The following is a 72,089-nucleotide window of genomic DNA, read 5'->3' as shown; positions in this document are numbered from 1 at the left end:
ACAGGAGGGCGTACACTTTCCAAACACAACAACAGACAGACTGGTTGTTTACAAGGACCAAACAAGCGGACTCCTGATGTGTGGTGGCAGGATCCAGACCTTCAGAGAAGACCACAGAGCTGTTCCCCTGCTACCGTTCCAGGCCTGGATCTCCACCCTCCTAGCCCGGGAAGCACACAGTGAGGGACATGAAGGAGTGGCAGGAACTACACTGCGGATGCGAAAGAAAGCATGGGTCATCAAAGGAAGAATTATTGCCCAAAAAGTTGTTGACAAGTGTGTCGTGTGCAAGAAAGCAAAAGCAAAGACCTGCCAGCAAATAATGGGAAACTTGCCTGAGGAGAGATCGAATCCGGCTGCACCATTTCAATTCACATCTGTCGACCTGTTCGGACCGTACCAAGTGAAGGATGATGTCAAGAGGAGGGTGAGCATGAAAGTATGGGGCGTGCTCTTCTGCTGCATGTCCAGCCGAGCCATCCATGTCGAACTGGCAAACACGCTAACAACGGAGAGCTTTCTACTTGCTTACCAGAGGTTCACTTCTGTCCGAGGCCATCCTCAGAAGATCTGGTCCGATCCAGGTACGAACTTTATTGGAGCAAAACCTGTCCTTGAAGAGATGTACAGTTACCTGAGACGACAAAACAAAGGATCACTAGAAGAATATGCTGCCAGGAATGGGACCGACTGGATGTGGAGAATCCTTCCAGCCGATTCACCTCACCGAAACGGTGCCGCCGAAGCTGCTGTCAAGATCACCAAAAGAGCTCTACAAAGTCTTGGTAGAGGAGAAGGCCTTGCCTTCAGTGAATTCCTGACTGTACTCAAGCTGGCCGCCAACCTTGCCAACGAAAGGCCTATCGACGCTAGAGTCCAGTGCCGTGAGGACGGCATCCAATACATCACTCCAAACACCCTGTTGCTTGGTCGAGCCACACAAAGTGGAGATTTCAAAACATTCGACTACACAACTTACCCCTTCAAAAGGCTGCAAGAGATTCAAATGCAAGTCAGCTACTTTTGGAAGTCCTGGAGCCAACTCGCAGGTCCAAACCTGTTCATCCGCAGTAAATGGCATACTGCTGAAAGAAATGCTGCCATTGGAGACATAGTGTGGCTCTGCGACCAAAATGCACTGAGGGGTCAGTTCAAGCTAGCAAGAGTTGTCAGTGTGAACGCAGATCCCAAAGGCATTGTCCGAGATGTCCACGTGAAAGTCTCTCCAAGTGGGTGCGTTCAGGTGAAGACTCCAAACCCTGTCGTTAAAGAGTCCAGGTCTAAGGAGAAGGACTTCCAGGGCACCATACTGCATCGAGACGTCCGACGCCTTGTCGTCCTCATCCCGGTGGAGGATCAGGTCAGGGGAGACCAGCTCGCCTGAGAGGTGCGATCTTTCCAGGTTACACTGCAAAGATCGAGTGGGAGGTGTTGCGGCGATCTGCCTGGAGGTGCGGCTGAAGGTGTGTGTGTGACAGCGGCTGTGCTGCTGCATGCGTGTCACAGCAGAAGCGCTGCATGCGCGTCACAGCAGAAGCGCTGCTCCGCGGCGCGCCTCACCAGGTGCGCTCTCCAGCAGGTGAGCGCAATCAGACTGATGAGCAGCGCAGACAGGACAAAGCAAACAAATGCACCCGTTTCATTCAGTGTGCAGGACGGAGCTGAGAGCAGCAGAGACAGAGACGATCACTAAAACCACGAAAGCACTTCACAAACGCATGGGAAAAAGGACTCAAACCAAACGGACTACCGGTGAGCTCACCTCTTTCCACTGGACTGTTTAATCATGATCCGACTGTTGAAGTTTATGCGCTGTGATTGATGGCAGAGCTCAACTTCAGAAGAATGTTTATTTAGATAATTGAACTGTTAAATAAGGTACAATTGGTGCTTATTTTGTTTCTTTTCTTTATCTTATTCACCACAAATATTTGTTTTACTTGTAGAGACAAGAAATGGGCAATTAGGGCGCTTAAAGCCTTGTAAATGTAATTTGAAGTATATTAATATAGAGAGTGGATTTTGCTTTATTAAAAGGCAAAGTAAAACATTTAATTCATGTATAAAAATAGTATTTCTGTTAAAAGTGTTTATGTTAAAAACTACAGTAATATTGGTTTAAAATGCTTGATTTCATATGAATTAATAGAGAAGTGTCAAGTTAAACTTGTTGTAGAAATTCATGTCTAAAGTCTGTATAAAATAATTTAGGCTAAAACTTAAGGTAAAACACGTTGCTTTAAAAGTAGATGGTTCTAACATGTGAACTATATTTCTGTTTATTTAATGCCTAATTTACCTTATTAATCTAAGTTAATTAAGTTAAGTGAAATGCTGGTTAATGTGTATTAATTAATGTTAAAAATGTACTTACCTTTATAAAATACCTGAGTTAATGTACTTACTTTGTTTGTTGCAAAATGCTGTATTTTATTTAAAAGCTTTTATTCTTGTGTGTTTAAAGGTTTTTCACCTTCCAAGATTCCAGTTAATAAACTGAAATACGAGTGAAATCCTGAGCCTCATCGAGTCCTTCCTTTTCAAGTGTGGGAAGCCATGTCGTTATAAATACACCTGACAAACATATTTATGATCAATTATTATTCTCAAGAAGTTAGTTCATATACTCTGTCAAGTTACTGTTTCTGGTAAAGATTTAGTCTTATTAATTTCTACATATTGAGATCTATTACTTAAAATAACTACTTAACCACTGTTGTGAAACACTTTTAATTTATGGGAGTATTGGGATAGGATTGAGGAAGATGTCTGCTGTGGTGGTGGTTAGTTTGGAAATTAATTTAATAAAAGTAACTTTAAAGTGCAGTCTGACATTTTTAGTTTGGAGTAATTTATATTTTTAATTAGACATTGCATTCCACCATACATCTGGGAGGTGGCCTTGAGAGGTGTTTGTGCTGCGATATCAGGACAGCTGGCACAAAACAATGTGTGTGTGTGCATGTTGTGACTAGTGTGAAAGAGAAGATGGAAAAACGAGAAAAAAAAACAAAAGAAACATTCTGCCTGTAGCATGACGTACAGCTTGCTCGCGCCTACTGATAGACAGATGATAGTTTAAATTAATTTATAGATAATCTTTAAGTGAATTAAAAGGGCACTTAAATACACATGAAGTAGTACGTATAATCTTTGAATTAGGTTTATTGATTAACATTTAATGGGATGGTTAAGACTGTGATTTTAAAACGTGATATGCAAAATTGAACTAACCGAGAGGATATGAAAACGATGGGTTTACATGTTTTGAGTTCCAAATTCTGGAGGAAAAAACCTGAAAACGTAAAACCATACAGACGGACTTGGGTGGTAGTCACGGAATTGTCCTAGGTCAAGCTAGGGTGGAAACGGTTATGCAGCCGGGGGACTGCCAACTTCTCTGAACAAGACAAGCTCCAAAGTTGTAGCCAGAACATGCTCACAAAAAATACAGGTGTGACAGAGGACGCCCACAGCAGGACGAACAGCAGGATACAAACAGACCCCTGCTGGACATAAGTGTCAACGGACAATGTTCAACACAATCTTTGAAGCATTCCTTTGTGGTCAACCGGCACACACCTTGTAATGACCTGCTTACGAACTGTGCCCTGACAATTCAATACCGCACAGAAGGAACTTCCTGATGTTGCCTGACAGCACGACATCAGCTGACAACTACTGGGGACGCCTCCCAGGAACGAATGGAGGACGGGGACTGCTCCAACTGTCCTAGCACTGGCTGACTGAGGTGCGTCCGTGTGCCCTGCCACCCAAACCGCCAAAGTGTATGATCACCAATTAGACGACTCATAATAGGAGCCTTTTGACTCTTATATATGGTGGGACTCAAGGTATGGCCGCTCATGTGAACTATCCTTACAACAATTAGAATGGTATAAGATGGACAACTAATGACCCACATTGTTCCCTCTGTCCTGCCTACGAAACCAAAAATGTAGGTCAAATGATAAAACAGGGCGTAGTTGCCGCTGATTGAACCGATACGCTAATACCACATTTTTAATTATTTCGGTTGTCTGTTAAAAACAAAGCTATTGGTTGCAATTTGGACACTCCTGCTGTAGGCTACAAGGAGCTAGCAGCTACACAACAGCTGAGCTAAAATAAAATTTAAGCATATCAAAAAATTGTAGTTGCTTATTACATACACAAAGTCGCTTGGAGACAGAAGTCTGTAGAAAGTATTCAGTAACAAACGTGTCCGCATTATTAAACTTTCTACCACAGGAAACATACTGAACAAATACAGCAGTTACTGTCAGACTCTAATCCGGATTACCTTGTCTATCAGAGACATGGTTAAAACCCACAACACCTTTCGTTCTAATTAATGTCCCGGGGGACAAGATTACAGAAAAGACAGATCGAGTGACAAAGGGGGGAGGAATTATGATTTATGAAAGGGAAAACATTAAAAGTAGATCAATTTGAGTATGTTGAAATTAAAATCACATTTTCCTCAGAAATGTATTTCAAGGTAATTGTAGTATACCGACCGACCACAGAAAGACATTTTTCTTGATTCATTTTCAGACATCCTCAAACAGCATAGTATGAAAGAAGTAACGTCATGGGGGACGTTAATCTGGACTGGTTAAATAAGACGCGTAGAAAGAAACTTAAGGATATTATAAACGGCTTCTACAATGATACAAAGGATAAGCAGCCCTACTAGAATTACAATTGGATGACAAAAATCAAAGAGATCATCTGTAAATACACTAATACAAAACCAGAAAGAAGAGTGCTAAATTAAAAATACCTTGGATTAATAAAACAATTTGGATTCTAATAAAGACATCGGGACTCAGCTCTCAAAAGAGCAATTAAAACAGGTCTAAATACAGATCGTATGATTTTAAAAGTTTGGAGGAACAAAGTTACAATGTTTATGCGGAAGTCTAAGGCTGACTTTCACTTAGACTGGGCAAGAAAGCATTTAGGTTTTCAGCAGCGAAGGCTTGGAATAACCTACAATCGAATATTAAACTTCAAACCCTTGTTACGTTGAATGAGTTTAAAGCTTCTGTGAAAGGACTGCAGTCTACCTTGTCTGTATGCACATGTGTTATGTGAGCAAGTTTTAATGTCGTAAATGTGATGTTTTATGTATTTGTTTACTGTTTTTAATGTAACCTTGCTGCTGCCCTCTTGGCCAGGTCTCCCTTGGAAAAGAGATCTTTGATCTCAATGGGATTTTACCTGGTTAAATAAAGGCTAATAAAATAATAATAATTAGAATGAATCAAAGCTGCAAAAGGGAACATTAGAAAGTTATGGAAAACCAGATACAAACTTACGGAAAGAGAGCAAACAAGAAACAACACTATAACATTAAATATCAATGGCGCTACTATCGCAGACAGTCTGGACATAAGTAATAATTTTAATGAACATTTCATCCAGTCTGTACAAACCCTGAATAAAAAGTCCCTCAAAATCAGTGCAAATAATTGTCATTTATTCAGGATGGACTAATTTTAGAATTAACAAATGAAACAAAGTTAAACAAAATCTTCACTGCATTATCAGACTCACGATCTAGAGATATATATACGGGTTGGACACTATCTTCCTAAAAACGTAAAAGGATTGTATTATTGCTCGTATAACAGTATAGTAACAATTACTTTCATCTTTTAACGTTGATGTTCCAGGTAATTTAATGTTCAGTAAATGTATATCATAGGCCAATATAAGCTTTGGCTTCCGCCTATTCTTTTTTTCGGTCATTCTTTTTCTTTTCTTTTCTGTGTGTAAATGTGTATGACTGTTAATATGTCTAATTTACTGTTAAACTGCTCACACAAATTGGTTGATGGTTGATTATATGACCAAAATAAACCTATTTCATCTATTCATTCATTATCTATCGCACTCATAGTTTTATTCCATTTTGCATGTAATTATTCCTATTGATTTCTTCCCATTTCACTCAAACAACTAAACAACCAAACAATTAAACAAACTTGCAGCTAACCACAATCAACAGCATACCATTTACGAATACCTTCATTTGTCACTTTCTCATCTTTTCTTCACTTTCGTTTTCCTTTACAAACAACATCCTGTATCCATCTCTTCCTTACACTTCACACAATGTTTCTATTTTCTGTTCTCCTAGAAACCATTCACATAACGTAAGGTTATAAACATCCTTTTCCCATATTTTCTCAAACCATCCTCTTCACCCACAATCTTCCTTCACCTGCTCTCTCTTCCTCTCTCTCTCACTCTCTCTCCTTCTCTCACATTACAAACACAATAATCCAAAATAATCAGTCTTATAAAATACAACAGGGTCAGCAGCAATCTAAACCTGTATATTTATTTATCTCTTAACAATTTTTCCTCCTTCATAACCTGCATTTTATCATTTTGGCTTTAATATGATTTAGGGCAGTGGTTTTCAATCTTTTTTTTTTCCCAGGAAAATAAATAAATAAAATACAGCATAATGTCATCAATTTCTGATTTATTAAATTGTATAACAGTGCAACGTATTGCTCATTTGTTGTGGTCTTACTTGAACTATTTGGACAACAAAAAATGTAAGAATAACTAAAACGTTTTAAGAATTAAACAAGTGATTAAATTATAATAAAGATTTCTATACATATAATCAATCATCAACCTTCTTTGGATATTGTAATAGAGATCCATCTGGGCTCGTGAGCTTAATTCTAAATATTTATTTTGTTGAAGAATTATTCTTCTATAATTATATTTATAAAGGATTTTGAATTGTCGCTATTTTAAAATATTTAAAATCTCAGGTACCCTCCCTTTTTGTCCGGGCGGAAACACCATACCCTCCTTTGAGAACTACTGGTTTAGCCTATAAAAAATCCTTTGTCTCATACATCATTAGACTGTACAACTCCTCTTTGGGGGGGCTAGGATGACAGGGAATACAAAACAATAACAGTGCAATACTTTTTTATATTTTCCTAGTTTCTCTTATTTTACTGTTCTATTTTTATTCTCCTTGTAATATTTTTCTATTTTGTTTCCATTCATACCCTTATTAGTTACTGTTTACTTTTTACTTCTTCTTCCTGAGGGAACTCTCCTGAAGGAATCAATAACGTGTTATCTGTCCATCTATCTATCTGTTACTAACTCGAGCACAATTCATGACGTCATGCTCATCTTGCAGACAGTTATTTCCATTTAGTTTTATTCTTTACATGTAATTCTACATGCATCTTTATTTATCACTTTGAAATTTTGCTTTCTTTTGTTATTTATTTACATTATTATTTCTGGTTTACTTGCTGTCTGTTTACTTAAGTTCTCATATTTTGGTCTGTCTTCCTTCTGATTAGAATTTGTTTAACGCTTCTCTACGTTTTGTTTTGACTATGGCGCTGAGTGTTGGCGACTCTTATCTGTACTTCTTCAGACTCTATGTTTCACAGTTTGCACAGATGCCCTTAGAAGTTTTGGAATATAAATTAAAATTTTACTTCGTGATTATTCTTGAAATAATTAAAATGTCAATATACCGGTAATTAAATAATCATTTTACCTTTGTTAAATTTAATTCAATTTTATTTAATGTGTTTGCTATATCATTATTAATTCAAAGCTACAATGTGTTCTAATCTATGATGTGCGTGCGTGTGTGTTTGTCTCAACTTCCACACAGGAACTGGATGGATCAGATAAGCAACAAGGCTGTTCAATACAGTATATTACACACATAATTAATGACTAATGAATTTAACAATGCTTAAATGTCCCAGTCCAAATGTATGTATTGATATTTAAATGTTTATTTATTCATATACAGTATATTTTATTTTTCCTATTATCAAAACCAACCTGTCAGCCTTCTCTTCAGATTGAGTACAGCTGTCCACTATATATATATATATATATATATATATTTATTTTTATTTTTTATTTTTTTTAAACTAGCTCAATGCTAATCTAATCCAATGCTATGCTAACTCAATGCTAACTTAGCTTAATACTAACCTAGCTCAATGATATGCTAACTCAATGCTAACCTAGCTCAATGCTATCCTAGCTTAATGCTATCCTAGCTCAATGCTATGCTAACAGTGTCACACCTCTTCGGCCCACGCCTCACGCAGCTGTCACTCACACAGCCTCGTCACACGCCCACATCCCTTATCTTAAAATGTCTTCCAGCAGGGCCTCCTTTTTCTTTTTTTTCTTACCGAGTCACATGCACACACATCTTTCCCCAAAAAAGCGAGAGCCTTCTTGCAAACCACAGTGTCACACAGTTACAATCACCAGCACAGTTAAAAATAAATGCAACAGTCAACTATGTTTCTCCTCCAGAAGCACAGCTGTATCATATCAGAACCTTAATAATAAGAACAACATTTATCATTCACTCTTAGATGGACAAATAGTCAAGTTTAAGGAGGGTATTCTGGACTTCCCTGCTTAGGCTGCTGCCCCCGCGATCCAACCTCCGAGAGCGGAATAAGATAATTAAATGAATAGATCATTCACTCATATGTTTTCTGTACATAAACTTTGTCTACTTTCTCACAAGCACACACATTTTAGACAATTTCCCAACTTTTACAGATAGCGGGGCTGTGAGAAAAAGCGTGAAGGGAGGTTGCGAGAGGGGGGGGAAGGAAGGGGGGAATTAAACCAGATAAGAAACCAGGTGCTACACAAAAGTTATTAAATTACGCATATATCTAAATGTACCAACAAAAACTGACTCACTCAATACACACACATTTCAGCATTCATCATTATACACACACATTTATAAATTACAATACCACCCCATGTCCGGACAAATATAAACAACTAATGCACGCGTGCTTTTGTGGAATTGGCCGTCTCATTAACAAACACAGGTCCCTTCATTACTCATACAACGGCGATTAACCCGTTCAGCGGAGCAGCCCCTGGTTTTACTCCCTGACCAAAACACAGCAACAGCATAAAAGCACCATAGAGTCACTGATAATCACCCAATGCTCTACAGTCATCATGTTTTGGTCAGTTCCATACAGTTTCACCAAAGCTTCACCAAAGCTCCACCAAAGCTCTACCATATGGAGCGCGATCTCTATCCATCTATACTGCAGCCAATTAAACAGAACGTCGTGACAAATACAGCTCAGTTGATCTCCTTTACCGGAGTCACCAAACGGTCACCCAAAATGAGGCTTTTCCACCGCTGCAGTTTCCACATAGAGAGATATGTCGCACATTCATAGACTTCATAAATTTGTTTGGGCCAAATGTCACACCAGTTAGCAAATCTTGCCTATAATTTAGCTGTATCCAACTCTGACTAATCTGATGCACTTGCAGAAAGAAGCATCCTCTGCCAGCAACGACAGAGGATGAAGAGGTTAAAATAAATTTTTCGTCTCACATAGTCTACGCTTCAAAAACACTCCAAACCACCAAAATTCTATTAACAATCCCCTTATAGCTAAAAACAAGAAATCACAAGTTTTCAACAAACACAGACAAATGATCACATATAAAACAACTCAATCCAACCATAACTCCATATTCACCTTTGTCCCACAACTGGTCCATTCAATGGCACAAAATAGAAGAGAATTGAAAATGAGCGGACATTCTTAAAAGACAAGAAATATAGGTCAAAAGGTCAGAAATTCTACGACACTAGTCACGTCCGTTGTGTCCTTGGGCAAGACACTTCACCCTTTGCCTCTGATGGCTGCTGGTTAGCGCCTTGCATGGCAGCTCCCGCCATCAGTGTGTGAATGTGTGTGTGAATGGGTAAATGTGGAAATACTGTCAAAGCGCTTTGAGTACCTTGAAGGTAGAAAAGCGCTATACAAGTATAACCCATTTATCATTTATTTATCATAAATCCATGATCCACAATAGAAAAAGGAGAAAGTGTGGAATCCAATGAGCCCTTGTACCTAGCGAAAAAAGATACATCCTGGCATCCTGCACTGCACTCTAATCCTTCATTCTCACTTTCCTCATCCACGAATCTTTCATCCTCGCTCAAATTAATGGGGTAATCGTCGCTTTCTCGGTCCGAATCGCTCTCGCTGCTGGTGGGAATGATTGTAAACAATGTGCAGATGTGAGGTGCTCCACAATCTGTGACGTCACGCTACTTTCGGTACAGGCAAGGCTTTTTTATCAGCAACCAAAAGTTGCGAATTTTATCGTCGATGTTCTCTACTAAATCCTTTCAGCAAAAATATGGCAATATTGCGAAATGATCACGTATGACACATAGAATGTACCTGCTATCCCCGTTTAAATAACAACATTTCATTTCAATAGGCCTTTAAGCCAGATAACTCCTTAAACAAATAATTAGCCTAAGCCCCGTGTCAGCCACACTAAACCATCATTTAAGATTGCCATCCTTGGAGAATTTAAGTGCACCGTGTATTTCTTGAATCTGCGGCTCTTAACTTTGTACAGACTCATCGATCGTTTACAAACTGAGTTCGGAGAGGAAGTGACGCCAGAAAGACTTCGCCCCACACAGGAAGTAACGTCAAAAAGAACGCGCCACCGCCAGCTTCATAACAAGCGCTTTCATAACTCTGAGCTAACCACTGGAAATATGGAGGCAAGTCATCCAGACATGCCCGTGTTTCTCCTTCTACATGTACAGACGCTTGTGGAAATCACACATGAATACCTTAACAGAAGGTGCGCCTTATAGTGCGGAAGATACGGTAATTGAAATACCACAACGCTGGATATTGTTCAGATAAGTTACATTTAATGTAAGAACTTGCACACAAAGCAACACTGGAGGTGACTACGACGTGCTTATTTTCCGAGCATGCGTAATACATCGCATGGAGCGGGGAGGGAGTCTTAAACGACAGCATTGTGTGTGTGGACAAGGTTAAGGTTAGGTGGGATTTAACCTGGATAACCTTGGCCAGCTTGGTGTAGAAGGGGCCTTAAAAGCCGAGTGATGGATGCAGTTTGATTGTGACACTATAGCATTGCTAGGTGCTAAACAAACAAACTAACAGTGACAAACCCAGACAAAACAAACACTAATATTTCCACTCTCGCTGGGATGCGGACCGACAGGACGCTCACATAATTTCTTTTGGATAAAGAATCAATCAAAATATTCACAAAGGGTTAAAAAAAAAAGTATTTTGGGGTCTATTTTGCCATCTCGGGGACGTGAAAGTCCACCAGCCTGTCGGTCCATTGCCACATTTTACTAGTACAACCACCAGGTGAGAGATGCATGAATTATAATCTAGAATTTACTTTTAGCAAGTTTGAGGTGAATCAGAAGCAACAGTCAATGTCAACAATAGCAGAGTAAGCTAGCATTAGCTCACTGCTATCAATGCGCCGCTAAAATAGTCGGTCTGCAACTGCATTTATAATAACAATATCACTCATAGTTGGTTAATTTTCAGGTTATGACATGAAAATGGAGTATTGTTAGCGCTTTTTGGATGTTTTTAGAGAGTATAATGAGAGCAACAAAGGACTGTTGATCTGTTGACTCAATTGTTAGCTATTTATTTACGGTTTTGAATGCATAAAAAAGCATATTTGTTCTTGTCTTACATTAACATTGTGAATGATGAACACTACATCTCTTTCCAATATGACTAATCTGATAACACGGTCAGAGAGCGGAAGCGTTACTACCGTGATGTCAAGCTCCGAAAATAGCCGAAGGTATTTGGAGCAGAATATTCAAAATGGCTGACTGAATTTGTGACATTTTGCGATGTTTAAACCGTGTTTTTACATACTTTGCGGATGGCAAATACAATTGGATATGGTTTAATGGATACAATGAAACAAAAATAAGGATATATAGTCAACTTGTTTTTCCACTCTATTGGTACTTTAAAGCCATGTAAACTGCACAAGCCACAGGACATTGTCTATGACACAGAGCCCCATGACCACACTCACTACTTTGCCGGATGACATTAAATAACTTTTCCCGAGTTGCTGCACCCAGTTGCCTTGTTTCACTGCCCCGACTTCCATAAAGTGAAATTAAGCGTGCACCTTTTTTTAGAGAGTGAGGTGTGGACGCCTACACAACACACTGTCTCCTTAAAGTCAAACAAGCAGGACCAACAGCTAGCCATTGCGCTAAATAGAGTCTGAGGACACTTTTTTGTAACACTTCTCTCCGGCCCAGAGAACGAGGTCAAGCGTGTCCAATTGATGACGCACAAGTCATAAGAATGTGGCTGTTTTTTCATGACAATCGAAAACCTCCCACCAAAAATAGATAAATTGAACTAAAGGCATCAAATCATGACAACAATAATAATGATGAACAAAACATGATGATTTGTCTTTAAATTTGTAGTGCAATTGGAGCACAGGAAGTGCACAAACGATTGAGTAATTTCATGGGTGTGATATGAAGAAGTGGTCGGAGAAAACTAGTTTAGCTTCTTTGTACTCTTTCATATTAAACTGTGAAACATTCTGATATAACTTTTGAAGCATGTTCAAAATAAGCTACTACTACATACAGTATATGCTTAATTAGACTACCGGTACTTCATGATTCATGATGACACATTCACATGCCCCCCCAACCCTGAGACCCCACCAAAAGTAGATTGCTGACCTGTAAAAAACAGACATGTTCTAGCTAACATGATGAATAATCAATATTCATCAAAAATAATTGTGATTATTATGTTGGCAATAATCCTGCAGCCCTACTGTAAGGCCAAAATTCTTTCTCGGCTAGATGCTGAATATCAGACAAATGATTTTGTGTGGTACTTTTTACAATGTATGTGTAAAATGTTATGCTACCTCCAAAATAGTACAGTGGTAGCTTGTTTATCGCAAGTGTTACATTCAAAATCCCCACACCCATAAAGGTCTCTAAATGTACGCGAAATGGGAATGCTATTTATTTTATGATTTATATGAATATTACATGCATTTAATGTCTTTATAAGCTTTCACACACACTAAAAAATGTTGGGTTAAAAAATAACCCAATTTTAACCCAACTGCAGGCTTAGAAACGGACGAACCCCTTATTTGAGTTATATTAACTCAACATTTTGGGTGAATTTTTTCAACCCAACTTTTGCGTTATTATTTAACCGAAAAGTTGAGTTATGATAACTTCATGTTGGGTTATTCCCAACCAAACTATTGGGTTGAATTATTTAACCCAAAAGTTGAGTTATGCTAACTCAATGTTGGGTGATTGTAAATAATGTTAATGAGATTAACCCATAATAGGGCTGGGCGATATATCGAATTTACTCTATATATCGCGGGTTTGTCTCTGTGCGATACAGAAAATTACTATATCGTGATATTCGAGTATACGTTCTCACGCAGTTGCTTTTAGCTGCGGGCATTACACTACAGGCTTTTATCACTCTTTGTTGTCTCTGCTTTTCAGAGACATAAAACAAGCACACCTTCTTACATACGTCACATACGTATACGCCCTCGCGGAGCAGAGAGGTACGGGTAACGTTAGCTGTGGTGCGAGTGGTAATACGAGAGAAAGAAGGTGCGAATCTGGTAAAAAATGAAGGAAGAATTAATTCCCAAGAAAAACAGCACGGGGTCCATCGTCTCGCGGTGGTTTGGCTTCAAGTGGGAATATGTCGAACAGACAACCGTAATTTGTCAAGTGTGGGGCAAAAGCGTTGGTACGAAAAGTAGCATTACTGCTAATATGTAGCATAATTTGAAAAGTCACCCGCTAGAGAATGAAGAGTACTTGAAACTCCGCATGTCAACATCTCCGTTCGGTGCCACACCAACAAAATGCAGACGCAACCATTTCCATATCAACACCATATGAAAAAAAATAGTCAACAACAGAAGGAGATAATGTCCGCAGGAACCTACCACATAGCGAAGGACATACACTATTTGATTTCCTATTATGCAGCTCATTTTTATTTGACAGTTATTGAAATATCTTGTGTGACATCACGCACAAAAGTGCACTTTGTTTTAACGTTCTGTACAAAAAGTGCATTTTAATTTAGTGTTGTTTTGATATGTCATCTCAATGACATCATGCACAAAAGTGCACTAATGGCTTGTTTTAAAATGTCTCTGACATTTTAAAACAAGCTGTTGTGTTTGCTGTTGTTTTTGTCTCTCGGTCTAATCCCTCTCTTGTCCCCACAATTCCCCCCTCTGTCTTCCTTTTTCTCTCTTTCTATCCCCTCCTGCTCCGGCCCGGCTGCACCAAATGATAATATAAATACATTTAATAAAGTCAAAATACAAATAAGGCAACAAGAGAAGTATCCTACACTTCTCTTTTGTAAAGTAAATCTGAACAGCCGATATGGGCATCTACATCTGCTATATGATTTACCCGAGAAGCTGGGCAGGACATTATTTAAAAAAAAAAAAAGAAAATGTCTCTGACAATCTTGCACTTTCTGTTTTGAAATGACATGAACGTTTGTTCCACTGCTTAATAACGGTTTAATAAATACAGTTTTGGTCAATTGACTCAGTTGTGATTTCCCTCTTTGCATGAAAGTTTAAAATGAGCATATATTAATGCAGTATGAACAAGAATGTTTTAATGTAGACACATAGAATCATTATACTGGTGTGATTATATGCATCAAGTGTTCATTCAAGGCTAAGGCAAAATATCGAGATATATACAGTGTATCGTGACATGGCCTAAAAATATTGAAATATTTTAAAAAGGCCATATCGCCCAGCCTTAATCCGTAATAAAATTCCCTTCAAGAAAAAAGTAACTTTAAAAAAAAAAAAAAAAAAGCCTTTTACCCAAAAATGCGTTACTCATTGAAAAACAACCCAAATATGGTTCATCATTTTGAAAACCCAGAAATGTAATTAAAATAGTACACCTATAAACCAAAAAATGTATTGCTATTCATCAAAATACCTTCAGAATTTAACCCAACACTAGCAACTCATAAATTGGGTTGTCAAAATAGCCCAGTATTTTTTAGTGTGCACACACTTATAAACACGCTGAAGTAATTTTAACATGAAACTTTATGAGAACTCACATCTCAATGTACTAAATAGCACTAATCCACAATGTACTGAGATCGCAGTACTTGAACCGCAAAGTGGAGAGGAAGCACATTGTGTACCCCAAAGAAAAAAAGGAGCCCATTTTTTTTTAAGTTACCTTTGTAGTTTATTTTTCAACTGCTGCTTGTCTGTTTTGAGAGTACAGAGAGAGAAAAAGTCAAAGATTATTGACACACTAAATCACAAATATGACTACAATAGGACCTTTTCCACCACAGGAACTTTTACAAGTTTTCCAATTTGAACACGGTTGGTTTTGTTTCTAAAACTCTATTTAAAATTGTAGCTGCTATTACAGTATGCAGGACAACATGCTCATTTCTTATGTATTCATATTACTTGATAAAGCTTCAAAACAGAAGACTTACTTCCGAAAAAATTAAGACTGAAGCAATCAATCCTGTCTCAGAACCAGCCAATGAGGTGTCGAGTTTTAGATCAAGTGACATGGGTCTTGCAAAGCAGCAAAAAGACCTGGAACCTACAACCGGGCATAATACAACATTTCAATCCGGCTTGCTGGATAATTCCAAACTATAGAAATAGCTCCAGTGGTTAGAATCTGCACATTTCAGTGACATACGAGTTACTAGGGTAACCATAAGAACTGTGTCACAGCAGCTCCATGCAGACGAGGCACGAAGGTTTGTTTACACAGCAACAAGCCTGAGGAGCGAGTTGTCAAATGGAAGCAGATTTCAGCAACAATGTTCTGCAGAACAGTGATATTGTATCGAATATGTGGATGTTTTTTAATCTTAGCATTTATGTTTCCCTGAGTTTGTTGCATCTTTGTTGTTCTTGCTGGATTATAGAAGATGTCAATCAAGGAGGTGGTCTGGGAAGTAGAGGAGCAACGTTTATATATTCTCAATACTTAGTGTTTTATTGTTCATAGTTGATATAGTAAATCCTACAAAAAATGTTATTCCGTTTTTTGTGATAGTCTGTCATCAAGTTTTTAGTATCAGTCATTATTATGTGAGTGTTTGTACCATCGTGTGATCAACTTTTCTCTTTTTTTACAGAATAGAGATTTTTTTCACTAATGTACAGAAACCTCCACTGTTTAAAGTGTTCATAAAAAAGGATCCAAGCACATACGGCAGATGATATGGCCTCTATCGTGTACTTCTGCATTAACTGCTTCTTTGGAAGACCCCTGTCACAGGACTTCAAACTTGACACCTCATTGGCTGGTTCTCAGACAGGATCCATTTCGTCAGTCCTAATTTTACCAAAAGTGGGTCTTGAGTTTTGAAGCAACGGATATTTTTGCACTTCATTTTTAGAGTGATTTTTTTTAGACTGAATTTTAAATCACTGTATTTTACCAAACTTAATTCTCACAATCCCAAATTTTGCTTGCACGTTTTATTCAATGAAATTGTCAAGATAATTCAGTTTGCAAAATTCAAATGCAAAAAAAGTCAGTTAATAAATTCAGTGTCAAAAAAAGCTTTCGTAATAAAGACAAATTAACCTCCAACGTGGCGACTCCAGCTGCTCACTGGGACTTGGCGATCTCGTTGTTTGAGGATAAATGTGAAATAGAGGGGGCGGTAAACGAGTGAAAAGAATGTAAATCTAATTAAATATTCACTATTTACTTGGTTACTCGCATTATAGATTTTAGGCTATATCGCCCATTCTTAATAAGGAATCACCTGACCCTCAAGAATTCATCATTTCGGGGACAACTTTCTCACTGTTGGACACTGGACAAAAGCCTTACTTTTTATTTTAAAAAAAATGGAAGCCTGTTTTAAAACGATATTGTTTTGTATATTGTTTTTTACTCTTTAATTAAATAAATCTGACTTAATATTGTCTGTTTATTTAAGCATACTGTACTGCTGCTTTATAAGTCACCAGCCTGATTTGTATAAATTACCTCAACTGAATTTTTGGTGGAAAAGGCCCTAATATGTGCGGCCATACTCGCCTCATGTTCCAATTTCAGGATCTCCAGGTCAAGTTCTCAACTTCCTCTTTTTTATTTCAATATCCAGCTCAGTCGCTTCCAGGTTGCGTTTCTCTGTCTGGATTTGGAGTTGTGCCAGCTCGGTCTGTTTCCGCAAGTGTTTGGCGTACATTGTTCTGATGGTTCGGGAGTTCTGTAAGAGAAATGTAAAATAGCACACGGTGATTTGTTGGTCATAGCGTCACATCATCATATACTTACAATGTTAGCGTCTGTTGGCGACTGTGCAGTCTCTTGATCCTGTAGCACATGCACATGTTAGCACAACTGACCTATTTTAATTTTGGATTACGTCAGAAGTTTAGGTGTACAAATTGGATAATACCGCAAGCCTTCTAGAATCCATTGAGAGCGTCTCCTCATCTGCAGAGGTGCAGTCCACAGGTGTGCCTTCTTCCTGGTATATGAATCAAGAGAACTTGTTCACATTTGAAAATACCTGTAGTACTCTCAATAAAATGCACACTACTTACTGAATCGTCTTCTATTGGCTCCAGAAACCCAGTTAAGTCTTGAGACGCAGCAAGAAAATGTATAATCAGACAATATACTATTGCAAACGTGTCATACATTGTTTGATGCTGCAACAACTTTCTGTCCCTTCCATAGCTGGCATACCAGCGTGCAGCTGCAGTGTTTACGGACTAAAGAGGAACCAACACACAGAAGCTAATATGAATAATAACAGAACAAATTAATACATTAAAGAGATGGTTTGAAAATAACAAACTATCTTGGAATCTCAGTTAAACTAAGATAATGCTATTTGGTAATATTAGAAGAGAAAGTCAAACACAAATACAAATAGCCGGAGTAGGAATTGACATGGTAAAATTAATCACATTTTAATGTGTAATTATAGATGATAAAATGAACTGGAAATTACATATAAAAATACACAACATAAAGTGGTAAGAAATACATCAAAAATGAATAAAGAAAAATACATTCTGGACCAACAATCACAACTATTTACTGTTACCTAGTGTTACCAAATCGGAGTTATTGTGTAGAAATATGGGAAAATAACTACAAAAATACACTTCATTCATTAACCGTTTCACAAAAGGTCAGTTAGAATAATACATAATAATGGTTATCAAGAACATTCAAACCCTTTGACTGAATCACAAATTTTAAAATTCTATGATTTGGTGCATATGAAAAGAGCTAAAAGTACGTACAAAGCAAACTATAACCTGCTAGCTAAGAATGTACAAAAATGTTTCTCAACAAAAGAGAAGACATTTAACTTTTGGGGAAAGTAAACTTAAAACATTTGTATAAACGTACAACACTTTTTTTTATTTTTTTATTATGGAATGGATTAAGCAAAGAAGTCCAACAAAGTACTAATATGATCAAGTTTAAGAGACTGTTCAAACTCAGTGTTTACAAAGTACAAGGAAGAAGAATCCTGATAAGCTTGTTAAACATTTTATTTATAATTTATAAACAACTATAGATGATTTCATTTGTTTGTGCTACAAATTGAGAACAGGAAATAAACACATGTAAGAAAATTGCAATGAAATGGAAATGGGGTAGGATTAATAGGCTCTGCTTTCTTCCTACTCCTTTTCAGACATGTTGTAATAGGAAACTGGAAATATGTGATGCACAATATTGTATATGCATGTTGGAAATGAATTCAAACCATACCTTTGCCTTTATTTAACTCCAGCACTACTCGTCTCCTCGCTGCCCGATCCGCCGCCAGGTTGAACCATCTGATCGCGTGTTTGGTGACCTCAGCGTCCGTGGCTGACCTTGTCACCACATTTTTTCTCACAGCACCTGTAATCAAACAAAATTACAAGACAGATATGTTTATGGTATGTAGCATCCAAAGCCAAGTATGCTTACGCAATACAAAATATGAGATAGTTATTAAGGAGATTACATTTGAAAGTGAAACATGACTTAAAGTTACAGGAGGTGGTTAAAATAAGAGGTGCGTAAACTATGAATTTGTGATCAGGGTATAGGTGTGCAAGACATCCAAAATGTTCAAACAATATCGTTATTTGGTTCCTTGATCAGAGTACTATATGTGGATAAATCTGTGTGGTTTGGCTCTGTTGGATGACAGCGGCGGGGGGAGGCATAAATAAATATCCATAACCCAACTTTGGGAAGTTTACATTGTTTTATTATATTTGTACTATCATTCTATGTTTGTATTTGTGTAGGCCTATTAACAAGACTTCACATCATATAAATAGGAGAGTGCGGACCTGAACACACGTCACTGAACTTATAACCAATAGGAACCATTCCGCTGTGAAGGGGCGTTGGCGAGCCGGTTGCAGTCGCAGCCCGCGCTGTCTCGCACTACAAGGAACCATAGACAACGCCTCCTGAAAACTTGCTCCCGCGATGTTATGGGTCACGTGATATGGTCGCGACACTAACGTCGGCTTAGAAGTCGGACACGATTTTTCAGCTCCGAACATATCACGTTAGGTAGCCAGCTGCAGCGCACGAGGCAACGTGAACAAGTCCAATTAACTACTCAATTAGAGGCGGAGAGAATCACAGCCATTGTCAACGCAGTTTACAGTGTCAGCGACAAAAGGAATCAAAAGGAGGGAGTCTCACAGCAAAGTGCATGTTGTCAGAAAGGTAGGATTTGTGTTATTATCATTATTCAGATAGTTAACAAGAATGTTTTCACTAGCTCATGTGATTTTCTATTACTTTATTTCAGGTTTTTTTACGGAGTTTGACGGTGTTGAACATGCGAAGAAACGCAATAAAGGAAGTCGACAAACATCAGTTGAAGCGTTACGTTAATCTGACCAAGAGAATAAGTTTGGGAGCAGCTACAGGTATGATGGTTGCTACGATTTTTAAGGCTGCCCCCATTATTGACTTTGAACGTATGTAATATTACTTTGAATTATATACTTACTGAAAAGCAAGGTCTTTGTTGCCATCCTGCTAAAGGCCTTTTTGTTGTTGACACCCTTCCAATTTATCTGATGTGAAACCTCATCTGTGAAGATCCTGCCCAGGATGTTCCAGGTCACCCGCTTCACATCCTGGCCTCCAATGGTGGCCAAAGAAGAAATCTAAAAGGCGAAGACATCTCTTTAAACAAACAGGTAAACATTTTTAAGCTTAGGTTGCATTTAAAATGTTTTTGTTCCTGTTGAAAGAGTCCAGAAATGTAGAAAAACAGAACCTGTTCTCTTGGCTCATGGAACTATGCTACCTTTACACACAATGTCAAACCAGGCAGATTGTGGCTCACTGACATAATCTTACCACTGGGAAAAATGCGGTTCAGGACAGGCCTGGTTGTCAGGGCTGATTCAATAGAATATTTGCATAATCATGGACAATCAATAAATCTAATGGCACCATTCATATTAAGTAAGAAACCTCACCACTCTTTGTCGAGCTGGGCCATTTGATGGTTCCTTCAAAAATGCCTCAAATGCCTCCACTGCCTCCAACTGTTCCAGTGGAAACTGGATATTGGCCGGCATTTCAACTTCTGGCCACGGGGTAGTGGTCAACCTGCTGATTAAGATGTTGACCTTCGCCACCAGCTGGTCTTGGGTGCGTTTAATCGTTTCCAGCAGGCTAAGGATCTGGACCTCAGCCGCTGTTGACAAACAGCAGTATAAAATATATCATGTTTCAGTGTTTATCCTCATTACTCATAATTCTGACATTAGCTATTGACCTTAGTTAATGACAAAAGTTATTGACGAAGTTTGAAGAAAATATGTGATTGGTTGTGAATTTGAATTTTTTCCAAAATCTGTGGCACAGAATGACCATCCGGTATTTGTCAGTTATTGCTCACCAGAGCAGGAAATTCTTCCCCCTTGCCATGTTGGCCTGTATGACAGGCTGGATGCAGGCTCCTCTGTCTGCCACATGTTGAGGGCTGGTGCGGGGGGTGGAGGGAGTCGAGGAGGGACTGCCGTTCCTAGTGAGGTGGGCATTGTGAGAGTCATCAGTTAACCATGACTGATAATACCCAAGGGGTCTATCTATTCACTAATATTTCAGAGATCAGTCCTTACCTTGTGTAACTCTCTGCATGTTTAATGCAGGTGCTGGTGAAGGCATATGAATAAGTCCTTCCCCATGGTGAGGTGCTAAGGGAGATAAATTGGTATTAAATGGTTGTGATCTGTAGAGAGGTGAATATCTTTAGCACTAAGAATGTTAACCATATCTTTAATATTAATGTGGTGGTTTCGTTTTTTCGATGTTAAGAGATTATTCCTTACTCTGCCAGTGCAATTGGCTTGCCAACCCCAGAGATGCGAGGTCACCATTGCTATCATCCGAGTCCCCGAGACGATGGCTGTTGGGTAACCATATCATTAGGATTATTGCAATACCAAAATTGACAAATATACATATAGTACAAGCATTTCTGGTCTATTTTTAAATGCTACCGGAAATAACATTCCTATTACTGTAGAAACATGACAAAAACAAGACAGAACACACTTACACTGGCTTCCTGTTCCTTTTTTCTGGAAGCTCAACCTCATTCTCTGCCTCAGATTGCAGGTCTGAGGTGTTGCAGCCGTTTCGATATTGTTGCATTATATTGAATGCGTCTTTGTAGTTGTCTAAAATTGAATATGTTAAAATGAACATGAGTTTCAAATTAGCTGTAGAGCTGAACAGAATATTATTGATGATGTATCAGGTATCTCTCTTACAAGAGACCTGGTCAGAACATAGACAGAATAGGTTATTCCAAGCAGAAAGAGAAGCAACTATGACGTTATTTTTAAACAAGAAATTTATGAATTTGCATACCACAAGTTCGGACAACAGAAACGTCATATCTTGGCCAGTCTGGCGCATGCTGCTCCTCATTTAAAGCGGACCTTTTCACTCTGTCTGTGTTTTTATAGCTGGGCCAGAAAACCATTCCATCATCATACCATCCACTTGGGACAACCGCAATGTACCCATTAATTTGAAATTTGATCAGATGAAAAGGCATCCTTAATGTAGAAAGAAAGAAAAGGGGTATTTATTCATCGTCAAAGGAACAACATGGACAAAAGCAGCACAGGTGTTAGTGTATACAAATAAGCAAGTAAGATGAGCTAAGATTTAACCTGAATGGTGCCCCAAGGTGGGAAGTATAAGAAAGGTAAAAGTACAGGTCATAATAGTCAGAACTTCAGCTCAATCCTAAAGTAGGGTTTGAAATTATGGGTGTAGTGTATACATGGAATAATACCAACTTTCGTATAATACTTACAGCTAATTTTCATTCAGAGTAATGGAAGTCATAGTCAGAAGTCGGTAGTCAACTATAGTATTAGAGTTTGTAACTTGAACTGATTGTTTAAACTGATTAATTGAACCGATTTGAACTCCTGATTGTTTTAACTGATTTGAACTTGAAAATTTTTTTGTTGTTTCATTTAGTGGAGGAGGGGCAAGGCCACGAAACCATCCCTGTACGGCAAGGCTACAAATCTTTGTCGCAGCGCTTACACCTCAACCAACTTCAGCTCATCAGATGGATCATTTACAGAAAATATGTTCATTCTGTCGGAGTTGAAGGGGTAGGTATAGAATGGAGACTGCCGGGAAAATCCTTCAGGTTATTTAAATGAGATGTCGGTTCTAAGGGGGTGCTCTGGTCCAGGGAACGACATTAGCCGGTTCTGGTATTGCCCGCCCTGGGTGTATGCACTTATCGCACCCATGGCAAGCATTTTTTTTCCACAAAAGGCCCGTGCAGGGGTATCACAGATTACTGTGTGAAGCTCAATTTTAAGATTCTTATCTTCAAAGCAAAACCCAGCCTCTAGCTCCTGTAGTTCTCTGACAAAATCAGATAGGAACTCTGTGGCCGAACTAGGTTTTTTTGGTCCACAGTACGCCCCAATGACAACGGGTTCCTTCATGGGGACGGTAACCAGTAAGCCAAGGATGGGCCACAGCTGTACAGTGGAACTTTTAAATAAAGGAAGTCCATCTATATTAATCTGCAGCCCTAATGTCATGCCCTCTGCCAATGTTTTGGCATATTTACTTAGAGTGGCCTTCAAGGAGGAAAGTGTGGTAATCTGTAAATGTCCTTGCTCATTTCTGTTGTCTGCACTCCATGTTCACTCTCTCTCTCGTTCACAGTATGGAGTGCAGCTGACGCAAGGCAGCAGCACACACCTGACAGTAATTAGTAACAGCTTATTTAACCAGGCTGCTGACAACCGGTGAGCGCCGGAACTTTGCCATTGCTTCCAAACGTTTGATCGTGCCAGGAGAACTCACTAGTTCGTGTACCTTTCATCTCAGGTTGGCCCGTATTATTCCTAGCCTTGTCTAGCGTTTTATTTTTTTGTACCTAGTCTAATTACTTCTTTCATGAAGTATATTTTTCCTAGCCTTGTCTAGCGCTTTTAGTTTTGTATGTTTGTTTTCTCTTAGTAGTTTTTTACATGGTGTGTTTTGTGTTTTCCACCATCGCCTTTGTTTTTGCTACCTTGTGCTTCCGCATAATAAAAAGGAAGAACAATTGTAAACCCCAATTCGTCTCTGCATCCTTGGGATCCACATCACCAACTCCTAACAGAAAGTTCCGGCCATACCATGGAACCCGCAGAGACAGACTTCTGGAAAAGAGCATTTCAAGGCCATGCTCAACGGATCAACCAGCAGGGGGACCAGCTCGACCACCTGAGCCGAGGTCTACAGGGGATGTCGGAGCGTCAAGACGCCATGTTGGAGCGAGTCAACACGCTGCTAGCCACCGTCATACCCACCTCGACCACTGTGCCTGACCAGGCATCCACCCAACCTACACAACCCGCAAGTACCAGCAACATACGGCTATCCCAACCCGAACGTTTTTCAGGGGAAAGGGAAGACGTAAGACAATTCCTGACGCAGTGTGAACTTCATTTCGAGCTAAACGCTTCCGCATTCACCTCTGAGCGGGCTAAGGTAGCGTTTGTCATCTCTCACCTGTCTGGCCGTGCTGGCACCTGGGCGACTGCCGAATGGAACCGCCAGACCACCTCCAGCTCCACATACGCGAACTTTTCCAAATCCTTGAAGCAAATCTTCCAACGACGACTCCCAGGTAGAGAGGCAGCGAGATCCCTTTTCCGGCTGCAACAGGGTTCACGACGGGTCGCGGATTACGCGATCGAGTTCCGCACCATGGCGGCCGATTGTGACTGGGGTCCCTCAGCACTGTTGGACGCTTTCTTCCTGGGTCTCGCGGACGAGATTCGTCACATGATGATCCCGCTGTCACTCCCGACGAATCTGGATGATCTCATCGAGCTGGCGGTGCAAATCGACTTCCGCCTATTGGAGGAGAGGAGGGATCGACGAGGGAGACAAGCCCCACCTAGCAGCCAATCAACGCCAGCTAGACCTGCCATCTGCAAGACGGAGCAACTCGAAGACACCTCCCCTTCATGGCAGATAGATGAGCCGATGCAACTGGGAGGCCGCCGACTCACCACCGCCGAGAGGGAACGTCGCGTTCGCCTCCAACTCTGCCTATACTGTGGGGCCGCTGATCATCTCATCTGCCGCTGCAAAGAACTGCCGCGCCCCGCCGCACGGCCACGGGTGCGCCATCACTCGCCAGAGGACACGTCCACCAGAGGTCGCCGTTCTCCTTCGTTGGCCGCAGGCAGAATGCAGCTAAAAGGTACTCTTTCTTGGTCTAACCAACAAATAGACATTTGCGCTCTCATTGACTCAGGAGCAGATGATAACTTTTTGGATTTTGAGTTCATGAGACTCCATAAGATTCCTGTTGTCAAACTGTATGTGCCCAAGAGGGTGTATTCTCTTGATGGGCGCCTATTAGCCAGCATAACCCACCAGACACTCCCACTCAACCTGCGCTTGTCTGGTAATCATTGTGAGAAAATAATTTTTCTTGTTGTGCCATCACGGTCCGCGCCCGTCATTCTAGGGTTAACCTGGTTACATAAGCATAACCCGCACATAGACTGGCCTCGTTCGGCCATTATTAATTGGAGTGTAACCTGCCACACACATTGTCTTCGTTCCGCAGCAGGATCTCATACACCGCCACCTACCGCTGTTATAGAGAACATAGACTTGACAAACGTGCCCAAGCACTACCATCGACCCGTTTGTACAAGGTGTCTAACACCGAACTCAAAGCACTAGAAGAATACATAAACACATCTATAGCTGCCGGCCTCATTCGCCCTTCGACCGCACCTGTAGCCGCTGGATTTTTTTTTGTCGAAAAGAAGGACAAGTCGCTACGGCCTTGTATTGACTACCGGACTCTTAATCAGATTACTATCAAGAATAAGTATCCTCTACCACTCCTTGATTCTGCTTTTACTCCATTACAATCAGCTAGGTTTTTTACTAAACTCGATCTACGTAACGCTTACCATCTAGTTCGCATCCGAGAGGGGGATGAATGGAAGACCGCATTCAACACTCCTCTCGGACATTTTGAGTATCTTGTCATGCCTTTTGGACTTACTAATGCACCTGGCGTTTTTCAGGCCTTCATTAATGACATTTTTCGGGACATGACAGGTCGTTTTCTCTTTGTTTACTTGGACGATATATTAATTTATTCATCAACATTTGACGAACATGTGCAGCAGGTTCGGTTAGTCCTTCAACGATTGCTCGAGAACAAACTGTTCGTCAAGGCGGAAAAATGCGAGTTTCACTCATCCTCCATTCCATTCTTAGGTTTTATCATTGAGGAGGGTAGACTCAGACCGGATCCCGCTAAGGTAAAAGCAGTAGTAGATTGGCCCACTCCGGTTTCCAAGAAGCACCTTCAGAGATTCTTGGGCTTCTCTAATTTTTATAGGCGATTTATTCGTAATTTTAGTCGCGTCGCTGAGCCACTTACGAGGCTAACCTCTACTAAGGTTCCGTTTGAATGGACACCCGAAGCCAATTCCGCGTTCTTGAGGCTGAAAAGATTGTTTACTTCGGCTCCTGTTCTGTGTTACCCTGACCGTTCTCTCCAATTTTTTGTTGAAGTGGACGCTTCTGATTCAGGTGTAGGGGCCGTGCTCTCCCAGCAATCCACAACCGACCAGAAGTTGCACCCCTGTGCTTTCTTCTCTCGTCGCCTATCCCCTGCTGAGAGAAATTACGACATTGGCAACAGGGAGCTTCTGGCGGTCATTTTGGCCCTTCAGGAGTGGAGACATTGGCTGGAAGGGGCGGAGCAACCATTCATCATCTACACAGACCACAAGAACCTGTCCTACTTAAGGACCGCACAGAGACTGAACCCCCGCCAGGCCAGGTGGCAACTATTTCTGACCCGTTTTAACTTTATCATCACTTTCCGACCTGGTTCTCAGAATGGGAAGCCCGATGCCCTGTCCCGTGTCTACTCTTCGTCCTTTGAGAATTCTTCACATGAACCAATTGTTCCCCATACCCACGTCATTGGGGGACTCCAGTGGGACATCGAGCGGCAAGTCTTGGAGGCCCTGAAGTCGGACACATCTCCTCGGGGCTGCCCACCAGGTCGGTTGTTTGTGGTTCCTCGGCTCCGTTCCAGCGTTCTGGATTGGGCACATGGGTCGAAGATCGCTTGCCATCCAGGTATTCGTCGCACCAGTTTTGTCCTCTCCCAGCGTTTTTGGTGGCCATCCATTCTGGCAGATACGAAGGCGTTTGTGGCAGCATGTCGGATCTGCGCCCGGAACAAGGCATCCCACCAGGCTCCAGCAGGACTGTTACACCCATTACCCATCCCCTCCCGCCCGTGGTCACACATAGCTGTGGACTTTGTCACAGGACTGCCCCCCTCCGAGGGTAATGACACTGTCTTGACAATTGTGGACCGGTTCTCGAAGATGGCCCACTTCGTGGCCCTCTCCAAGCTGCCGTCAGCTCTTGAAACTGCCCAATTATTAGTGCTCCACGCTTTCCGGCTGCACGGCATCCCCACTGATGTGGTATCCGACAGAGGACCACAGTTTTCCTCGGCCGTCTGGAGGGCATTCTGCAAATCTCTGGGGGCCTCCCCTAGCCTGTCCTCCGGCTACCACCCTCAGAGCAATGGACAGACCGAGCGGACCAACCAAGACCTGGAGGCAGCCATCCGGTGCACTTGTCATCAGCAACCTTCGACCTGGTCTGAGAATCTCCCATGGATCGAATACGCTCACAATTCCCTCATTAGCTCCGCCACCGGCCTGTCTCCATTTCACGTCGCCTATGGGTTCCAACCACCAGTTTTTCCTTCTACCCAACCCAGTGCCGACGTTCCATCAGTTACTGCACACCTGCATCGGGCTCACCAGGCTTGGCGCAACACCAGGGCGGCGTTAAGAAGAACATCGGCCAGGAATCAACTCTTAGCCAACCGCCATCGCACACCAGCCCCACACTACCGGTTGGGACAGAAGGTCTGGTTATCGTCTCGGGACCTACCATTGGCCACCGAATCTAGGAAACTGGCTCCCAGGTTCATTGGACCATTCCCCATTGCCAAGATCATCAATCGTGTTGCAGTCAAGCTCCATCTCCCTAGATCTCTCAAGTGCCATCCTGTTTTTCACGTGTCCCGCATCAAGCCTGTCTCATCCAGCCCGCTCAGTCCTCCTGAGGTACCGCCTCCTCCACCCAGGCTGGTTGAGGGTCACCCAGCATATACAGTAAACACCATCTTGGATGTGAGAAGAAGGGGCAGGGGTTTCCAATACCTGGTGGACTGGGAGGGGTACGGCCCGGAGGAACGGTCATGGATTTCTAGATCGCTTATAATTGACAAGGACTTAATCAAGGAATTTTACGTTCGATTCCCAGACAAGCCAGGTAGGCCGCCAGGAGGCGTCCGTTGAGGGGGGGGTACTGTGGTAATCTGTAAATGTCCTTGCTCATTTCTGTTGTCTGCACTCCATGTTCACTCTCTCTCTCGTTCACAGTATGGAGTGCAGCTGACGCAAGGCAGCAGCACACACCTGACAGTAATTAGTAACAGCTTATTTAACCAGGCTGCTGACAACCGGTGAGCGCCGGAACTTTGCCATTGCTTCCAAACGTTTGATCGTGCCAGGAGAACTCACTAGTTCGTGTACCTTTCATCTCAGGTTGGCCCGTATTATTCCTAGCCTTGTCTAGCGTTTTATTTTTTTGTACCTAGTCTAATTACTTCTTTCATGAAGTATATTTTTCCTAGCCTTGTCTAGCGCTTTTAGTTTTGTATGTTTGTTTTCTCTTAGTAGTTTTTTACATGGTGTGTTTTGTGTTTTCCACCATCGCCTTTGTTTTTGCTACCTTGTGCTTCCGCATAATAAAAAGGAAGAACAATTGTAAACCCCAATTCGTCTCTGCATCCTTGGGATCCACATCACCAACTCCTAACAGAAAGGATGCCAAAGTGATGGTAGTTCCCCCCAGCCTATTGAATATTGGACTTTCGTTTTGAGAAGGGTCATTCCATCCTTTGGCAGATTGGGATGGGTTAGATGGAGTATACTCAACAGTGCAGTTAGGGCAACCATGGAAATGCCAAAACATCACTATCGGAAAGTGATGTTGGTCATCATAATTTTCAGAATCCGAACCTGATGTCCCATCCCCATCACAATACACGTCATCAAAATCTGCCTCCAATTCCATGTCCTCCTCTGTAAAAACGTGCACTTCTGGCATTGCATGCTCAGCTGAAGAGGATTGGGCAGTGTTCTCAGAAAGAACTCTGTCATCTGCCCCTATTCCTGTCATGTCTGTCTGAATCTGATGAAGCCTTTTTTGAACGTCTACACGTGTTCTTCCTCTTAAGGTTGATAAAGAGACAGGCACAGTCTTTCTATTCATGTTTGCGCTTAGAGACAAGAAAATACAGTAAAGTTTATCATTGATCATTGTTTCTAATGTTATATTTAAATAAATACATTGTTAAATGGTCGTGTCTGTTTCATTGCTACAAACTAGACAAGATATAGGGCAACGTTAAATTGTGGGTGCACTTCTTAATTCGGCCCCATGAATAGGCCAAGAGCTGCTAGAAAAATGTGTAAGCAACATTACATTTTAACAAACCAGAAAGTATCTTACTTGATTAAGCGAACGCAGCAGGAGAAATTGTAGGCAAAAATCCAGGCAATAGATGATGCTGCAAAACACACAAAATAGAAGATGGGACCAAGTTCCATACAGTAGCATAGGAAATTATGAACAGGCGCAAAATACATTAAATAAATGGGTTATACTTTTATAGCGCTTTTCTACCTTCAAGGTACTCAAAGCGCTGGCTGCAGTGCTCTCTGCTGGTTGTTCAGGAGAGTGTGTAGGTCACGTTTATTTGTGCATCTGGTTTGTGGGAGGAATGTCTTATCGACACAAAAGCAAAAAAGCGATCCACATATGCCAATTCAATACAAATACGAATACAAAATCAAGCATATTTATACTCAAATCTCAAAAATATATTTACAAATACATGTTTATTTATACAAATTATTGATTTATTTGTATGTCACATTTTTATATTTATAAATTTTATTTGTATATATTTTCAAATCTCAAAAATATATTTACAAATACGCGTTTATTTATACAATTTATTTATTAGTATATCTCATTTGTATTTGTGTTTGTATATTTATTAATATATGCATATGTATTAATATCATATTGATATATATATATATATATATATATATATATATATATATATATATATATATATATATATATATATATATATATATATATATATATATATATATATATATATATATAAGTTGATGTGAGACAATTCTACTTCCATAGTCTCCAGGCAAAATGTTTTCTACATAAATGTAGATTAATAAAAGTAAGGCCTACATTTTCTAATTGGCTTAATGGTTTACAATTATCAATCAAATCTTGGAGAATGATTAAGAGTACAAAAGCCCTTAAATTGATATATTTGTTAAAAACATTTAAAGTGATTTAGTTAGCCCTTTTTGTCTTAAAAAAAAAAAAAAAGTAATATATATATTTTTTAAATTATTATTATTTATTAATATTTAATAATCTCTGTATTTGCTTTTGTTTTCTTTCCTTGACGTTGAAAGTGCCTTGACTTTTGTGTGAATTATAAATGTATGTTTGTTGTTCAATAAAAATGAAAAATAAAACTTTATGTGTAACATGTGCCAAAAGAACAGAAAAAAATTAAACTGAATAAAATGTGAATGGGTTGTCTAAAATATAAGTACATTCATAAAATTGCCCAACAAATGTAAAACGTATTCAAATCCATCGTCCATTTTTGACATTTAATTGGAGGGTGTAGCAACATTTCTTACACTGGTCATTTTTCACAATTTGCATAATCATATTTATGGCTAATATTCAGTTTGATTATGATATCAAAAGAATATCACAGTAACATAGTACTATTTTGTTATATTTGTGATGTGGGCATGCCCTGTTTTGAACATCCACGTGCTTTCTTGCACACTAATTGGTCCAAATACCATTATTGAATTTACTAATTGATTCTATTCAAACGTGAACTATAAAGCGTCTTTATTGACCTATTAAAATGATAAGGCTAGACAATATTTGGAAAATGTTTCCTATAAGTGGTGCTGTCAAAACATTAAAGAAAATGTTTTGATTATTCACGGTTTTTCATTTGGATTAATCATGCATAGTCACAGGTTATTATCACTTGATTGCTTAATTCAAATTGATTTGAAGAAGACCCCAATATTTGGACACAAATGTTATTGTCAGAATGTCATTCAGAAATAATTTTTAAAAAAAGGTTTTAGGCTATTTGACTGGATTACATTTATTTGCTCCAGTCCAGAGTGGGTGTATTTTGAGGTGAAATTTGCCAGCGAAGAGACTTGTTGGATTCTCTTTACTAATCTTTGCACTGATGCATTGATCTGATCAGGTAACCATAGAGTCAAAATAAATAGCGTGATTAATTTGCATATTAGCAACCAACGTGATAATTTTTTGTGATTAGTCACATGAGTTAACTCGTTATTTTTGACAGCCCTAATTATAAAGTATACAGTAATAGGTTCTTTACACAATTGGTTTAATCTCCACAATTAATCCACTATATTAATCCACCAATACCAGACCTCTTGATTCAACATGATTCTCGATTCAAACCAATTCTCACAATGTATTATCTAACTTTTTCTTTTGGATGTGGTCATGTTTATGTTTTTTAACGTGTTGCACAAAATGTATATATATATATATATATATATATTACTAATGTTGAAATGTAATATGCAACATTAGTTTTAACAACACTACATATAACACGTTATTTATTAAGCACGTACAGCACTGGCAAATATAAAAATGTCTAATATATTTTAATGTTTTATTTCAGTATTTCATCAACTTTTTTCACCAAGTACTACCTCAGAAAATCATTGCTTTGTTTGATGTTTTTAGCTACATTACATGATAAAAATGAGTTTATAATCTATATGGGGTAAATCAGCTTTACTGATTTACCCAATATTTGGCGGGTCAATCATACCCCATTATGCATGTTTTCTTACCAACAGTCATATTGAGTATTCCTCAACTTTCTCAGTCTTCTTTGCCACTTGTGCCAGCTTTATTGAAACGTGTTGCAGGCATCAAATTCCAAATGAGCTAATATTTGCAATAAATAAAGTTTTCCAGTTCGAACATTAAGTATCTTGCCTTTGCAGTCTTGTTAATTGAATAAATCATTAAAGCTGATTTACCCAATATTTGGCGGGTCAATCATTTGTCATTATGCATGTTTTCTTACCAAAACTGATAGTTTTTAACACTGCTAGAATAAGCCTAATAAACTATGTTTTAGAAGATAACAGTCATGGTGAAGTCACTGAATAGCTTACCACAATCATGGTTTTAATATAGTTTTTCCTAAAACTAACATTGTTTTCAAGCAGACGTTCCAAAAAAAAATCACATAATGTATTGTTTTTAAAGAACAAAAAAAAAACATTGAATTGACCTCCAAAAAACAAACAGAGCAATATATTGTGGATACAAGGTACTTCACAGGTGTCATAGTTTTGATGCCTTCAGTGACAATCTACAATGTAAATAGTCGTGAAAATAAAGAAAACGCATTGACATGAGAAGGTGTGTCTAAACTTTTGGCCTGTACTATATATATATATATATATATATACATACATATATATATATACATATTCCTCGCGCATTAATTGACTGGAAGAGCGCGCTGATGTCACGTTATTTATGGGAAAATGCATTATTAGACAATATGATTTGCCTGAGCGGCTAGGAGACACAGAGATTAACAAGCGGTAGAAAATGAATTAGAAAGGACAGATTTGAAAAAAATAATAATTAAAAACAATATATATATATATATATATATATTTATTTATTTATTTTTTAACTTGGGACTTCCCGCGGGCCGGATTTTGGACGCTGGCGGGCTGTATCCGGCCCGTGGGCCGTAGTTTGGGGACCCCTGGGTTACATGTTTAAATTACAAACGCAAATGGTAAAGTCAATATTTTGTTAAAAATATGTATTAATATAATATACAAATATATAAATTAATATGTAAAATGAAAAAAAGTAAAATAAAAAATGGGAATCCATCTACATTGATACAAAACATTTCTTACTTTTTAATTGTATTCTATTACAAATTTGTAATTATTTCTTCCATACGCCGCAATCTCAATGCAGAGTTGTAACACTTGCCATGAAAACACTTTTTGGCCTTCCTTTGGAAAATAGTCTTTATATCACTGATTCGGTTCTTTCACAGTCCAAAATTGCCAGTTTTTCTTTGAAAGTCCTCATTTAAAGTCCTGTTGACTTGGCATTTTTCCATGGGGAAATCTCATATCAACGACAGCAAACCGGCAAAAAAACAACAACACATCGCTGGCACCATCTTTGACTAGGTCAGTAGAGCAGGTCCAGAGCAGAGATGGTGGGCTGGTCGGGCATCTTGACCTCTGGTTTGGGCAGCTTTATGCGGCTCATCGCCACCACGCCGCAGACGACAAGGTGAGTCGCCACGCTAGCGACGCTCAGCCAGAAGGACCAGCCCACGCTGTCGTCCAGGACCACCAGGACGAAGAGGTTCTCCCAATAGTTGGCCACACGCTCTGTGAGGCTGTGATGCCTCATGGCCGCCAGGAAGCATAGCACTGCCAGAGTGCCGAACACAGCTAGTGGGGAGAAAACATGGGGCATGGCGAGGAATGGCAGATGTCATGCAAACCAACGATTTCTGTGTCACATACCAGCGATGACGTTCCACAGGTACAGTCCCTTGTGACCTTTGATACTCTGGTAGGGGACTCTGCGCGCGTTGTAAATGCTGAAGGACAGACTGACCACAGCAAAGCACATAGCCGCCAGTAGGAAGAGGATCACCATCACATGAAGGCCACCGTTCAACGTGCGCACAAGCTTCGGGAAGACTGCATGAACAAACCGAGACACAAACACACACTCAATCAATCAATCAATGTTTATTTATACAGCCCTAAATCACAAGTGTCTCAAAGGGCTGCACAAGCCACAACGACATCCTCGGTACAGAGCCCGCATAAGGGCAAGGAAAACTCACCCCAGTGGGACGTAGATGTGAATGACTATGAGAAACCTTGGAGAGGACCGCATATGTGGGTAACCCCCCCCCCCCCCCCCCCCCTCCCTCTAGGGGAGACCGTATGTAAGTATCCTTACCCTTTCCATCCTTTGTAACTGAGCGACTGTGTGGAACAATTTCCCTTGTGGATCAATAAAGTTTGTCTAAGTCTGGGGATATAAAGTTAAAAAAAAAAGTTTTATGCCCTTTTCGTCGAAGAAAACCCTGTTTTTTATGGCAAAAACACAAAATACAGTATTTAATATTACCAGCCCCCCCCAACAAAATTGTTAAAATGTGGAATTTTTGATGAGAAGTATGTATATATGTGAAACGTTGTGTCTCGATGTCCAAGACAAATTTCTCCTCGGAGACAATAAAGCTAATTACTATTATTATTATTATTATTCCACTTTGTGTTTAAAAAAAAAAGAAAAAAGTATTTAGTCCATTAAAAAAATAACCGTGGGCCGCAAATGGCCCTGGGGCTGCACTTTGGGCAGTCCTTTCCCAGAACGAGGGTGTCCAAACTTTTCCGATACTGAAAAATTAAAGAATACATCGGGGACACTTTGATACAATTTGTACATTAATGATGATAAAACCAATGACATCAGAATATGATCCCCTAAAGCACATATGTCAGAGTCAAGGCCCGCGGGCCATATCCGGCCCGCGAGAAGGTTTTTTACGGCCCTTGGGATGATCTTGATTTATTATTAGAACCGGCCCGCAGACCGCAGATCTTTTACACGCACCAAGCGGATGCCGGTCCAAGGTTCCGAAAGGGGGCGAGCGGCCCGCCGGGACGCGCCTGCCGGCCGAAGGGCTGCAGCCCGGCCGTCAGTCGCGGAGCCCGCCGTGCCACGCGCGCCAAGGGGGCGGGCCGAAACCCGGCCCCGAGGCCCTGAGACTTCTGCTTTGTTTCCCCAAACCGCGCGTCACCGCCGGGCCCGCACCACCGTCGGGCTGCAGCCCGAGCGTCGGTGGCGGAACCCGTCATGTGCCGCGCGCGCCAAGCGGAGCGGGGGGGTCAAGCGGGCCGAAACCCGCAGGCCACCCCCTCACCACGAGGCCCTGAGACTTCTGCGTTTGACCCCTACGCGCGGCCCGTCGGGACGCGCCCGCCGTCAAGCCACGAGGGCCAGCCGTCGGGTCGCGGAGCCCGCCGTGCCACGCGCGCCAAGGGGCGGGCCGAAACCAGCGGGGGGTTTCGGGCACCCAACTCGCCTCCCTCCCACGGAGGGAGGAGGGGGGTTTAATGTGAACATTACTGTGCAATCACATATTTAGAGTTTTTACTCAATTCAAGTTTAAAAGTTAAAGTTTAATATTTGTTTTCACTGCATGTTACTTCTCCTTAAACAAAGTGTTGTTTTTGATTTATAGATTTTTGCACTTTATTTTATTGTATTTCAATTTAATTATATTTTAAAAATATTTCAGTTGAGTGGATGATAGAAAATTGCTATTATTGTTTTTTTCTTTGAAGTAAATTTAGCCCACTTTTGCTAAAATAGAAAATATAGGCTACTGATGGTGCCTTGAATACCGGTTTCTTTCATTTAATGTTCATGTTATGGGGATTTTTATATAAAGGAAATTTGTCTTTTGTGTCTGTTGAAAATTAAAGATTACTGACAGAGCCATAAGAAAATATTGCTTTATTTATCTGATCATATTGGAATATATTTGTTAGGTTTTCAGTAGGTTCAATTAGGTTCACTAGACTATATGCGTCATTTAAAAATTTTTCAATGAACATTCGAACAGTCCGGCCCTCGGCTTGTAGCTAAATTTTTTATTTGGCCCTCCGTCCATTTGACTTTGACACCCCTGCCCTAAAGGGACATGGGGGAAAACATTTTTTTTATAATTTTTTTTTTTTTTTTTTAGACATGCAAACTTTTTATAAAGTTATATAAAAAAAATATTAAAAAATTATAATTTGTTTTTTTTTTTAATTATAATTTTTTGTAAATTTTTTAAAATAACTTTATAAAAAGTTTCTCGTGCGTACAACATAGTTTCTCGTGCACACGAGATACATGTCTAAAAAAATAAAAACAAAATAAAATAATTAAAAAAAATAATCCCCCCATGTCCTAGGGGCTCCGTAGATAAGCTATTTGGGGAAAAAATTGAAAAAAATTATCTTAGCTTTTGTGTTATAGGTGACAAAGAAATAATTATTAATATACCACATTAATAATGAAATCATTTAATTTTCAGAACAAATCAAGGGCCAATCAAAAACAACTTAGGGCCCAAAGTGGCCCCCGGGCCACACTTTGGACACCCCTGTAATGTACATTTTACAAATCAACTGTATTCAACAGAGTTTATAAACATTGTTTCTAGTGTCTTACTGTGGATTTTGGAGCGTCTTGTTCCGAGTCCACACCTCTTGGTCTTCCCTCCGCGGAACAGACCGTAGTATACGTCCCCGGTGAACAGGTCCAGCTCCGGGCTCGACGCGTTGACGATCTCGGCCCCCGTTTTGCACAAGATGCGTCCGGTGACCCATCGCTCCGTGGACAGGGCCACAAGCAGCAGGACCACGGAGCCCACACAGAGCGCCGAGGCGGCGGAGAAACTTATCCGTTTCCACAGCGAAGGCATCCTACGACGAGTCCATGTCTCCCCGGGAGAGGGATCACGACGCCGGGGAGCGACCGCGGAGAGCCCGCAGCCACCACCATGAGTTTACTCTATATGGGTTGAATAAAAAAATGAATCTTTGTTATGTTTCGCCGAGTGAGCTGCGTTGCTCCGGTGAGTCATTGACGAGGAGAAACAGAATCTATGGCGGTCAAAAGGATCCCTTACGAGGAGAAACTCTATCCTGCTTGCCCCTGCTGGTCCTCTTTTTTTCCAGTCCTGCATCCAAACAGAGGCTATAAATCCATAAATAACCTTTACAAGTGCATCATCTAATCGGTGAACTTATAAAAACCATGCAAGCATGGTTAATTTGAGTCAGAATGAGATATGTGGTTCATTTCAATCCCAAAGGTTACGCTTTGTTTACATTTTTCATTTGGGTAACAAGAAGGCGGAAGTGTCGAAGAGTGATATTAAAAAATAAAAACACCAAAATATCTTTTTGAGTACGAAAAAAAACATAAAATCGTCGCACAAAACATTTATATATATGTATATAATAAAATAATGTTGTAAAAGTCAACTTTTTTTTTTTTTAAGTCCATGGCCGAGTCACTTCGGACGTAATGACGTCACGTCGCGACACAGACGTCAGTCGGCTGTGAAACCGCTCGGTCAAAGATGGCGGACTCGCAGTCGACGGGTCTGGGGGAGGAAACGGCAAAGGCGAGCTGGGGCAGCACCGCCTGGAAGACGCCGGGATTTGAGAGAGCCAAGGATACGGTCGGGGGAGCGGGGAGCTTGCGGTTCAACGACAACAATGGCGGCCACAACAAGGGAAGGAAACGCAACCTGTCAGGTGAGACCCACTGGTCCTGCTAGCCGCTATATCACCTCCCTCCCCCGGGTTGACAGCGCCAGCGGGACCGTGGTAAGTCATCGGTGATGAGATGACTATCCAGGGGTGCTCCAGTCTTATGCTTCCAATAGAGAACCTTACTGAATAGCGGCTAGTGGCTACCATGGAGGCGTGGGTGCCGTTTTCGCCGCTAGCACCCCCTACTTACAGCACATTACAGCTACGCTGCTTGGTTACAGTTACAACAGCAACTATGTCAACAACATGTTCTCTTATGTCAATAAGAGTAAAATTAACTTTGCTTTGGGGGGAATGCACAGAACAATGTTATTATACTGCACATACAGAACAGTACATTCACCAGAGACCTCAGATTACAGAAAGTACACTATATTGTCAAAAGTATTTGGCCACCTGCCTTTACTCACATATGAACTTGAAGTGCCATCCCATTCCTAACCCATAGGGTTCAATATGATGTTGGTCCACCTTTTGCAGCTATTACAGCTTCAACTCTCACTCACTGATGTTGGTCGAGAAGGCTTGGCTCTCAGTCTCCTTTCTAATTCATCCCAAAGGTGTTCTATCGGGTTCAGGTCAGGACTCTGTGCAGGCCAGTCAAGTTAATCCACCCCAGACTCTGTCATCCATGTCCTTATGGACCTTGCTTTGTGCACTGGTGCACAGTCATGTTGGAAGAGGAAGAGGCCTGTTCCAAACTGTTCCCACAAGGTTGGGAGCATGGAATTGTCCAAAATGTTTTGGTATTCTGGAGCATTCAAAGCTCCTTTCACTGGAACTAAGGGGCCAAGCCCAACTCCTGCAAAACAACCCTACATCATAATTTCTCCTCCACCAAATTTCACTGACCCCTCTCTGTTGCTCCCAAACTCTTCCATTTGGAATATTTAGGAGCGAGGAACATTTTTTACGACTGGATTTGTTGCACAGGTGGCATCCTATGACAGTTCCACTCTGGAAATCACAGAGAGCGGCCCATTCTTTCGGGCCAAGTGATTGAACACCTGATTCTGATCATTTGGATGGGTGGCCAAATACTTTTGGCAATATAGTGTAATTGATACACCTGCACAATCTATTGGGGCTCCAACACAAGAGCAACTAGCGAATGTTCACTCCATCTAGCCATTCATCCATCCATCCATTCTCTACCGCTTGTTCCTTTCGGGGTCGAATGTTCACTCACAAAGTAAAACGTGCAACTAATGCTGTGTATTTGTTTTGCCGCTTGTTTCCCTGCAGATCTGTCTCTGGTCAGGTTTGTCACTACTGAGCTGACCAGGGGTTATTTCCTGGAGCACAACGAGGCCAAATACACAGAGCGCCGAGAAAGAGTGTACACCTGCCTACGTATTCCTAAGGAGTTGGAGAAGGTGAGTGAAAACACACATTAGATCAGCCTACAGAGGTGTCAAAAATGCGCTTTTCTCCTTCCGTTAAGTTGATGACGTTCGGCTTCTTCCTCTGTCTGGACGCCTTTCTCTACGTCTTCACGCTGTTGCCCCTCAGAGTGCTGCTGGCCCTTCTACAGCTTATCACGGTGCCATGCTGCGGCCTCGGGTAAGTTGTTATTAAGCACCTGTTTCATTGTTGTATCCACGTTCAGCTTTCATTTAAGAAAAAAAAAAAGGTATTTACCGCAGTTTTGGGGTCATGTCACAGTTATGGCTACCCTCAGAGGGCCGCTTATAACAGTGAATGATATATTAATTTGTCTATGCATTGGATTATTATACATATATATATATATTTTTATGTACACTGTAATAAAAAAAGGTAGATTTAACAGTAAAAAACTGGCAACTTATTTACCAGAATTTTTCTGTAAAATACACGTTGTTTTTTACAACATCCATGTTCTACTGTTTGTCCCTTTCGGATATTACAGTTAATGGAAAAAGATAGTGGTTTTTACAGCATATTACTGCAAATAGAAAAACACTACCACTTTTTTAAATGTTGGCAACTGAGCTGCCAGTTTTTTACTATAAAAAACTGTGGTACCATTTTTTTTTCATTTACAGTAATACACCATACCATACCAACTGTGGTACCATTTTTTTCATTTACAGTAATACACCATACAAACTACTGTGGTACCATTTTTTTCATTTACAGTAATACACCATACAAACTACTGTGGTACCATTTTTTCCATTTACAGTAATACACCATACAAACCACAATTGTACATTTTAACTGTAAAAAACTGGCAGCTCAGTCGCCAGAATTTTACTGTAAAAAAAACCCTGGTAGTTTTTTTAATTTACAGTAATATGCTGTAAAAAACACTGTAAATTGTATTGTGAAATCTGTTGTAATTTTTACAATTTGATGGATAACTTGCTTTGAATCCTAAGTCAAGCAGATATTTAAGTATTTAGTTTTATTTTAACAAAAATAGTTGGGAAAGTATGATGATGTTTTTGTTGCAATATATGTAGTGTAATTTCATGCAGGGAATATGTATTTTCTGTCAAAATGGAAAACACTTACCAGTAAGAAAAGATAAGGACTACATTTTAGAAGAAGAAAACATTTTTTTTATATATTAGCTGCACCGGACTATAAACCGCAGATATTTACTGGTACGTTGTAAAAATAGATATGTACGGTATACAGAAATATTTTTTAAATGTTTATTTACATACTGCACCATGATTTTTTCCAAACAGTGCCCGTAACACAGCAGTAAAACGGCCGATCAAACAAAACAGAAAAGTAATTGATGTTTTTTTTTCATCCTTTGAGGTGAAGACAATTTTTTTTATTTTTTTTAAAGGGTTCAAGATGTTTATCAGGGTTCTTCTTCTTTGTACTTTGTAAACACTTTGGGTTTAAATAGTTGTTTTTTTTAAGTGAATCATTTTAGAACATTGTTTGATATTTTTTCTTAATCTTAATTTAATTTAATTAATTTAGCCGTCAGCAAAGAAAAATCCGTAGATTAGCTGCACCTTTGTATAAACCGCATGGTTCAAAGTTTGGGAAAAAGGAGCAGTTTATAAGGCTGCGAGATTATTTGATTGTGATTCTTGATCGCGATTAATTTGAGTTCGGTCACGGTGATCAGCTGTTAGCATATTTCCTCGATCAAACAAGGCGGAAAAAAATGTTAGAAGTAGAGATGTCCGATAATATCGGACTGCCGATATTATCGGCCGATAAATGCTTTAAAATGTAATATCGGAAATTATCGGTATTCTCCATGCTCCTTCACTTGTTGCTAGTGTGTGGGTCTTGTTGTAAAGTATGTTCAGTTGACTCTGTTGTCGATATTGGCGTCTTAAGGCTAAAATCTGTCCCACCAGAACAAAATACCCCCAATGTGCTGTATAAGTTTAATGGTCTCGCATTGGACTATTTTCCCAATTTTAAATAAATCTGGGAGGTCTCACAAAATCTAGCCTTGATGCTGAAATTTAGACTGTTAATAAGGGCTTTCCTTAAGAGGTTTTGTGTGTGTAGCTTTAATCCTAATGAGCTTGTCATGACCTCTTACATAGGTCATATCTTGTTGGGGTTTAGTGTTGTATTTTTTCTGTCTTTAGTGTTTGTTTCCTTTTTTTAGAGCTGTTCCCTTTTTTCTACTTCCTGTGGGAGCGCTGATTTCTCACGCCTGTTCCATATCATGCGGCGCTGGATCATTGAGTGTTTGTTTAAGCTTCATGGCTAATGTGTTGGCATCTATGCAGTCATTACCCTGACTAGATGTTCTGCTATTTCTTTCTTTATGGTTCGTAATTGCCTAGCTTTCTTTATGCTTCCTGTGCAGTCCCAGCTGCACTAGTTTTGTTATTTTGTTGTATATTAAATACAGTTTTACCTGCAGACTGTCTCCTTTGTCCGCATCTTCGGGTCACAAATTCCACTACCATGTGGACTAGTCACAGAGCTGTTTGTCACCAATAACTGTCTTTTTAACTGGCCTTCATGCTAGGTTAGCCTATTAATTGAAGAAAAACATATATGATCAGACTTACAGCTTCCACATCTGGAGCTGACTGACAGATTGTTGGCTGACTTCCAGGCTTTTTTTATAGATGTGTGGCAAAGCCATTTCTTTTTTTAATAAGGCTTCCCCGTAGTGAAGTGGCGGGCGTATAACTATGTAAATATGTCAGAGGAAGGAGGTTATGGCTTCCGGACATGAAAAAAAACAACTTGAAATGCGAACTATTTAAACCCTTCTTCTCTCAAAAGTGGAGCAAACGTGAGTAAGGGAGAGGATATATTTTTGTGCTCATAAACAGGCTCTAAAGACACGCACTCATTACTGCTAGCCCATTTTGCACAAGGGGGGACCTTTAAAATGTCCCTAACAATGTAACAGTGTGGTGCATTATTGTTGGTTGCCTCTAGAGGGTAGTAGATACCTTTTTGTGATTCCCAACCAAGTCCCCATGTTTATGGGAAAGAACTTAAAGGCCTACTGAAATGATTTTTTTTTTTATTTAAACGGGGATAGCAGATCTATTCTATGTGTCATACTTGATCATTTCACGATATTGCCATATTTTTGCTGAAAGGATTTAGTATAGAACAACGACGATAAAGATTGCAACTTTTGGTATCTGATAAAAAAAAGGCTTGCCCCTACCGGAAGTAGCGTGACGTAGTCAGTTGAACATATACGCAAAGTTCCCTATTGTTTACAATGATGGCCGCATGAAGTGAGAGAGATTCGGACCGAGAAAGCGACAATTTCCCCATTAATTTGAGCGAGGATGAAAGATTTGTGGATGAGTAAAGTGCAAGTGAAGGACTAGTGGGGAGTTGAAGCTATTCAGATAGGGAAGATGCTGTGAGAGCCGGGGGTGACCTGATATTCAGCTGGGAATGACTACAACAGTAAATAAACACAAGACATATATATACTCTATTAGCCACAACACAACCAGGCTTATATTTAATATGCCACAAATTAATCCTGCATAAAAACACCTACGTGTTTGTTATGCTAGCTCCTCTGCTAGCTCCTAGCTCCATAGAACACGCCAATACAATTCAAACACCTGATCAACACACACAATCACTCAGCCCAAAAGACCGTTCACCTAACCCAAGGTTCATAAAGCTTATATATTTTTAAAAAGTTACGTACGTGACGCGCACATACGGTCAAGCTATCAAATGTTTAGCAGCCAAGGCTGCATACTCACGGTACCTGATATTCAGCTGGGAATGACTACAACAGTAAATAAACACAAGACATATATATACTCTATTAGCCACAACACAACCAGGCTTATATTTAATATGACACAAATTAATCCTGCATAAAAACACCTGCGTGTTTGTTATGCTAGCTCCTAGCTCCTATGCTAGCTCCTAGCTCCATAGAACACGCCAATACAATTCAAACACCTGATCAACACACACAATCACTCAGCCCAAAAGACCGTTCACCTAACCCAAGGTTCATAAAGCTCATATATTTTTAAAAAGTTACGTACGTGACGCGCACGTACGGTCAAGCTATCAAATGTTTAGCAGCCAAGGCTGCATACTCACGGTACCTGGTATTCAGCTGGGAATGACTAAAACAGTAAATAAACACAAGACATATATTTACTCTATTAGCCACAACACAACCAGGCTTATATTTAATATGACACAAATTAATCCTGCATAAAAACACCTACGTCTTTGTTATGCTAACTCCTAGCTCCTATGCTAGCTCCTAGCTCCATAGAACACGCCAATACAATTCAAACACCTGATCAACACACACAATCACTCAGCCCAAAAGACCGTTCACCTAACCCAAGGTTCATAAAGCTTATATATTTTAAAAAAGTTACGTACATACGCAAAAAAAAGTTGCGCACATACGGTCAAGCGATCAAATGTTTAGAAGCCAAAGCTGCATACTCACAGTAGCACGTCTGCGTCTTTGTCATCCAAATCAAAGTAATCCTGGTAAGAGTCCGTGTTGTCCCAGTTCTCTACAGGCGTCTGTGTATCGAAGTCAAAAGTCCTCCTGGTTAGAGTCTCTGTTATCCGAGTTCTTCCATCTTGACTGCATCTTTCGGGAATGTAAACAAAGAAGCGCCGGCTGTGTACTGTTGTTGCTGACTACGTTCGAAAAATACGTCCATTTCGCACCGACAACTTTCTTCTTTGCTTGCTCAGCTTCCTTCTCCATAATGCAATGAACATGATTGCAACAGATTCACGAACACAGATGTCCAGAATACTGTGGAATTATGAAATGAAAACAGAGCTTTTTCGTATTGGCTTCAATGTGGAAGGCATACCCGTGTTCCCCGGGCTACGTCACGCGCATACGTCATCCTCAGAGGCGTTTCGAACCGGAAGTTTAGCGGCAAATTTAAAATGTCACTTTATAAGTTAACCCGGCCGTATTGGCATGTGTTATAATGTTAAGATTTCATCATTGATATATAAACTATCAGACTGCGTGGTCGGTAGTAGTGGGTTTCAGTAGGCCTTTAACTCTGAATATTTCTTTACAACACCTTTTATATTTTACTGTGTTTTTAGAGGGACTCGCCTGCTCCAGCCAGCGCAGGTGTGCGACGTCCTAAAAGGCTTCATCATGGTGCTGTGTTACTCCATGATGAGCTACGTTGACTACGCCATGATGTACCACCTCATCCGGGGCCAGTCAGTCATTAAACTCTACATCATCTACAATATGCTAGAGGTACACTGAGATTCATCACCACTGCAGGCAACCATTTGCCTCCTTCTCCTTATCATCTCTCTCCCCTTCCGATGTTTTTCGGCAGGTGGCGGATCGCCTCTTCTCGTCTTTCGGCCAGGACATCCTGGACGCGCTGTACTGGACGGCCACGGAACCCAAAGAGAAGAAAAGGGCGCACATAGGCGTCATCCCCCACTTTTTCATGGCCGTGCTCTATGTCTGTATCCTTCTTCGTTTAATTCGGTTAACTGAATGTGACAGTAAAATATGTCATCTTAGTGATAATGTTGATTCAGTTCTATGTTTCTTTCCAAAATTGTGCTTTTGTTTCCTTCTTAACGTGCTTGTTTCCAGTTCTCCACGCCATCCTCATTATGGTCCAGGCCACCACGCTCAATGTCGCCTTCAACTCCCACAACAAGTCGCTCCTCACCATCATGATGTCGAACAACGTGAGTAGACATATCTGCATTAAGTACACCTTATAGCTTAAAATATACAGTCGGGTCCAGAAGTACTTGGACAGTTATATATTTTTAGGATTATTGCCCTAATACACAAAGACAATGGGATTGCAATGAAAACAATAAATATATGATTAAAGTTTGGCTGTATTTTAGGAGGATTCACAATAATATGAGATTTACCATTTTGGAATTTTTTAAATTTTGTGTCAAATGGTTCAATTGATTCTCATGAGGTTGTTTGGTCAGGTGCTGGCCCCACTATGGACTGGACTCTCACACTTTTAACTAGATCCACTCGATATCCATTGCACTGGTCACCCCTCCAAGGTTTCTCATTGTTTCCCATTGGGTTGAGTTTTTTTCTGATGTGGGATCTGAGCCGGGGATGGTGTTGTGGCTTGTGCAGCCCTTTGAGACACTTGTGATTAAGGGCTATATAAATAAACTTTGATTGATTGATTGATTGTTTGATTTATTGAGGTGCAGTTACGAAAGGACTGTAGATCATTCCAGGCATTTTATTTGGCAGCTGTTTAGCTTTTACAACATAAAGTCCAATGAAGAGAAGGGATTGAGGCCATCATTAGGCTGAAAACACAACATAGATTTACAAAAGACCTAGTCAAACACTTAAGTACAGGAATTGTGTATTAGACTTTAATAGGAAGATTCTAAAAAAAAAAAAATCTCATGTTCTGGAATCAAATTCTTCAAACAGAAGAATGACTTGTGTTAAAATGATGGGAAGTTTGAAGAAGTTTAAGAACCGCCCATGATCTCAATAAAAGATGTGAAAAAATAACGATACAGCGCTTCTATTGTATCTAGGGCTGTCCCGATCCAACGTTTTCACTTCCGATTCAGTACCGATATTGATGCGTTACGATATTAGCAGAATCATGCATATTATTATGATTATTTTGAAGAGTGGAATGTTAGAAAAGGCTTGATGAGTTGAAATGACTAAGATTGATAACAATGGTAGGTATGAAAAACACTAATCTATATATTATTAACGTCTGGAATGGACTTATGCCGTCTTTAAAGTACCAGTAGAATGGAAAAACCAGTTTACTTTACATGCCTAATTGTGTTTAATTGTATCCATTAAAGTTGAATAGATACAATGAAACACAATTGGAAATGGTTTAATGATTAAACCATGTACAATTGTACTTCCAATCCACAAACTAGTATGTGAAAATACAGTCTCAACATCACAAAATGCCACAATTTGAAACGGTCATTTTGAAAATTTTGCCCCGAATGTCTTTGGAAATTTCCGTAGATTCGGGGTGGGATGACGTCATGATGAGAGTTTCTGCACTCTGACCATATCAGATCAGTCATACTGAAAATATGCAAAAATTGAAAAGAGATGTGCTGTTTATCATTCACAATCCTTATGTAAGACATGAACACATATGGGTTTTTTTTATTTATTTAAATGAATAAAAAGTCTGCTAACAATTGAGTCAATGGGGGCGCTCTATTTTGCCCACAAAACCCTCTCAATAACCATCCTAAACCCACCAAAAATTCTCTATTTACATATCTTGACCTGAATAGTAACCAAATACTATTGATATAGTTATTACAAGTGCTGACGCAGACAATTTTTTTTAGAGGCGCATTAATAACAGAGCGAACTTCTAGCTTATCCTGCAGCATTGAGCCGGCCGGTGTCCTGCTGCTGCTTCATCGCATCTCTGCTAATCATAGTTACTCTAGATTATTACTCATGCCTCTCATTTGGTTAATCGGAGGATTTAGCCATGAATCTAAACGTTGTTCATCTGTGACATTCAATTTATACCCGGAGATGGAGACAAACACACTATATCAGGCAGCAACTTTTCCTTTTAACCCTTTGAGTTTATTAAAATGAATTCTTCATCTGTTGTAAAGATATGGACATCCTATCATTCATCATCGCAGTGAGAGCAGACATTATACAGCAAGCGATGGTTTTATTATGTTCATAGTTTGTATTTCTAGTTTAGCACTTAGCTATACTGCCACATGATGCTAGCTTCTCTAAAGCTGGATCTGTTTAGCACACAGCTTCTACAAGTTGTAGCACATCCTTCTTATATTCAAGCTAAAAATATAAGGTTCAGGATCATAATTTTCCCCAAAGTAATCATTGTTATTTCCCACAACGTCTGCATGATTAAAATTGTTGTTGATGGGGAAGGGATCTGTGGTTCTCACCTCTACATCATCAGGAGACGGCGTGGCGCGGTTGGGAGAGTGGCCGTGCCAGCAACCTGAGGGTTCCTGGTTCGATCCCCACCTACTACCAACCTCGTTGTGTCCTTGATGCATGGCAGGGTTTCCCACACATTCATTTATTTGTGGCGGCCCGCCACGAAAGAATTACGTGCGCCACAAATAAAAAATTTAAAAAATATATATATTATTATTTTTTTAATTTAATTTTATTTATTTTTTGTCCTCTCCAGCTTCTCAGGCAAATCATATAGTTGATGTAGATGCCCATATCGACTGTTCAGATTTACTTTACAAAAGAGAAGTGTAGGATACTTCTCTTGTTGCCTTATTTGTATTTGACTTTATTAAATGTATTTATATTAGAAACACAACATGTGTATATAACAAAGGGTGCAAAGTCTGCAGGCAGTAGGAAACACATGGTTAAGTGTAGGGAGTAAAACTGATGGCAGTCTAAAGTTCAAGATTTTTGGAGCTCTTTGTTCAGTGGATCAGATGTTTGATGAAGCTCTGTGTCTATCTACCACCACTACTGTTTTCTGTTTATTTGTTACTGACTGTGGCAGGACACCTCTGCCTCTGTTTCACTTTATGTTGCTGGTAAATAATATGGTTGTAGTAGTAGGCTAAAGTTAAATTATTTAGTATGCACTAATTAAAGGGGCAGAGCTTTGAGACATTTTAGCTTTTATATTTTATAAGATATATTTTTTGTAAGAACCACAATTAATAAATATATTTCAGTGAATAACTTATTGTTCAAATCTACATTCAAATATGTACATAAAGTGTTGTAATCATATTGTAAAATGGATGGATGGATGGATGGACGTTTAAAACAAAACTGTTATTAATAATTAGTAAGTATACATTTTTTTAGCCTTTTTAGAGAAAATCAAATCATTGTAGTAAATTATGCAAATTACTCGATGATGTCATGGTGATCTCGCCCATAGCCACGCCCCCACCACCACAGGTATCTTGACAGTTTATGGGAAACGCTGCATGGCAGCTCCCGCCATCATTGTGTGAATGCGGAAATAGTGTCAAAGCGCTTTGAGTACCTTGAAGGTAGAAAAGCGCTATACAAGTATAACCCATTTATCACGGATCTCGCTTGCTAATTATCTCTCAAAATGGCACGGGAATCTACCTGAGATGATACTATTTTGATCATATCTACTTATTCACAAATTTTGTAAGTCTTTTGCTGTTATAAATCAGATAAGTTGAATTTAAGTGGTATGCAATTGTTTTTTGACACAATAATTAATTAAATATTAAGCCCATGACACAGTTGAATGATGCTAACTTTTGTGCTCACGTATGCATACCTGTTGTGTAGCTGCTTTCCCCTAATAGCCAATAGCCTACCATGTTTACCTTTTTTAAATGACTTAACTATACCACAAGAAACGACCAACCTTGTGTGCTTATTGGTGGACTTCTAGATGTTAAGCTTCAAGATGTTAAGCTTTGCACAAGTAAACGCGCTGCCGGATTGGGTGTATCGGAGGGCTTACATTGGACATTTTCGATGCAAGCCAATACTTTTTTTTTTGCAGTTATCAGGCCGATATCCAAATCGAATCGAGACACTCCATATGAAATGTGCAGTTGTACCTAAAGTTATGTCCCGTTTGTCCATGTGATTTTTGTCTCCTTGCAGTTTGTGGAGATCAAAGGAAGCGTCTTCAAAAAGTTTGAGAAGAACAACCTTTTCCAGATGTCAAACAGCGGTAAGTGAGCAAAAGATACAAAACGGGGTCGGGGAGGTTACAGACACGTATTACTCTCCTAACTTTAGCTGAAGGTAAATTTCAGAAATCACATGCGCGCACACACAAGTGCAAAGTAGGTTAATCCAGGATTGATTTTTGTTTTGTTTTCCACAGATATAAAAGAGAGGTTCACGAACTACATCCTCCTGCTCATCGTCTGCCTGAGAAACATGGAGCAGTTCTCCTGGAACCCTGGTAAATACAGTAGGCAGAGACGCAACTTAATCCGTATTAAATTGGCTAATTAAATGCCAAAAGTGCTGTAAAAAGACTAAGCTCTTTGTGTACCAAACGTACACAATTTGCACAAAACTATTGGGACCGGCCTATTAATCAATCAGGCTTTGGACTGAATTTGTCATCTTTATCAGGACATTTTGGACAATCGCATGCATCCTTCGAACAGTTTGGGAGGAGGTCCATAACGGCCTGCTTGGGTGAAATTGGACGTACTAGAAAAGAGATACCCTGGCATTTACTGGTGACCACTCTGACTTGTCCAGGCAGTTTTCTTCCGTTTTCAATTCCTGTAGTTGATAAGCCAAGTGTCCCAATAGTTTTGTTCATATACAGTCCCAGGATTATGCTGGCCGACTGGGGCAAACGCGCAGAAAACGTCCAAACCACACGCAAACTGCCAAAACGCATACAACTTCACAAAAAACAGCACACAAGTGCGGCGCAAATGCCCAAAACACACATAAATCCCCAAAAGACAACGTTAGTATACAATGAAACTGAAAGTTAGCATGCCACAAGGAAGTACCCGTAGGTACGAATACATAGATGCTGCTGTCTGCTGGAACGATGCGTCTAAGCGGCCATCATCTTGAGCAGGAGGAAGCCGTGTGTATTTACTGCATTAGTGAACTGAGACAAAGGTCTGTCAAAGACTCAAATGTTGGGTCCAGTTAATTGCACAACAGTCTGATCTGTCTGACGAAACCCCGCTCAAGATGGTGGCCGTGTTGACGCGCCTGACAAGCCTGAAGGCGGAATCTACGTATTCATATCTGAGTAAGCCGTACCAGTGGTGCTAGGTCTGAGAGGGATATACAAATATCAATCAATCAATCAATGTTTATTTATATAGCCCTAAATCGCAAGTGTCTCAAAGGGCTGCACAAGCCACAACGACATCCTCGGTACAAGGAAAACTCACCCCAGTGGGACGTCGATGTGAATGACTATGAGAAACCTTGGAGAGGACCGCATATGTGGGTAACCCCCCCTCTAGGGGAGACCGAAAGCAATGGATGTCGAGTGGGTCTGACATAGTATTGTGAAAGTCCAGTCCATAGTGGATCTAACATAATAGTGAGAGTCCAGTCCATAGTGTGGCCAGCAGGAAACCATACCGAGCGGAGACGTGTCAGCAGCGCAGAGATGTCCCCAACCGTTGCACAGGCGAGCGGTCCACCCCGGGTCCCGACTCTGGACAGCCGCACTTCATCCATGGCCACCGGACCTGTGTGTCCCCCCCTCCTCCACAATAGAGAGGGGGGCAGAGGAGAAAAGAAAAGAAACGGCAGATCAACTAGTCTAAAAAGGGGGTCTATTTAAAGGCTAAAGTATACAAATGAGTTTTAAGATGGGACTTAAATGCTTCTACTGAGGTAGCATCTCTAACTGTTACTGGGAGGGCATTCCATAGTATTGGAGCCCGAATAGAAAACGCTCTATAGCCCGCTGATTTTTTTGGGGCTCTGGGAATTACTAATGAGCCGGAGTTCTTTGAACGCAGATTTCTTGCCGGGACATATGGTACAATACAATCAGCAAGATAGGATGGAGCTAGACCGTGTAGTATTTTATACATAAGTAGTAAAACCTTAAAGTCGCATCTTAAGTGCACAGGAAGCCAGTGCAGGTGAGCCAGTATAGGCGTAATATGATCAAACTTTCTTGTTCTTGTCAAAAGTCTAGCAGCCGCATTTTGTGCCAACTGTAATCTTTTAATGCTAGACATAGGGAGACCCGAAAATAATATGTTACAGTAATCGAGACGTAACGAACGCATGAATAATGATCTCAGTGTCGCTAGTGGACAAAATGGAATGAATTTTAGCGATATTACGGAGATGAAAAAAGGCCAATTTTTTAACACTCTTAATGTGTGACTCAAACGAGAGAGTTGGGTCGAAGATAATACCCAGATTCTTTACCGATTCGCCTTTGGTTGTCAAATGTTAAGGTGGTATTATTAAATAGATGTCGGTGTCTAGCAGGACCGATAATCAGCATTTCCGTTTTCTTGGCCTTGAGTTGCAAAAAGTTAGCGGACATACATAAGCGGAATGCCCAGAATAAAGTTTTTGGAGTGAAAAAGTACATATTCTGTCTTTGTTAAACTTTTTTCAAACAATATTATTGAGCTACCGATTTATTGAGTTGTGTTTTCCCTTTATTGGATGTGTGTTAGGGGTTTGTGTGTGTTTTTTACGGTGCTGTGTGTTTTGCCTCTGTCGGCCACCGTACAGGACAGAGCAGTTGAAATCCACTTTAAAAAATGTTTAAAAAATCCAGAAATATGTAGGCTCAAATAGGCAGATATCTCCCTTGACTGATTTGATTTGAAGTATTTGAAATGCATCTCTCTTTTTGTCAGATCACTTGTGGGTGCTATTTCCCGACGTCGCCATGGTGATCGCCTCTGAGGTGACTGTCGACATCGTCAAGCACGCGTTCATCACCAAATTCAACGACATCAGTGCTGACGTGAGTCTCTCCCGCATGCTTCCAGCATATCTGTCTGGTGATGTTGGGAAACAAATACAACTCATACTAATACAACTGAGTACTAAGCAACAGTGTTTGTATGGGAGATCACTCACAGTGAGATTTTCTCAAATTCAATTGATTGTGTTATCTTGTCGTATCAAATAACTTTGTTCAAAATGATTGTGTTCAGACAAATCTTTTTTTTGTGAGAAAGGTTTTCTTACCCGCTGACAGTTTCGGCTGACACTTCAGCCTTCGTCAAAGCTTTCGTACACAAAAGATTTGTCTGAACACAAGAATTTTGAACATAGTGAGATTTTCTTTAAAGCTGATGATTAGGCATTAGGAGTTAGATATCTCTTCGACACAAAAACACAAAAAAGTCAAAGCCAAACATGTTTAAATTCACCTGCTCCACCTTACGACACTATACTACTTTGTCCTAACGCAACATGTGGAGGCGCACCCTCACTTGGGATATGTATTGATTGCGGTACTTTTTTGGCACCGACCAAAACCTGCCAGCCCTACCGAGCACTGATTCACGTCGAATCCAGTGGTGCCATGTTACAGTGCCAACTCATCCGGTTCTTCGCACTTCGGCACTTGGCGATCACCGCAGCAGCACATAGAGCAGACTCAGCCAGTCTCCCTCTAGATACATTTGCAATTTTAAATACTGACAAAGCAATTGACTCAAAAATGCTTTACAACAGTCACAGTGAGAGTTAGGGATGGGTGCAACTAAGGCTCCATTTTCCAAAAAACACGGTAGCTTGATGCTAATATACATTGGCCTTGCTATTGACGTGCTACTGATTAATTTTGTAAGCCGTTAATAAACTATAACTAAGATGTACGTTATAATCAAGCAGGTGGTGCATAACAGCTACAATACTTACTGTATTACAGTACTACAGTCTTACAGTAGTGGTATACTTACAGTTAGAGATGTCCGATAATATCAGGCTGCCGATAAATGCTTTAAAATGTAATATCGGAAATTATCAGTATCGGTTTCAAAAAGTAAAATGTATGACTTTTTAAAACGCCGCTGTACGGAGTGGTACATGGACGTAGGGAGAAGTACAGAGCGCCAATAAACCTTAAAGGCTCTGCGTTTGCATGCCGGCCCAATCACATAATATCTACGGCTTTTCACTCACACAAGTGAATGCAAGTCATACTTGGTCAACAGCCATACAGGTCACACTGAGGGTGGCCGTATAAACAACTTTAACACTGTTACAAATATGCGCCACACTGTGAACCCACAACAAACAAGAATGACAAACACATTTCGGGAGAACATCCGCACCGTAACACAACCTAAACACAACAGAACAAATACCCAGAACCCCTTGCAGCACTAACTCTTCCGGGACGCTACAATATACACCCCCGCTACCCACCCCCCACCTCAACCCCACCCCCCAACCCCGCCCACCTCAACCTCCTCATGCTCTCTCAGGGAGAGCATGTCCCAAATTCCAAGCTGCAGTTTTGAGACATGTTAAAAAAAAATATAGCACTTTGTGACTTCAATAATAAATATTGCAGTGCCATGTTGGCATTTTTTTCCATAACTTGAGTTGATTTATTTTGGAAAACCTTGTTACATTGTTTAATGCATCCAGCGGGGCATCACAACAAAATTAGGCATAATATTGTGTTAATTCCATGACTGTATATACCGGTATCGGTTGATATCGGAATCGGTAATTAAGAGTTGGATAATGTCTGAATATTGGATATCGGCAAAAAAGCCATTATCGGACACATCTACTTACAGTATAACACTTTTTAGGGCACAACAAAAAAAACACACCATTAACTATACACTACTGCCATGTCTTGGACTTGCAACTGTAATTGCAACTTAATGTCATACTTGCAAACGAGAACGATACAACCACTGGACACCAGTTCTCATAGTCAGCTCATTTTTAAATGTTGCAATAAAAAAAAAAGGTATTTATTGTCCAACAATTATTATTTATAAACACACACAAAAGTACTGAAAATTAGTAACACTGAGTACCAATATTGACTCCCAGGTACTGGGATTTGGTACCATTTCAGTTCCAATGTGAACAGCACCCATCCCTAACTCTCACTGTGACCATTACCGACCTTTCCTGCCCAGCATTCACACTTTCTGTGTCTCCGATAGAAAGAAGCATGGTTATGCAATGGAACCCAGTACCACAGGAAGGGATTAACCCCTTTATCTCCAACACTGTCAAAGCTAATCGCTAAAACTTTGCCGACGGGAAGTTAGTCCCTATGGTGAATCACCTCTCATTCCGACAGAAATAAATACGTTTTTTACTTTTTCTACATTATTATTATTCGTTATGTGACATTCAGTATATTTTCTCTATATTTGTCACACACTTGAGTTCTGATTTGTTCCCCTTTTTTGTATTTCATGCCGCAGGTGTACGGAGAGTACCGAGCCAGTCTCGCCTTTGACCTCGTCAGCAGTCGGCAGAAAAATGTACATACCAAAAGTCATCAAGTAGACGGACCCTGTGTGTTGGTCTTTTAATAACATTGTGGGGGCGTGGCTCGGTTGGTAGAGCGGCCGTGCCAGCAACTTGAGGGTTCCAGGTTCGATCCCCGCTTCCACCATCCAAGTCACTGCCGTTGTGTGCTTGGGCAAGATACTTAATCCACCTGCTCTCAGTGCCACCCACACTGGTTGAAGTGTAACTTAGATAATGGGTTTCACTATGTAAAGCGCTTTGAGTCACTAGAGAAAAGCGCTATATAAATATACTTCAATTCACTTGTGCGTGTGTGTGTGTAGGCCTACACAGACTACAGCGACTCTGTCTCCAGAAGAATGGGCTTCATTCCTCTTCCTTTAGCACTGCTGGTTGGTATCCCTGTCTTTTTGAAAACATGTGTTTGTGTATTTCCTGTCATGTGACGCCTCTGTTTCTTTCCCCCAGCTGATCCGAGTGGTCAGCAGCTCAGTGAAGATCCAGGGTTCGCTCTCCTTCATATGTGTGCTGCTCTTTTATTTGGGGTAAATACATTTCAACCTACAGGAGCACTTTTTTAAAATTTCAATTTGAGTTGTTAATTCACCTGAAGACATTTTGTTTTTTTGAGCAGGCTGATCACCCTGAAAGTGCTCAACAGCATAGTTCTGCTCGGCACATCTTGCATGTTTGTCAAAGAGGCCAACATGGAGGAGAAGCTCTTCGACCCGCCGCCTTCTGCCGTCTCCAGCCGCGTCAACTCCAAGGCTAATCGAACCAAAGCAGCGCATACTGCGCCCCAGCAAGGTAGCACAGACAAAGCTCCATTCATCACTTTACCTGTTATTATAATAATAATAATAGTAATAATAATAACAATAATAATAATAATGATAATAGTGATACCAATAATAGTAACAATGTTATAATATTATTTAAAAAGTATGCTATAATATTCCAAATAATGATGTTATGATAATTAAAACAATAATGTTAATATATTACATTTTTTAATAACAATTGTATATTATTAAAAGTTTAAATACATTTTTTATAATATTAACATTTTAAATAATGATTTTATAATATTAAAATTGAAAATAATAATTTAGTAGGATTTGTACAAAAAATCATTCTTGTTTTCTAAAAATAATAATTGTAATTTATTTATTCATTAATTGTAATAATTGTCTTTATTAGTTACTTTGAAAAATAAACTTTGCTAGTTTGTAGGATTATACAAACAAATATTTACATGAGCCAAAAACATTTCCCAATCACTTTTTAATTGATGGCAAAATATCAGATTTTCATTGCCATGTATAATGTAAAGGGTGTGTGTTTTTGTTTGTTTACTAAATATGTGCAAAAAAAGAAAATAAGGTTCACGTGTAGTACAAATACTTGTATATTTTTTAGTTTCTAAGATTAAAATTCAAATTAAAAATGCTTAAACGTTTTCCTTTAAAACGACGTCGAATGAAAACAGACAAATGTGTAAATTCAATACGTGTAAATATTACAATACAGTACAAATGTAGTACATGTTTATATATACAGTATATGTGCGTGTGTGTGTATAAGTGTATGTGTATGTATATATGTATACTATATATATAAATGTGTGTGTGTGCGCGCGTGTGTGTGTGTGTGTGTGTGTGTATATATATATACATATATATATTTATATGTATGTATATGTATGTGTGTGTGTATATATATATATATATATATTTATATGAATATATATATATATACATATATATATATACACACATATATACATACATGTGTATATATGTATATGTATTTATGTATGTATGTGTATATACATATATATATATGTGTGTGTATATATATATATATATATATATATATATATATATATATATATATATATATATATATATATTTACATATGTGTATATATATATATATGTATGTATACATACACACATACTGTACACATATACACATATATATACACATATATATATGTATATATATGTGTGTGTATGTATGTACAGTATGTATTTGTATATATATATATATATATATATATATATATATATATATATATATATATATATATGTCTTAACTAGATTTTTCAAAAAATAGTGCTCGATACCGTGGTAGAGCGTAATATGTATGTGTGGGTAAAAAATCACAAGACTATTTCATCTCTACAGGCCTGTTTCATGAGGGGTTTACCTCAAACCTGAGGATTGAGGTAAACCCCTCATGAAACAGGCCTGTAGAGATGAAATAGTCTTGTGATTTTTTTCCCACACATACATATATATATATATATATATATATATATATATATATATATATATATATATATATATATATATATATATATATATATATATATATATATATATATATATATATATATATATAATATATACATATATAATGCATACATATATATATATACACTTACAGTGGGTAGTGCCAACAACAAATGTAAACTAAAATGTAAAATACTCAACAAAGGAGGACAATATATGACATTTTTAGAGCAGCATAGAAGTGCATCTGAATACATTAGAATACTGTATTGTGCGAAAGTTTTACTTTTTTTTTGTTAAAGTACCAATGATTGTCACACACACACTAGGTGTGGTGAAATTTGTCCTCTGCATTTGACCCATCCCCTTGATCACCCCTTGGGAGGTGAGGGGAGCAGTGGGCAGCAGCGTAGCCGCGCCCGGGATTTCTGTAGTACAATCAAAAACATATACAGACAACACAGAGAAATATTGTAAGAAGGTATTTATAATTTCAATGATTGTAGCTTATATCCTAGTAATAGCTTTTGTTTAATTTCTATCAAGGCTCAAGGTTTTTAAACGGCACAATTTTGCACCTCGCTTTCACCCTTTCCTACAGAACCTGCCACAGACAAAGGAGGAATACCCCTGGCGTCGGTCAGCCCTCAGCCAGCACACGTGCCAGAAATCCCCACCCCCACCGCGCTCCCTAAGAGTGACTCTGACGCTTTCCTCACCACCCCCGACGACGGGGAGGACGACGTCATTAAAATCATCAACACCGACACAGGGCTGGACGAGGACGTGCTCGCGCGTAGAACGCCCAAAAAGGACTTGCTGGAGATAGACCGTTTCACCATATGCGGAAACCGCATCGACTGAACGCCACCGGGGGGGCCGGGGGTGGGGTCGTTGACCTTGAGGCGCACTGCGGATCAGGGTCCCACACACACAGCTGACACAATCAGTATTTATTAATTTATTACTGACAAAAACCAGCCAAGGCATTCAGCTGTTACTATAAGATGTCCTACCAAAGGACCACGGGCTCGTAGGGCCCGTTTGCCACACGACCACAGGAGCGCGTGGAGTGTCAAGCATCTCGTCGAGAGAAAATGTGAAAATATGCCGAGTGGGTTTGCTGTGCTTTATTACAGCTGCACTGTGTTTGCTCAAACACAATCCACAGATGTCAGCCAGGTACAAAACTTGTTTTTTTTTCAACTTTGGAAAATTCTTACATTTTAAAGGATTTTTATGGGAGTGAAAAAAAAAATCTCTGTTTTTATGGAAAATGTGAGGTGATAGACTCCCAGCTGGAATCTTCACGCCGTTACAAGGCTGTCATTTTGAAAGCAGTTACTGAGTCGCTGAAGATGACTGCACTGACAACAAACACAGGTGTAAATGTAGCCAAACACCTTTTTAGATCGAATTATGTAGGGTTTATTCTTCTTTAAAAAATACCTGCACTCAATTACCATGGCAGCGTTTTTTTAAGTTATCAAATTACTGTAATCGCTTGTTTTTTTTGAACTTTTGTTTTTTAACTTGCACTCAGTAACTTAATCTTTGCAGCTAAAATCTTTATGATTCAAATAGTGTGTTGCACATTTTTTTTTACATCCTCATTCTTATTTGTCATGCTTTAATATTGGGGTCTATTTAGAGCAGAGGTGTCCAAATTCTGACCCGGGGACCATTACCAGCCTGCAGCTCTAAATAAAAAAAAAACGGAAATCTAAAGTTTAATTTAAAAAGGAAGAATAAGGCTCTTCTATAATATTTTTTTTAACACAAAGCTGAAAAGGAGGCAATTTTTTCAGCATATTGTGAGACACATTAGCTCGCTTTTTAAGTTTTTTTTAATAAACGGTATAGAATATCAAAATGGCCACTGCATATTTTAAACATTGTGCAGGGGAACATTTTGAAAACCCCTCTTTTAGAGTACCGTAGATCCCGCTACTTGCCAGGGTTTCCTCCCGAACACAAAAAATAGACCCACCCTCAAAATTCTAAATGTCTAAAAAAAAAAAACGGGTAATATTCCTCTCACTCTTTTTAACTTTGTGATGCATCATGGTCACTACATTGGACACCAATTCAAAAGCTGATCTTTCCCCTATATGCATGAAGTTAAAAGTCAAAGTTGCCATACCCTGCCACCTGTTGGTCAGCTGTTCTAAATGCAAAAAAACGGACATTCAGAAGTGCAAAACGGGAGGAATATCTGTCCATTCCTCTTTTTCTAAGAAAGCCATGCAGGTACAAAAGTATAGGAACATCAAGAAACGAATAAGAGTTAACATTTCCAAGCTTTGATTTTGTGTTATGAGGAAATTGTGATGAATTTTTGGTCCACTAAATTGGACATCATGCATCACTGGCTATATTTTGAATGCCATGCATAGTATTGCTGTGAGTTTTGAAGATTCTTAACGTGCAGTAACTTTCTGGCTGCGAATCAATTAATGAATGCTATTAGAATGTTAATGTAGTTTTTATTAGAATATAGGAAACAACATTTGTAGTCGGGTTGTTTTGCAATATATTTAACAATATTGAAATATGTGAACATATTTTTAAAGTTAATTAAAAATATTTTATACTGTTTACAAAATTGTATTTCTTTTTTTTTTTTTTTTAGGAAAGTATTTCATCAATTAAACGCATGTTGTCCACCCCAGTGGACATTTTTCAACTCCTTGTTAATTGTATGTTTTTAATATTTTTTTTAATGTTTTCCATGCCAAGAGATTAATGGTAAAAGGCAAGGCAAGTTTATTTATAGAACACAATTCAAAGTACTTTACAGAAAATTACAAGAAGGCCAAAAATGAAAATACAATAATCATAATTAGAATTAAAATCACCAAGTAAAGTCATTATAAAAACAATTACGATTCACATCAAAGAGTGCAGATAAACTACTTTCAGTTGTCATATGCACAATTAAATAAAAGGGTTTTTAGCTTATCTTCTGGAGGACTATTTCAGATTTGAAGCGCAGTCTCACTATGTTCGATCCTCACTCTAGGCACCAGCAGGAGACCACTCCCTGAGGTTCTCAGAGCTGGAGATGGTTCATATGGTTCTAACATGTTAGAGATGTACTTTGGCACAAGACCATGAACATACTTGTACACAAGCAGAGCTGTTTCAGAGTCTGTTCTCTGAGTAACAGGAAACCATTGCAGTGGCCAAAGAGGAACTGGACTAATATGGTCGTATTTCCTGGTTCTTGTCAGGACTCGAGCAGCAGCATGGATGTACTGTAAGTCTGATTTCGACACTATTCCTCTGATTTTGGCAATGTTTTTATGTGGTCAAAAGCTGCTGATGTTATTGACTTAACGTGGCTTTTAAAGTTCAAGTCTATGTCCATTATTACCCCGAGATTTCTAACTTGATTAGTAGGTTTCAGTGAGAGAGTTTCAAGGTGACTAATAATAGTATCTTTTTGCTTCTTTGCGCCAAAGACAATTGGTTCACTTTTGTCTGAATTGAGCGGAAGAAAATGGTTTTGCATCCACACACTGGTCTGTTCTATGCAGCGACAAAGTGAATCAACCTGCCGTCAGTGACACGTAGATCTGAGTGTCATCTGCATAGCTGCGGTATAGGACACATTTAAGCTAAGTATTAGCTGGCCTATTGGCAGCATGTACAAGTTGGAACAATAGGGGTCCTAAAGTTGAGCCCTGAGGAACCCCACAGGTCATAGCCATTTCCAAAGTTACCAATTTCATCAAGAATGTCCTGTGATCGCGATAGGACTTGAACCAGTCAAGAACAGGCAGCATGTACAGGCTGGAACAATAGTGGTTCTAAAGTTGAGCCCTGAGGAACCCCACAGGTCATAGCCATTTCCAAAGTTACCAATTTCATCAAGAATGTCCTGTGATCGAGATAGGACTTGAACCAGTCAAGAACAGGCAGCATGTACAGGCTGGAACAATAGTGGTTCTAAAGTTGAGCCCTGAGGAACCCCACAGGTCATAGCCATTTCCAAAGTTACCAATTTCATCAAGAATGTCCTGTGATCGAGATAGGACTTGAACCAGTCAAGAACAGGCAGCATGTACAGGCTGGAACAATAGTGGTTCTAAAGTTGAGCCCTGAGGAACCCCACAGGTCATAGCCATTTCCAAAGTTACCAATTTCATCAAGAATGTCCTGTGATCGCGATAGGACTTGAACCAGTCAAGAACAGGCAGCATGTACAGGCTGGAGCAATAGTGGTTCTAAAGTTGAGCCCTGAGGAACCCCACAGTTACCAATTTCATCAAGAATGTCCTGTGATTGCGATAGGACTTGAACCAGTCAAGAACAACCGGATATTCCCACCCAGTTTTCTAACCCCTGTAAAACGATAGAATGGTCAACTGTGTCAAAGGCAGCACTCAGATCCGGCAGAACCAAGACTGAGAACTTTCCTGCGTCTGTGTTGAGGCGGATATCATTTGTCAATGTATCGCAGGGTTAAATTCAATTTTACACAACACAAAATAAATTGTAGGCGCATAATATTTTACAAAACGTGAAGTTTTCAACATCACGTCTTGTCAAAGCATCTTCCTGCTGGAAAATGAGTGAAGTGACTTGCTTGACAAATAGCACCGTCAAACCTTTTTGTTTAATTTACCAAAATAATAATTATTTACAATTTAAAACAAACCAATTAAATTTGCAAATATACAGGGAGTGAAATAGCCGTGGATCTACTGTACTTCCAATATCGTAAAGGTTCTCGGTTTTTTTTTACATTTATTTTGAAAATAATACTGCAGTTGCATTTTGGTTGTTTTGTTAAATATTGTTATGGTTTGGACTTGATTCCACTGCCCCCAAAAATAGTTAGGATGTCATCATTGTGGAGATAATTAAAGTTAAGTTAAAGTTAAAGTACCACTGATAGTCACACACACACACTAGGACTGGTGAAATTACCCTCTGTGTTTAACCCATCCCCTTGTTCCACCTCCCTGGGAGGTGAGGGGAGCAGTGAGCAGCAGCGGTGGCTGCGCCCGGGAATCATTTTGGTCATTTAACCCCCAATTCCAACCCTTGATGCTGAGTGCCAAGCAGGGAGGTAATGGGTCCCATTTTTTTTTATAGTCTTTGGTATGACTCGGCCGGGGTTTGAACTCACGACCTACCGATCTCAGGGCGGACACTCTCACCACTCTAAGCATAATCTAAGAAACTTTATTTTCATCCCTTTTCACAGTGAAGGGAAACATTTAGATTGGGTTAGATCTGATTTCAATTCTTAGTTTGAACTGGAAGGCACTCGTATATCATCTTGATGCTTGTGTAACATTGTATACCTCAATAACGCCTATACAACGTACTTATTCATGATCTCATAGGAGCACCATAAACAATGTTGATTAATTATGCCAACTGTTTTTTTTTTCTTTTCTTGATTTGCTTCTTATCATTTCTGTCGGGCTGTGTCACAGCTCTTTTTCGCCACAGAAGAAGGAGAATAAATAGTTGTTTTGTAATGCCCTTCTGGTGTGTGACGTCTGTGGGAATAGTGGAAGGTTTCATGAATGGTGGTGTGTTCTCCAGGACAAACACGACACTCTTCTGTTTCTGCTTCAATTTGGAAGGGATTGGGTTTTCGTCATGATACTGTTTAACGCGCACCCACATAAATATCTGCTTTTGAGTTAAATAATTAGGCTCTAACCTTACATTTTTACCAGTGTTGTGGGGTGCAAAAATTGTACAGTTTATTTTAGACCCAATAATCCTGCCTTTAGAAAGATGATGATTAGGGATGTCCGATAATATAGGACTGCAGATATGATAAGCCGATAAATGCTTTAAAATGTACTATCGGAAATTATCGGTATCGGTTTCAAAAAGTAAAATGTATGACTTTTTAAAACGCCGCTGTGTACACGGACATATAGGAAGAAGTACAGAGCGCCAATAAACCTTAAAGGCACTGCCTTTGCGTGCCGGCCCAATCGCATAATATCTACGGCTTTTCACACACTCATAAGGTAATGCAAGGCATACTTGGTCAACAGCCATACAGGTCACACTGAGGGTGGACGTATAAACAACTTTAACTCTGTTACAAATATGCGCCACACTGTGAACCCACACCAAACAAGAATGACAAACACATTTCGGGAGAACATCCGCACCGTAACACAACATAAACGCAACAGAACAAATACCCAGAACCCCTTGCAGCATTAACTTTTCCGGGACGCCACAATATACACCCCCGCTACCCCTTACCACCCCACCTCAACCACGCCCCTCCTAACCCCGCCCACCTCAACCTCCTCATGCTCTCTCAGGGAGAGCATGTCCCAAATTCCAAGCTGCTGTTTTGAGGCATGTTAAAAAAAATAATGCACTTTGTGACTTCAATAATAAATATGGCAGTGCCATGTTGGCATTTTTTTCCATAACTTGGGTTGATTTATTTTGGAAAACCTTGTTACATTGTTTAATGCATCCAGCGGGGCATCACAACAAAATTAGGCATAATATTGTGTTGATTCCACGACTGTATGTATCGGTATCGGTAATTAAGAGTTGGACAATATCGGATATCGGCAAAAAAGCCATTATCGGACATCTCTAATGATAATAATGCACCTTTTTTTTTTTTACAGTAGCTGTCATTGTCAAATTGTGTGTCCACGTTACAAACTTTTTACCAGTACAAATTGGTATTAATTGCTGAAAAAAACTAATACATTTTGCCAAGAGGATGCTAACTTTACGTAACGTGCATTACCTTTATGTGTTGTTAGCTAATGATAGCGATTTGACTATCTAACGTTGGCTATCATTGAATGTGTAGCCCAGGGATATTCAATGAATTGTTTTGGGAGCCACATTTCCCGAAAGCTAATAACCGGGGGACGGGACTTCTCTCTTTGCTATTAAATTCTAATTTTTATATTTCGGAGAACCAGCATCCTCTACAGTAGACATTTATTTTCTGTTTACTTACACTAACGTCCTAATCACTTGGCCTGGCCAAAGGGGTATAAAATCAAGCACTTAGGCATGGAGACTGTTTCTAAAACATTTGTGAAAGAATGGGCCGCTTTCAGTGATTTCCAGCGTGCCACCTGTGCAACAAATCCAGTTGTGAAATATCCTCGCTCCTCAATATTCCAAAGTCAACTGTCGGCTTTATTATAGGAAAATGGAAGAGTTTGGGAACAACAGCAACTCAGCCACCAAGTGGTAGGCCACGTAAACTGACAGAGCGGGATCAGCGGATGCTGAGGCGCATAGTGCAAAAAGGTCGCCGACTTTCTGCACAGTCAGTTGCTACAGAGCTCCAAACTTCATATGACCTTCCAATTAGCCCACGTACAGTACGCAGAGAGCTTCATGGAATGGGTTTCCATGGCCGAGCAGCTTCATCTAAGCCATACATCACCAAGTCCAATGCAAAGCGTCGGATGCAGTGGTGTAAAGCACGTCGCCACTGGACTCTAGAGCAAATGCACTGTATATATAGTATTATATGTTGTATTGTTAAAACTAGTGTTGCATAATAAATCATATTTCAATGTTGAGAAGACTATATAAAATGTTAAACACTTTGAAAACAAGACCACTTTTAGCTCACTCTTAACATATCCTATATTTTATTGTTGTCACACTTAAAAGATAATTATGATGATACATGTTTACACAGGTCGTGGTAAAATAACATTCTAAAGGCAAAGATAGTATTTATAGGCAGCCGAATGCACGACTAGTTTGAGTCAGAGTTCTGTTTAGCGGATATCCCAGAATCCAACGAGACACTTAATATCAGAATCAGCTTTATTGGCCAAGCATATTTAACACACAAAACAATTGACTTGGTAGACCATGCTCTCTTTCTTCAATGCAAGAAATAAAGAAAAACGCAACAAAGACGAGAACCTGTTTTTGGCTAATTTGGGGGCTAATTCCTTATTTTTTCACTACAACAAATCTGGTTGTGTAGGGACAACATTGTGGTGTCCACGGGTGGCAGTATAACATTTGTTATATAAGCACAGGTGTTGGAAATGTAGAACTAGAGATGGCATTTATGGCTCTTTCAAGGGAGCTGGATTTTGAAAAAGTAGTTTCTTTCAAAGAACCGTTCAAAACACCAGCTCATTATTATAGTTGTTTTTTTTAACTGTTTTTTTTTAACCAAGGAAACAATCACTGGTAGTAATTATAAGATAGGATGTGAAACTGAATAATTAACATTTACTCAACTATAAAATGTATATCAAAAGTAATTATAAAATTACAATAAAAAAATTGACATGTACGCTTGGATTACTTTACATATCACAATAATCAACCAGACTAGTGGATACAAATAAATAAATAGAAATATTTAAAATGAAAAATTATTATAAAAAAAAATAAAAAGGTCAATTAAATGCTGCTGTTTTTTTTTTGACTCATACACATTTTCTAGTCTATTTGGCCGTCGAGTGACTGTATAATTTCATGTGCATTAAAAACTGCATAATTGAAAAGACTTGGCTCGTTCGCAAACGTCACATCTCTATTAGGAATCAGGTGTTAGTGGGACAACAATAATTGGCCCTAGTGTGTGAAGGTGAGTGTGAATGTTGTCTATCTGTGTTGGCCCTGCGATGAGGTGGCCACTTGTCCAGGGTGTACCCGGCCCTCTGCCCGATTGCAGCTGGGATAGGCTCCAACACCCCCGCCATCCCGAGAGGGACAAGCGGTAGAAAAAGGATGGATGGATGTTAGATGGAAGATAATGCAGTTGTTTTTTTTAGCTCTTCAAAACACATACGCATCTAAACCTATTTTGTGGTTGTTTATTTCTCTTACCAGTATGTTATTGAATGGGAAGCTCACCAAACTACACATTATCGTCTGGACAATATCATTAAGCTCTATCACACCCGATGCCTCAGGGAGTACAGGAGGACAGTCACTACTCAAGTAAAAACATCTATATTCTGGAAAAAGACAAGCAAGAAGGAAAAGGAAGCAACAACCTGGATTTATTGAGAAAAGGACACAAGTAAACATTTGGTGAACGTTAAATACCAGTGTTTCCCATAAACTGCCAAGATAACTGTGGATGTGGGGGCGTGGCTATGGGCGTGGCTATGGGCGTGGTCACAATGACATCATCGATCAATTTGCATAATTTACTACAATGATATGATTTTCTCTAAAAAGGCTCAAAAAATGTATACTTACTAATAAATAATAACAGTTTTGTTTTAAACGTCCATCCATCCATCCATCCATCCATCCATCCATTTTACAATATAATTACAACACTTTATGTACATATTTATATACAGATTTGAACAATAAGTTATTCACTAAAATATATTTATTAATTGTGGTTCTTACAAAGAATATATATTATAAAATATAAAAGCTAAAATGTCTCTTAAAGCTCTGCCCCTTTAATTAGTGCATACTAAATAATTTAACTTTAGCCTACTACTACAACCATATTATTTACCAGCAACATAAAGTGAAACAGAGGCAGAGGTGTCCTGCCACAGTCAGTAACAAATAAACAGAAAACAGTAGTGGTCAAATACAAATAAGACAACAAGAGAAGTATCCTACACTTCTCTTTTGTAACATAAATCTGAACAGCCTATATGGGCATCCACATCAACTATATGATTTGCCTGAGAAGCTGGACAGGACAAAAAATGTTTTAAAAAAAAAAATAATAATAATAATTTTTTTAAATTTATTTTTTATTTGTGGCGGACGTAATTCTTTCGTGGCGGGCTGCCACAAATAAATGAATGTGTGGGAAACACTGAATACACCTGTTGGGCAACTCCTGCGAGAAGCTGGTGTGCTACACCTGCAGCTGATTAACTGCATGTCCACAATCCGTCAATGTCTTCTAAAGTAAATGTATATGAGGCAGAGGCACCAATTTCAACAAGATTGCAATCGTTTCATGATATTAAATAGACGCTTTGGATCACCTTGGATGCGCTGCAGCATCAAACCTCTCCCTGGAGGTGACGCACAACTATTCATTTTGTGGTGGCCGTCACTTATTCATATTTAAAGTGCGGCTATTCAATGTGTGTGAGTGCGTTCATGTTTGTGGAACTTTTGAAAAGTCATACCCAGGTTGCAGAGAAGTACCAAGATGGCCGCCATGAACCCATAATGTATTGCTGCGAATAAATAAAAGTTGAAACCATAAGTTACAGTGGTACGCTAAATGGTGACGTCCCTAGTTCTAAATAATCATTTAACACTGCATCCGTGTGAGTTAATATCACTCAAGTTATTGATCTATCCTCAAGGCTCATGTGAAAACATGCACAATGTCAAATGGATAAGAATATGATTGTTTTTTTTATTTAACCCTTTCTGGTTTGTTATGGAGATCTGGCGTGGCTATACTCTTAGAAGCAAATTTGTTCACCATAATTTAATAGGTAATTAAAAATTGCTTATAGCAATGTAACAATGCATATAAAAGTTTAAGGTCATGCTACTATTGCCAAAATGGCTGTCGGACCTGAAATGGACGGATTAGGGTTAGCCCTCGCCCTAATCTTAACTTTAAAGGCCTACTGAAATGAATTTTTTTTATTCAAACGGGGATAGCAGATCCATTCTATGTGTCATACTTGATAGTTTCGCGATATTGCCATATTTTTGCTGAAAGGATTTAGTATAGAACAACGACGATAAAGTTCGCAACTTTTGGTCGCTGATAAAAAAAAAAGCCTTGCCTGTACCGGAAGTACCGTGACGTCACAGGAGGTAGGATTCCTCACAATTCCCCGTTGTTTACAATGGAGCGAGAGAGATTCGGACCGAGAAATTTGAGCGAGGATGAAAGATTCGTGGATGAGGAACGTTAGAGTGAAGAACTAGAGAGGCAGTGCAGGGTGTATCTTTTTTCGCTCTGACCGTAACTTAGGTACAAGGTCTCATTGGATTCCACACACTCTCCTTTTTCCATTGTGGACCACGGATTTGTATTTTAAACCACCTCGGATACTATATCCTCTGGAAAATGAGAGTCGAGAACGCGAAATGGACATTCACAGTGACTTTTATCTCCACCACAATACATCAGCGAAGCTCTTTAGCTACTGAGCTAACGTGATAGCATCTGGCTCCAATGCAGATAGAAACAAAATAAATAAATCCCTGACTGGAAGGATAGACAAAAGATCAACAATACTATTAAACCATGGACATGTAACTACACGGTTAATGCTTTCCAGCCTGGCAAAGCTTAACAATGCTGTTGCTAACGACGCTGAAGCTAACTTAGCAACCGGACCTCACAGAGCTATGATAAAAGCATTAGCGCTCCACCTACGCCAGCCAGCCCTCATCTACTCATCAACACCCGTGCTCACCTGCGTTCCAGCGATCGACGGCGCGACGAAGGACTTCACCCGATCACAGATGCGTTGGCGGCTAGCATCGGCTAGAGCGTCTGCTATCCAAGTAAGTACTCCTTGTTGTGTTGCTACAGCCAGCCGCTAATACACCGATCCCACCCACAACTTTCTTCTTTGCAATCTCCATTGTTCATTAAACAAATTGCAAAAGATTCACCAACACAGATGTCCAGAATACTGTGGAATTGTTCGATGAAAACAGAGCAGTTTGTATGGTGACACATTGGGTACGAATACTTCCGTTGCCGTCGTGACGTCACGCGCATACGCATCATCCAAAGATGTTTCCAACCGGAAGTTTAGCGGGAAATTTAAAATTGCACTTTATAAGTTAACCCGGCCGTATTGGCATGTGTTGCAATGTTAAGATTTCATCATTGATATATAAACTATCAGACTGCGTGGTCGGTAGTAGTGGGTTCCAGTAGGCCTTTAACCCTAACTCTAGCCGTTAGATCAGTATTTAGAGACAGCTACTGTATATACAAGGCTACTTTGAATCATGCTACTGTTTAAAAGTTATACCCAGTTTGCAGAGGAGATGGCCGCCGTGAACCCATAATGCATTGCTGCGAATAAATATAAGGTGAAACCATAAGTTACAATGGTACACTGAATAGTGACCTGGCTCTATAGCAGTGTTTCTTAACCTTGTTGGATGTACCGAACCCCACCAGTTTCATATGCACATTCACCGAACCCTTCTTTGGTGAAAAATAAAATGTTTTTTTTATTTCAAATTCAAGACAAAGTTATATGTTTTTTTTTTTTTTACTGGTGCACAAAATGAACCGTGCATGAGCATCACCTTGTTCAAAGAACAAAACCAACATAGTGCATGAACTCACAACTAATTACACCCCTGCAAATCAGATGGAAATCAGAGGGAACATTGTTTGAGGGTATCCATAATATGCCGATAGGGAGAAGTTTTTATTTTCACGGTGAGTTGGGTGTGCCTTGACCTCCACGGCAGAGGCTCCGCCGAACCCCTGAGGCCGACTCACCGAACCCCTAGGGCTCGATCGAACCCACGTTACAGTAAGAACCACTGCTCTATAGATTTGCAGTCATGTGAGTCAAAGTCATCCAATTTATTAAACTATCCTCAACACTCATTTGATAACATGTACAATGTTAAATGCTTAAGAATACCCATCCATCCAACCATTTTCTACTGCTTTTCCCTTATAGGTCATGGGGGGTGCTTTTGATTGATTGATTGAAACTTTTATTAGTAGATTGCACAGTGCAGTACATATTCCGTACAATTGACCACTAAATGGTAACACCCGAATAAGTTTTTCAACTTGTTTAAGTCGGGGTCCACTTAAATGGGTCGTACTTGTATAGCGCTTTTCTACCTTTTTAAGGAACTCAAAGCGCTTTGACACTATTTTCCACATTCACCCATTCACACACACACATTCACATACTGATGGCGTGTGTGATTCATGATACAGATATATACTATCATCATAATACAGTCATCAAACAAGATAATCATCAGAGAATATACATTGAATTATTTACATTATTTACAATCCGGGATGTGGAGGGAGGGGTTAGGTTTGGTTGATATCAATACTTCAGTCATCAACAATTGCATCATCAGAGAAATGGACATTGGAACAGTGTAGGACTGACTTGGTAGGATATGTACAGCAAGTATGTGACATAGAGAGAGAGATCAGAAAGCATAAGAATAAGTATCTACATTTGATTATTTACATTTGATTATTTACAATCCGGGGAGGTAGGATGTGTAAGGGAGGGTGTTAGTTTAGGGTTGAAGTTGCCTGGAGGTGTTCTTTTAGTGCGCTTTTGAGCCTATCTAAGCTAAAGATGATCTGAATTGCTCCATGCAGGTTAAAGTTAGCTTGAAGGGGTTTGTCTGTACCCCTAGAGGGGGGGGGGGATTCCTAGTACTGTTCATATTTTGATTATTGAAACTTAGTATGCAGAAATATCCTCTTTCTGCTTTACTAGGGTTATCGGCTATGGCTTTTCTTAGAAGCACTTGTACTCGCTATTGTTTAATAGGTAATTACAGATTGCTTGTAGCAATGTAAATAAAAAGTTCATACTACTCCTGCCAAAATAGCTGTCAACATGATATAGGCGGACCCTCGGGGACTTGCTAACCCTACCCTCATAGTAGGTGGAGCAAGGCGGTACGCAAAGTACCGGCGGCACATGTAATTGGGCCGCCGGCACATTACAGTAACATGGCGCCAGTACGTGGTATAAATGTAACTCACCACAACCAAGCTTCAAAGTATATGTGTTTCTCAATGTAAAGTGTGTTGACACAAATGTGAAATAGCACAATATAAATATCACAAGAGGCAGGGAAATGCAGCTTTAGTTTCATTTGTACTTTAATTTTATTGACTGTTCAGTTAAGAAACATATTCACCCTAATTTTAGCGCAACATAAATGTATGTTCATGTATTTGTTGTCAGTTATTTATGAGTCCCTTCTAATGCAGTATATCTGGTTAGTACTTATTTTTCTAATCAGCCTGACCTAAGCCTATAAGGTTTATATATTGAAAACTAATACAAATATTTATGATTAACACATGGTGTATGTTAGATATAATTATTGAATAAGATTAAAATCAAGAGTAAGATTACTAATTCAGTGTTAATATTCGAGTTATATATATATTTCCCCTATATATCGGAAAAAGTTGGGCCCCAACGTCAAAAACGTTAAAAAGGCAGAAATATAAATCTGATTAAAAAAACGATAAGTTAGATATATGATTTAACTTGTATTCAAACAAAAATATTTTTGTCTTTATCTCCTCCCTCCCAAAATTTTTAAAAATTTATTTATGTATTTTTTTTGACAGGGACGGTACAATTAAACAGTGCTACCCACAGGTAACCGATGTCAAAGTACATATGGACTTCTAGCTACAGGCTAATTTGCTGTCCCTGGTTAGGCTTTTTTTTTTTTAAAGTTGAGAATGTGTAAAACAAATACAAAAAGATTAAGACAAGTACAACAATAAAAACATATTGAAAATAATTAGCCCCATTTGTCCACCCTACATGTATAAAAAACACAGGTAAAGCTCAAGGGAGCGTCAACAAATACCCCCTGTGTCGATTATTTTATATAGAAACTATCAAATAAATTAATGACATGCTTTTTAAATGTTCATTGTTTTTTTAGACATGTTTTTTTTTATTTTGATAGGTTTTTTTTGACCCCCAGCTGTTAACTTTCTACGTTAAATCTTCCCCGGAGCTCCTCTTGCCATCCTGTCTCTCCCCGCCCTCCTGCTTGCCTGACAAGTGGATTAGAGCTCAGCCGGCCGGTGAGTGACAAGCGGACACATCCTGTTCAGTCCACCCCGCCAGACGTGTGAGGTCCCCGAGGGAAGATGCGCGTCAAGAGTCCGAACGGAGTGGACCGGAGCTAAGGAGAGTCCACTGGTGGAAAGTTACACCGCTGGTCGTCCGGTACTAGGACGGAGCCGACAGGTGTTTTCGCTATCTTCTGTTTGGACCTTTTAATCCCCCTTTTCCCGCCCGAGCCATGCCGTGGACACGGTGGCTCTTACTGCTGCTCTGCTGGGGGGCCACCAGCGGCCAGTATCAGCAGCGGCAGCCGGAGGTGGATGACTTGTCCCCGGCTGTGGTGCGAGCAGACTCCCGCAGGCAGCGCTCGCCTCCGCCGGTGGAGCCGCTGGATTTTGGGTTCGTCCCCGCGGCTGTATATGATACACATGCTTACTACGAACCAGGGGCCATTGGGATCCTCTTCCACATGGTTCACGCCTTTCTTTACGTTATTCAACCCAACTCCTTCCCCCAAGGTAAGCTTTATCTCTTGCCATTTTTTTTAATTATATATCAAAGGTGTCCAAACTTTTTCCAACAAGGGCTTAAATGCAGGGGCCATTTTGATATCTAAAAAAAATGCTAAAACCAAATATTAATTATGTTTAAAGTCAAAACTGGGTGTTCACATTTGTATTATTAGCAGTGTTGGGTTAGTTACTGAAAACCAGTAACTAGTTACAGTTACTAGTTACTTTATTTCAAAAGTAACTCAGTTACTAACTCAGTTACTTACACCAAAAAGTTTTGCGTTACTGTGAAAAGTAACTATTTAGTTACTTATATATATATTTTTATTTTTTATTTTTTCTAAGGCCCTGTCACGCCAAATTTCTTCCCCCTACAAAAACCTTCCCCCCCCCCCCCCCCCCCCCCCCCCCCATTTACTTTCGGGGCTGCGTCCAATAAAATCACAAAGTTGCCGGGGGTCCTTAACCGGCACGCGACTGTCCTGTTTCGCGCCTGTACAAAAAAAAAACAATAATGGATTTCTTCAGATTCCAGCAGCTGTCAAAGACGAAGTATCCTTCCAGCGACGGGCAGTCAAAGCCGAAGTGCTATCGATCGCTGTCAATGACGTAAGAGGAAACATGACCACGGAAGAAAATGAGGGGGGGGGGAGGTTTTTGCAGGGGGAAGACATTTGGTGTGACAGCCCCCTTTAATGCCCTTTTAGCCTTCATTTTAGTACTGTTATTGCACTGGAGAATAATACAATCTGTTGATCAACTTGACATGCATTTGCATCACTGAACTCTGCTAAGCAATGTGGTCTACATACAACACACAAAGACAAAGATATGTTTCAAAGGGCCAATTTGTTTCAGGCCAGAACAAATTGACAAAACTATTTTAAATAGCTGCAACATAACATACATAAGTAACAAACATTCATAATAACAACATAGCTGTAAACCAAGGAAGGCACACACTACATACACAAAGCCTCCTAACCAGGCGTTTTTTTCTCTCAAGGAATTCTGAAATAAAATCATGTCTGAAGCCCAGAACACTCTACACATTTCCCCAGTTTTAGTTTA

At 39.7% G+C, this 72,089-nt stretch overlaps 4 protein-coding genes across 9 annotated transcripts in view; 2 read left to right on the top strand and 2 right to left on the bottom strand.

Moving 5' to 3' along the window:
* Nucleotides 1–16,894: 16,894 nt before the first annotated feature.
* On the bottom strand, nucleotides 16,895–20,967 carry LOC133633611 (uncharacterized). Its single transcript, XM_062026193.1, has 8 exons — nucleotides 20,862–20,967; nucleotides 20,437–20,657; nucleotides 19,959–20,118; nucleotides 18,707–18,841; nucleotides 17,518–17,555; nucleotides 17,370–17,441; nucleotides 17,246–17,284; nucleotides 16,895–17,177 (listed from the first exon to the last, which is right to left on the bottom strand). Exons 1-8 carry the CDS (start codon nucleotides 20,935–20,937, stop codon nucleotides 17,034–17,036), a joined length of 885 nt encoding a protein of 294 aa, XP_061882177.1. The 5' UTR covers nucleotides 20,938–20,967; the 3' UTR covers nucleotides 16,895–17,033.
* A 10,916-nt stretch (nucleotides 20,968–31,883) lies between these two features.
* Nucleotides 31,884–37,641, bottom strand: clrn2 (clarin 2). 3 transcript variants are annotated; one of them, XM_062027136.1, is made up of 4 exons: nucleotides 37,524–37,641; nucleotides 36,002–36,343; nucleotides 33,283–33,462; nucleotides 31,884–33,207 (listed from the first exon to the last, which is right to left on the bottom strand). In XM_062027136.1, the coding sequence occupies exons 2-4, from the start codon at nucleotides 36,252–36,254 to the stop codon at nucleotides 32,939–32,941; spliced, it is 702 nt and encodes a 233-aa protein (XP_061883120.1). In that variant the 5' UTR covers nucleotides 36,255–36,343; nucleotides 37,524–37,641; the 3' UTR covers nucleotides 31,884–32,938. The 3 variants fall into 3 exon arrangements, with proteins under 3 accessions (XP_061883120.1, XP_061883121.1, XP_061883119.1); XM_062027137.1 differs by lacking the exon at nucleotides 37,524–37,641 and adding an exon at nucleotides 36,462–37,268; XM_062027135.1 differs by lacking the exon at nucleotides 37,524–37,641 and having other exon boundaries at nucleotides 36,002–37,268.
* Nucleotides 36,872–61,357, top strand: tapt1b (transmembrane anterior posterior transformation 1b). The gene is made up of 14 exons (XM_062027134.1): nucleotides 36,872–37,095; nucleotides 38,359–38,489; nucleotides 38,558–38,676; nucleotides 43,624–43,786; nucleotides 43,872–44,007; nucleotides 44,141–44,238; nucleotides 48,158–48,227; nucleotides 48,384–48,464; nucleotides 50,878–50,987; nucleotides 53,431–53,490; nucleotides 53,803–53,871; nucleotides 53,948–54,024; nucleotides 54,114–54,286; nucleotides 56,379–61,357. Exons 1-14 carry the CDS (start codon nucleotides 36,918–36,920, stop codon nucleotides 56,639–56,641), a joined length of 1,728 nt encoding a protein of 575 aa, XP_061883118.1. The 5' UTR covers nucleotides 36,872–36,917; the 3' UTR covers nucleotides 56,642–61,357.
* Nucleotides 61,358–70,503: 9,146 nt separating this feature from the next.
* prom1b (prominin 1 b) overlaps nucleotides 70,504–72,089 on the top strand; it is a 67,213-nt gene continuing 65,627 nt past the window's right edge. For all 4 annotated transcript variants that reach the window (XM_062027130.1, XM_062027131.1, XM_062027129.1 and 1 more), the window contains exon 1: nucleotides 70,504–71,024. In XM_062027130.1, coding sequence (XP_061883114.1) covers nucleotides 70,745–71,024 — 280 coding nt within the window. In that variant the 5' untranslated portion in view covers nucleotides 70,504–70,744. The remainder of the gene's footprint in view (nucleotides 71,025–72,089) is intronic.

Source organism: Entelurus aequoreus, linkage group LG18 (assembly GCF_033978785.1).
Source record: "Entelurus aequoreus isolate RoL-2023_Sb linkage group LG18, RoL_Eaeq_v1.1, whole genome shotgun sequence".
NCBI classification, from domain to species: Eukaryota; Metazoa; Chordata; class Actinopteri; order Syngnathiformes; family Syngnathidae; genus Entelurus; species Entelurus aequoreus.
The sequence above is the reverse complement of the archived record's forward strand: the minus strand, read 5'-3'. Positions and strand labels throughout refer to the sequence as shown.

Excerpts from the sequence above, each read along its gene's own strand:
- LOC133633611 (XM_062026193.1), bottom strand. The coding sequence starts at position 20,937 with ATGTGGCAGACAGAGGAGCCTGCATCCAGCCTGTCATACAGGCCAACA. Across the intron at positions 20,658-20,861 it reads GGGAAGAATTTCCTGCTCTG|CGGCTGAGGTCCAGATCCTT; the intron begins GTGAGCAATAAC and ends GTTTGTCAACAG. Across the intron at positions 20,119-20,436 it reads GCCCAGCTCGACAAAGAGTG|ATTTCTTCTTTGGCCACCAT; the intron begins GTGAGGTTTCTT and ends TTCGCCTTTTAG.
- clrn2 (XM_062027136.1), bottom strand. The coding sequence starts at position 36,254 with ATGCCTTCGCTGTGGAAACGGATAAGTTTCTCCGCCGCCTCGGCGCTC. Across the intron at positions 33,463-36,001 it reads AAGACGCTCCAAAATCCACA|TCTTCCCGAAGCTTGTGCGC; the intron begins GTAAGACACTAG and ends TTGTTCATGCAG. Across the intron at positions 33,208-33,282 it reads CCTGTGGAACGTCATCGCTG|CTGTGTTCGGCACTCTGGCA; the intron begins GTATGTGACACA and ends TCTCCCCACTAG.
- tapt1b (XM_062027134.1), top strand. The coding sequence starts at position 36,918 with ATGGCGGACTCGCAGTCGACGGGTCTGGGGGAGGAAACGGCAAAGGCG. Across the intron at positions 48,465-50,877 it reads GCAGTTCTCCTGGAACCCTG|ATCACTTGTGGGTGCTATTT; the intron begins GTAAATACAGTA and ends TCTTTTTGTCAG. Across the intron at positions 53,491-53,802 it reads TCAGCAGTCGGCAGAAAAAT|GCCTACACAGACTACAGCGA; the intron begins GTACATACCAAA and ends GTGTGTGTGTAG.